Source organism: Ziziphus jujuba, chromosome 8 (assembly GCF_031755915.1).
Source record: "Ziziphus jujuba cultivar Dongzao chromosome 8, ASM3175591v1".
In the NCBI taxonomy this organism is placed as follows: Eukaryota; Viridiplantae; Streptophyta; class Magnoliopsida; order Rosales; family Rhamnaceae; genus Ziziphus; species Ziziphus jujuba.
This window is the reverse complement of record NC_083386.1, coordinates 21634484-21695431: the sequence shown is the minus strand read 5'-3', so window position 1 is coordinate 21695431 and position 60948 is coordinate 21634484. Positions and strand designations below refer to the sequence as shown.

Genomic DNA, 60948 nt, shown 5'->3' with positions numbered 1-60948 from the left:
ACTTTTATATAACAATTCGTTTTAACAATAGCACATCATTTCTATAAAATATATGTGGAATCCACATGGTGGTTAATTCAAGTTTTTGAAGGTTAATTAAAATCCTTTTTTTATTATTATTATTAAATTGTTTTTAATAGAGCAGCCTATATAACGACATAGCGTGTCCCTCTCCATAACAGGTCCATGTCAAAACTCATTACCAAAATACCTACCTGTAAAGTACACCAAATGGAAACTATTTAGTAAAGGAGCTTCCGGTCACAGCATGCATATAAAACTTGCTTGATCTACACCGACCATCAATTTTATAAGGTCAGCATCGAAACCGTCCATTTAAAAGTGGTATCCCCACCACCACCACATCCTTTTACAATAATTAATCGGTAACTAAATTCTCTCCCATTTCCCAGCTCTCTACACCCCCCAATCTTTTCGCGACCCCAAGGAAGAGTCAATTTCAAAATCCCACGCGCCACCACTGCGAAATCCCACCCGCCATCCATGGCCTCCCCACCGACACCCCCAATCTCGAATCCCCAATCCACTACTACTACAGGTCCCCAATCACAGCCACCCATCGCCACGCCCGCTTTCCGTGCGTTCATCTCACGGCTCTCTTCGTCTGTCCGCAATGGCTTCTCTCATCGCCGCCCGTGGTCTGAACTCCTCGATCGGAGCGCCATGGTCAGGCCTCTGTCGCTCTCCGAAGCCTACTCTCGGATCCGGAAGAACTTCTCCTACTTCCGTGTCAACTACGTGACTCTACTCGCCGTCGTTCTCGCTCTCTCGCTCCTCACCCATCCTTTCTCTCTCCTCATCCTTCTTTCTCTCCTCGGTGCCTGGTCTTTCCTCTACCTTTTCCGGCCATCCGATCAGCCTCTGGTCATCCTCGGCCGCACGTTCTCCGATGCCGAAACGCTGGTCGGATTGGTCCTCTTGACCGTCATCGTCGTGTTCGTCTCCAGCGTTGGATCGCTCCTCATCTCGGCGCTCTTGATCGGATTCGCTATCGTCTGCGCTCACGGTGCGTTCAGAGTTCCCGAGGACCTGTTCCTCGACGATCAAGAGCCGTCTAATGTCGGTTTGCTCTCGTTCCTCGGCGGCGCTGCCTCAGCCGCCGCTCCTTCCGTCGCCGCGCGTGTGTAGTGAGATGTCCGGCCGAGCACGTGCCTCGCTGATGGCTTCTTCGAGGTTTGTCAGAGCGAAGCTTTGTTGTACTCTTTTTCTTTTTTTTTAGTCTATGCGATTGATTATTCTTATTATCTTCTTGGTGAAAAAAGAAGGAAGATTGATTTGTTTTGGGGGGGTTTTTTTGGGAGCAAAAGCTAGGGTTTTACGTAGATTTGCTGTGAACTAATTTTGCTAAGTTGTAAAACATTTCTTTCTAGTGATGGATTTAGTTCTACGTTATATTCATTCTTTATGGGATTACAATTTGGTATTACTTTCTTGTTCTAGTTATTACTCTCGAGGTTCTGATGTGCTTAAACTATCCAATTTTTAATTATATTCGCAATCTGTGTTAGATTTGCCTGTTTAATTCGGCCATTTGAGGTGGTTGAATGACTTCTTGAAGCGCATCGTAAGCTTCGGTTACTTTGGATGTACTTGAGAAAGAAAGAGATAATGCTGATGCTATATGAGACCCTTGTTGCTTTGAGGCATTACTTACCATAATTTATAATTTACATTTGACTTGTGATCTTGATATTAAAATATATATATATGTTGTGGTGCTACTTTCCTTGATGGGTTTTAGATGTGTATAATTGGCTGGCTACTTTGCAGTCTTGTCCAATTCTAAAACATCTTGTTTAGGTTTTGCAAATTTTGGTTCTTATTCCCGTGTTCTTGATGCCCAGAAAAATAGTTTTTGTTTGTCTCATTTTCCACCCTTTTGTCTGCCTTTGTAAGGTTCAGAGGCTCAAGCATAATATGTCTTATGACTCGTTTTTAATTTGCATATCTACACTTTTCTTTCTGGATGCTTTTTTTGCACATTCATATGTCATTTGATCTTTAATTGATAGGGTAGGCTGCTTTTTTCTATTTGTTACTTAACTTGAAGCTCTGCAGATTCTAATCTGACACACGAGCATTTTCAATTCGTCTTGTTGGTTTTGCATCTTAAGAAGTTTTCCCTTTCCCATGATGTTATTGGAAAGTTCTTTCTCGTTCCCAAGTGATTCCTAAGTGATTGTTTTGGCTATTGAATGAAAGTAGTTGCTATTATATTTGGTGCAGTAACAAGTTCTGGATCTTTGATCTGTAATTAAAAAAATTGTAACTTACATTCTTCTAGAAATGTTCTTTTCTTCTTCTTTGAGATAACTGTAATGTGGAAACTGTGGAAACTGAGTTGTCCCATTTTGTGGCATGTGTATGTAAAACGGTTTGTTTGTCAGTATGTCATTTTGGTTACCAAAATTTTGGTAAAAAAATTTGGTGCCTAGCATTGCCCTTTTCCGATTGGTTCTATTACATGTGAACCTTTAAGGTAAAATTCTGGGTGGGACGTCGAAGTTCCTAGTTTAGCAGATGCTGAAGTTGCTCCGTACACTATTTATACCTGAATTATTTTCTCATGTGGGTTTGAGGTGAAAATTCAGAAAGAGTTGATAGTTAGAATGAGATCATGAGAGGTTGATACTGTTCATGTTGACTTCAAACAGAGTTGATGTTTAGATAGAATTTTTATAATTTAGTTTTCTTCTTTTGAGTTCCAAATGATCTGGTAGGACTTGCTTGTTTGGTACACATATGCATGAAAATTTTGATACAGAAGGGATTGGTTTCTTGTCAAAATTGATAGTGGTAGTACTAGTGTGTAAACCATTCTTCTATGTCTCATCTTTTATGGGATGGGAGAAGCGGGAATGACACGACACTCCACTTAAGTCTAAAGCAGCACTAGTCAATATCAGAGCGTTGTTTCTTTTCTCTCGCTTTGGTGACTAATGTAATTTTATGTTGGTCACGTTGAAAACTGAGTGGCTCTAAGTCTAACCACATTACAAGATTTACTTATCCTACCACACTTTTAATGGTGTTTTATTATTCTGAATATACCTTTTAACAAAATGTCATTACCATCCTTTTAAGTAAGAAAAAGTTTCGTAACTTAGAAATTGAAAAATTGAATAATACGTGTATAGTATATAAATATTGAATGAATTTTAGAAAAAGCAACTAAATTTCGGTCCCTAGTAATAGTACCTGTGCATAGTGTACGAATGTGTACATTATAATGAGACATAAAATGTAGACACCAAAGAAATTTAATACATATATATATATATATGTGTGTGTGTGTGTGTGTGCGCGCGCGCGCCAGAAGATCGATTAAACTCCGATACTTACAACTCCGAGTGTAACAAACATTGTAACGACATTGCTATATGAAAATCGAACTAATTTAATTAATTCGGTAAACACAAACCAAATTCGTTCTCATTAGGTGTACAAAAGGAGGACTCTTGCAGCGAATCCAATAAGCAAAATGTTGATTGAAGATTGGATTCTAGGTTTCGCATACCGAATCATCTTATCTTTTCGACAATTTTCCTTTGGATTTTTTGCGCCAATACCCCCGACCTCTGGGGTTGGTGACATTTTACTTCCTAATTTTTGAATTTTGCATCGTTTATTCTGTGTGTTTTAGTTGTTAAACTTGGCATTTGTTGTGCATGTGTATCGAAACTTCTGAAACATGGGCTATATGGGACGTCAATAGAGAAGAAGAATTATGGTTTTGCATGTTATAGAAGAATCAGACACGGATGGAGTTGATGGGAAAATACCTAAATATTACATCATAGGAAATCTATAAGCAGCAGGCAAATTCTCCATGCATAAGAAACACTATTCTTTCAACTTCACAAATGCACAAGGACTTTTTCCCAAACAATTGTTTTCCCCATAACAACAGCTTTTAATACCTTACTCAGTAATAGTGGCTCCATTTTAAATGTGCTAATTGCTTCTCCTCCACAAACGATGATGTCCTGTGCTCTATCTGGGTGTCTAATTCCAAGGTCCCTAATTCTATATCAATCATTCCTATAAGCTTCTTGGGTTGCCTTTGAATTTTTCGGGTGCCCCAACATCATTGTATTGTTTCTAAGCATTATCTCCCCATTTGTTTTCCCGTCAAATGGTACACTTTCCTTTGTGTTTGAATCTTTCATGCCAACCCTTTCCACCTTGAGATTGTGAAGCCCTTTCCAATTTATTTTTTTATTTTTTTATTTTACGAGTTCTTCCAAGACTGCTGAATACATTTTTATCACCATGATCATCAGGTTTTCATGGTGTAATAATTGACTATTAAAATTACAAAAATATTGAATGAATATTATATTTTTTTTAATTAATTAATTTATAATAAGTATTAATAGTTAAAAATATATTATTATTAAAAAATGCGCCAAAAATATATATATATTTGATAAAATTATTTAATAAGTAAGATATACAAAACAATTATTTTAATTATATTATATTTTATAAATATCATTTCAATACTATAAAAAATTTCTGAATGGCTTAGAATTATTAATATCTTACTTATTCTCATTTTAAAATGTAAAATATAAAAAATAATTACTAAAAGATACATCTTCTTGATAATTTTGTATATAATTATTAATATAACATTGATATAAATTTTTAAGAAAGTTTGCATATATTAAATACCATCGATATTGAAATTTTGAACCTTAGTTTGCAGGATATAGGATATATACTTCCTACATATCTTTCAATTTTTGACTATTTTTTAATTTTATTTTACTTTATAATATTTATACAAATATTAAATTTATTATTGTAAAAAAAATTAATAATAGATAGGTAAATTTATAACTTGTGATATTAATTTTTTTAAAAAATATAATAGATAGACTTATCAATATAATTTTGGATATTGTTTGTCAAATGTGATTTTTTTTATTTGCCTAATTATTGGAAGACAATTAAAGGTAAAAAAAAATCAATAATATTAATTTTGCAAAAAAATATACTAAACATCAATAATATTTTCAAACATTTTTGATAAAAAAAAATTTAACAAAAAATTATAGATATTTTCAAAATTACTATTAAAATTTATGAAAATTTCAAAAAAATTTATAAAAATTATAGATTTTTAAATTAAATTGTGAAAAATTTGATGTGGATATTATATTGAAAATTTTCATAGATTTTATAAAAAAATATCATAAATTTCAATTAATATTATAGAAATTATATTCATTTTCACTTGAAAGGTAAATATCCTTTCGATGTGTTCAAAAAATAAAAATTTTGAATAAATTTTACAAAAAGTTTTGATATTTTAAATTATAATATATATATATATATATAAATATTACTTAATTAAATAATATTTCCTACTAAAATTTGTATTTATTTCAATAATATCACCTCTAATTTTAAAAATATTAATTATAGTCCAAAGGATATGGATACGAATATAATAGTAGAGAAAGTAGATGAAAATTTTATAAAACGACAGGTAGATAATTGTTTTTTAAACAAAAGATGTCTAATTGAATTTTTGATAAAACTAATCTAATTAGATTTCTAATTGAATTTTTGATAAAACTAATCTAATTAAATTTAACTTATTGGAATAAAATGATATTAACCCAACTATTTATAATAAATCAATTAATTTGTAATATTTCTGAAATTTCAAAATACAACAAATTTACTAAACCATGTAAAAATTGTTTTCAGGTTGTAAACAATACAGATACATTATTTAATTTTGTGGGAAAAATTGCTATTTTCACCTGAGTTTCTTTTTTTTTTTTTTTTCCACTTAAATTTGAACCAAACCAATATATTAAACTCTTTCTATGGACCACACCATAAGAACGGCTGTTTCGATCACATAAACATGATGATGAGGACCCTTTTCGACTTCGATGGGAAATGGTCATTATTGACAAAGAAAAAAAAAGACAAAAAAGGAAATGGCCATTGCCCATTGGCCAATACCTAAAATCCCCACCTTTCAAACTTTTATGAACTCCTCCTCCTCCTTAGTCATCAGAAAAGCTTTAACACCTCTTTCTTCTTCGACACCATATTCTGCCATTACTGAGCACTCGCAAAAGCCCATACGATGACATCCAACGGTGTGTATGTCCAAATGGGACCCACCCTTCGAAAACACGTAATCATCACCACTTTGTCTGGAATTTATAGTTGTTTTTGCTTTTAAGAATAAGACAAATGACATGTCACTTTTAACCTCGTATTTCTGATAGCCTTTTACGAGTTCTAGTCCAAATAGGGTCTTTAGTAGTCGGGGCACTATGGTCCAAACAAACTTACTGGGTCCCGGTCGATTGCAGTCGATGCTTCCCAGTGGGACCCGTTTGAAAAAGATAGCCGTTGGGAGGAGCGGGTGGGTAATAAAAAGGACCCGGGATTCAACCCACCCATGACCGTCAGATCAGTGATTGTTCAAAAGGTTAAAAAAAAAAAAAGAAAAAAGAAAAATTGATAGATTGCAGTGCATTGAGAATGAGAAAATAAAATTAATAGAGAAAAAAACTAGCCGTTAGACATTGTAAGAAGAAAGAGCTCCTGCATCTTAATGCTCCTTCCTGACAATTTCTCTCTCCCAATACAAGATTCTCTCTCTCTCTCTCTCTCTCTCTCTCTCTCTCTCTCTCTTAGAGGCATACCCACGTGCTCTATCACAGTCACAGTAACCCCACCTCTGAGTCTCAGCTACTTAATCTCCCAAGTGATTTTTGCTCCTGTTTCATTCCACATTTTCTTTCTCTTTAATTTTGAAATGCACCCTTCCTTGCCTCTTATTAAGCAATAACTCAAGCAAAACTAGCTTGAGAGAGGAAAAAAATAGGGAAAACCAATATAGATGTTCTTTCTTCTTTTTCTTCAATTTCATTTTTTGTGTTTTTTGCTAATGGTTATAGAGAACAAAAACAAAGTTTTAGAGAGATTCTACAACTACCCTTTTGACATTCTTCGCTTTACGATGCAAAGAGAGGCAGATTGGCACCGCATTTCGGATAAAAAGAAAGAAAAATGGAAGATTTCTCAGTGTTTAACCCACAACCAACTATTGGTATTTCTTCTGCTACTGATTTGGGTTTTTCAGCCTGTTTCAAGCCAGATTTGGGACGGTGTAGTTGTCACAGAAGCTGATTATGAAGCACTTGAAGCATTCAAAAATGAATTGGATGACCCAAAAGGGTTCTTGAGGAGCTGGAATGGCAGTGGTTATGGAGCTTGCTCTGGCGGCTGGGTTGGAATCAAGTGTGCTCAGGGACAGGTCATTGTAATCCAGCTTCCATGGAAGGGACTTGGTGGCCGACTCTCAGAGAAGATCGGCCAACTTCAGGCTCTTCGAAAGCTAAGCCTCCATGACAATCTCATTGGCGGTTCGATTCCTTCCTCATTAGGCTATCTTCCCAACCTCAGAGGTGTTCAACTTTTCAACAATCGGTTTTCAGGTTCTGTCCCTCCTTCATTAGGTTTCAGTCCTTTGCTGCAGACCCTTGATCTCAGTAACAATTCACTCACGGGGTCTATCCCACCTAGTCTTGTAAACTCTACCAAGCTTTTCAGACTCAGCCTTAGCTTCAATTCGTTTTCTGGTTCTATCCCACTTAGTCTCACTAGCTCTCATTCCCTCTCCTTTCTTGCTCTCCAACACAACAATCTCTCTGGTCCCATTTTGGACTCTTGGGGGGTATCTCGTCTTCAGTCCCTAACCCTTGATCACAATTTCCTCTCAGGAACCATTCCTGCTTCTTTAGGCAGGTTAAGGGAGCTCCAAGAGCTTTCTCTAAGCAATAACCAGTTTAATGGAGTAATACCTAATGAAATAGGTAGTCTTTCTAGGCTTACAACTTTGGATTTTTCAAACAATGCCATTAATGGAAGCTTGGCTTCAGGTCTTTTTAATTTATCCTCACTTGTTGTTTTGAACCTGGAAAGGAACAAACTTGATAACCCAATCCCAGAAGAAATTGGGAGACTGCATAACCTTTCTGTTCTCAACCTGAAGGGAAACCAATTTGTGGGTCCAATCCCTGCATCAGTTGGAAACATTTCCAAACTTACACAGCTTGATTTGTCTCACAACAATCTCAGTGAAGGAATTCCTGCTTCTGTTGCTGATTTATCAAATCTTAATCTCCTCAATGTCTCTTACAACAACCTCTCAGGTTCTGTTCCCACTCGTCTTTCCCAAAAGTTCAATTCAAGCTCTTTTGTGGGGAATATTCAGCTTTGTGGATATAGTGGTTCAGCTCCATGCCCTTCTCAAGCACCTTCTCAAAGTGTCATACGTCCACCTTCTGAGATATCGAAACACCATCGTCGCCACAAACTAAGCACGAAAGACATAATTCTCATTGCAGCAGGAGCTCTCCTTGTAGTTCTGCTTGTAATTTGTTGCATATTGTTATGGTGCTTGTTAAGAAAAAGAACTTCATCAAATTCAAAGAATGGTCAGACCGCCGGAAGAGGAGGAGCCGCTACTGCAAGGACCGAAAAGGGGGTTCCGCCAGTTGCTGGTGAAGTAGAATCAGGTGGAGAGGCTGGAGGAAAACTAGTCCATTTTGATGGACCAATCGTCTTCACAGCAGATGATCTTTTGTGTGCAACAGCTGAGATTATGGGGAAAAGCACTTATGGAACTGTATATAAAGCCACACTAGAAGATGGACATCAAGTTGCAGTGAAGAGACTGAGAGAAAAAATCACTAAAAGCCAAAGGGAATTCGAGACAGAAGTCAATATGCTAGGCAAAATCAGACACCCAAACCTTCTTGCTTTGAGAGCCTATTACATGGGTCCTAAAGGAGAGAAACTGCTTGTTTTCGATTACATGCCAAAAGGGAGTCTCGCAGCATTTCTCCATGGTAAGCACAATGCATAAAAAGTCCCTTGTAAATGTATTTCATACTCTCTACATTTGTATGTAGTGAAAAGCTAATAACTTTTTTTATTTTTCCATTTTTCTTCAGCTCGAGGACCTGACACTCCAATCGCTTGGCCAACAAGAATGCGAATAGCTCAGGGAATGACTAGGGGCTTATTCTACCTCCATTCTAATGAGAACATCATACATGGAAATCTCACATCAAGCAATATCCTTCTTGATGAACATACAAATGCTAGAATTGCAGATTTTGGTCTCTCCAGGCTGATGACTGCTGCAGCCAATTCTAATGTGATAGCAACTGCTGGAGCACTGGGTTACCGTGCACCGGAGCTCTCAAAGTTGAAAAAGGCCAGCACAAAAACAGATGTTTACAGCCTTGGGGTCATCATATTGGAGCTGCTGACAGGGAAATCTCCTGGTGAGGCGATGAACGGTGTGGATTTGCCTCAGTGGGTTGCTTCCATTGTTAAAGAAGAGTGGACGAACGAAGTTTTCGACGTGGAGTTGATGAGGGATGCATCAAGTATAGGCGATGAATTACTAAACACGCTAAAACTGGCTTTGCATTGTGTTGATCCTTCACCATCAGCAAGACCAGAAGTCCAACAGGTTCTTCAGCAACTAGAAGAGATTAGACCTGAAACAGCACCCAGTTCTGGTGATGATGGAGCAGGAGTTCCCTCAACTAGTGAATGAGGAAAAAAGAAAAATGGATTCCAGATGTTTGGGCTCTGTATTTCGGATGTAGAACAAGTATTTAGGAGGAAGAGAAACTAGTTAATGATTCTTTCATTCTTCAGTATTAGTTTTGTTTCGTTTTAGATTAGATCACATTAGTGATCTTGCTGTAAATACATGTTTTCTTTCTAATCTTTTTTTAAAAGTGTGTTTTAGTATGATTTTGTTCGAGGTTCTAAAGCTAGCAGAAAGATTCAATTTTGGTTACCCATTCACAGTACATCTTTCGTCTGAAAGTTTGTGTAAATGATTGTTCTTCTCATTACAATGGTGTCGGTAGGATTAATATCTCAGCTTTTATTGGAGCTGGGGCAGCTTTTATTGTAGACAAAATTGCATGGGAAACTCCGTCGAGTAGGGAAACTAACAAAGCAAGACGACAAATAAAAGCAATAATTATGATTGAGAATTGAGAATGAAGTAAATCAGACAAGCGGTCTCAACCGGGACAATTTTGTCCCATTTTTTCCAATGGCTTTCTCAGAAGGCCAAAAGTACTTCTACTGGGACAACTTCGTGTCGTTTTCTTCTTCTTTCTTCTGTTAGCACATTATGCAGGCCTTTTTTTGATAATTGGAATATTATGCAGGCCTAGTGGCTTGGTTTGGGTTGGCCTACTTGCCCAACTGAAAAAAAAAAAAAAAAAAAGGAACTTTCCCATTACAAGGAAAAGAGATGAGTAACACAAGAGCATTAAGATTTGTATTAGTATAGCCTAATCTAATTGATTGTGTGATAAAACTTGTTGAATGTACAACCAATGGGATGTGAATTTTTTATCCTGCGTTTCGTAAGTTAGATACAAAGAAAGCTGAATGGAAAATTATGAAAACAAAAGTTCAAAGCCAAAATTTTCAGCTGCCATCTCTAGCATATCTGATAGTTTCCTCTGCGAGATTCTCCCACGCATTTGCCATCTTCTCGGCGTAACCTGCCTGCTTAAAATGCATTAGTAAGCATAATTGTTATCATGCATAGACCAAACTATAAAAGAGAGTCTTGGGGGGTGGGGACGTGGGTGTGGGGAATGGATATAGAAAATAAAATAAAGTAAAATAAAAAACCTGATTAAGGACAAATCCTTTCAACATGTCCATGAAGTCAATATGCCTCTCTTTGTCAAACCTTTCAAGCTCATCCCTGTTATTGTCCTGCATTTGTTTCCAAACATACTTATCATTCGTATGTATTCTTCTCATTACTAAAGATGATGGTTTTTGCATGTTCCAGTTCAGGTGCAAAATAAAAACAAAACTCAGATCGCAACAAGAAAAAACATATATATGCATACAACATACAGGAAACATAACCAAAAATGATTTACTAAAAAATTCTAAGCATTTGAAGGTTCTTGTTGATACTAAGAAAATAACTACAGAGTTGGCAAGATAAGCAGAATGAATAAAATAAATTGGGAGAGAATATTTCAATTCCCCATATACATACAAGGTCAAATGTAGATATGGAAATGGAAAGATTGTATTAATAGAGAGAATGAACAAGAGTAGCAAGCTTATGGATTAAAGCTCCATTAATAAGAGTAGCAAGCTTATGGATTAAAGCTCCATTAACAAGTATGTGAACCTCGAATCTCAATGGTAACATTGATACAGAGGGTATCTAAAACGATAGAGATAGTAATATCTAAACTCAAACTTAACAGCAACATGGTTGCTTTCTAGTCTTCTTTTAGTCCCTTACTCAAAACTAGAAGAGGCTTACCACCCTCTGCGTATATAATCCAATCATAGAAATTCACATTTTTAGATCTCCTTCCTCTCCCATCACCCCTAATCTTAGGTCAGGATACAAAACAAACATGTAAACATGCAAGGCTATGTAAAATACACACTATTACATATGATATAGTAAATCGAATTTGAATCTTGACCAGATTTCAGAAAGTTCCATATATAGTGATGAACGCTCCTACGTCATTGTGGAAGCTCATATCTATCACATGTGTGTTTTTGCTTCGTGAACTTATCAGTTTTGGTTCACCATATGTGTGCTTTTGTTTCATGAACTTATCAATTTTGGTTCACCCTTTTGGAAGGGCAAATGCAGTGAGATTTAAGATTAAACATTATTATCTCTATTAAGAATTGCATTTTCCTTTATCCTTTTCACTTTTTTCCACACTGTAAAATGTTAAGCTGAAAGCAAGAGAGAATGGCATAATCATCTCTAAATATGTGGAACAGAAACTAAGTCTGGCATAATCGTCTCCAAATATGTGGAACAGAAACTAAGTCTAGCACCACATTACAGCTTTCCAGGACAAAACTAGCAAGTTACCCAAACTCCAAAGAACCGTAGTTTCATTAATATGAACCTCAAAATAGAGTAGGAAAACCATATAGCATAAGTTTGTGCTTCAGCAGATTGCCGTGAAGAAAGCTCTTACCTTGATCCGTTCATATTCTCTGACTGCACAAGATTTTGCATCCTCAGTAACTCTAGCAGTTTCTTTTAAGTCCTCTATTTTGCGCATCCTTGATCTATCTCCACCAAATATTTTCGATGAGGCAGCTTCAAGCTTCTCAATCCTAGATTGCAAGGAAACTAAATCTGACGAAAGAGTCTGAACTGTTAGTAAAGCACTTGATCTGTCTGAAAATGCACCATTGGCTGCTAACATTACCCCTAAATATTCATGTAGCTTATCCTGAAAATAATTTTTAAACACCATGTTAAGTCACATACAAAGCTTGTCCTTTGATGGTGTACTGAAAATAACAAATATATATATATATATATATATATATATATATATATATATATATATTTTATCCTGCAATTCCATTAAAAAAGTTGCATCGCATAAGGACTAAACAGATACTTCTTTGAAAGCTTTTGACATTTTGAAAAGCTTTATGTACTAGCTAGATTAAGACATATATGGTTAGTTTATCCATATAGAGAAAGTTCTGGTACTTACCAAATGCTTGACTGTCTGCGCATTCAATTCCCGATACAATCTACTTGCCTTAACAGCAGCAGTAGCCAAATTTTTCATATCAGTAGCTCTTACTCTTTGAGAATCCAAAATAGCTTCCTCTGTCTCAAAATTGGTCAATTTTACAAACGCCAAACCCAACTCCCCCATTGTCTCTCCAGTGTCTTGCTGAGCTTTAACCAGAGTCTCGGCCTGCAAAAAGAAAAAGAAACCAAAAAAATAAAAAATAAAAAAACAAAACAATCACCAAAAGAATCAATACCCAGAGAAAAACACAACTAACATACACAAAATAAGAAAGTATAACCATACTATTCCATCCTCAGGTTTACAAGAAGATTCAGTTACAGAATTTGTCATCATGAACTGGATCCATTTTAAAAAGATTGGTCCTTTTATTAAAGCAAACGGTCAAATTAGGAAAACGTTGGGTCATACTCAAATCCAACAAAACGATTCTAGTGGCCCCAATTCGCTTATACGCTATATCTTCCTTCAAATACTCCCTATCTATAAACTTTGAACACAAACCCAAAGCAAGAATAAAGTTAAAAGTTCTTCACAGAATTAAAAAAAACCAAAAACCTCTTTAGAAATATTGCTGAGGTGGTGCTCAAACTCAACAAGCCATTCTTTCCTCTCCAAGAACTCCTTATCTTCCTCTACAACCAGAGGCTTGACCCTCCCCCAGTCGTTAGCGACCGACTGTTTCAATTCCCTGAGCATCCTCAGCAAGTCCCTGCCCCCCCTCGCCGGCTGCGTAGCTTGGCTCGCTTCCACCGTCGCCGCCGCCGCCGCCGCCGCATCTCCCAGCAGCTGCTTCGGCAGCCTCACGGCACCGTCCAGCATCCTCGACGCCACGTCGATACTCTTCGCCAATGGCAGCTTCCCTTTCACGACCAGGAACACTCTCAGCTCCTCGCTCTTCTGTACGGCCGGGTGCGAAGCCAGCCTGTTCAAGTACTTTTCCAATGCCGACCTCCTCTGCTCCACGAACTGACCCATCTGCATCACTTGGCTATCCACCAAACTCTTATCGGGCCGAATCGGCACGAAGAAACCCCTGTACGATTCAGACAACCGGTCCGATAACGTCACGACGTCCTTGAACCTCCTCCGGACGCTGAATTCGGATCCGGGTCCGCCGTATTCGGGCAGATTGGTCCTCGTCGTGATCAGGTACGTGTAGTAAGTGGTTCCCCCAGGGACAAGCGAATTGGCGGCAAGCTCTTGCTCCTTCCGCGGATCCGAAACCCATATCCGCAAGAAGTCGGAGTGGGAAAACGGGTCGGGTCTCGGGGGGAGGTTCTGGTTGCGGTGGAAGCCGTTGGATGAGGACGAATCGAAGGAAGTGAAAATGGCTTCGGCGTAGGATGGGGGTTCGAGGATGGAGTTGAAAGCTGTCCGACGACTCTGGCGGTCCGTCAACGACGACGACGATGCTGGGCCGTTGGATGAATCGTCGAGGGCGAGAGATTCCATTTCGTCTCGTGATTCGCGCAGGTCAGCATAACCAGAAGCATCTTCGTCGCCATGATTCTCATGGCTCATCATTTTTCTTCTTTTTTTTTCTTTTTTTTGGGTTTATCCCTTATTCACCAAAAAGTTTCAAAAAATAATAATAATTTTGCTTCGTGATTCGGTTTGTTTGGAAAACTACAAATAAAGGAAGAGGCTAACGTGCGCCGAGGACGATAGGTAAGGGTTGCAGAAGCGAAGAAGAAGAAGAAGGAAGAGATTCGGATGAAGATGGGAGTGTTGGGGCGGCATTGGATTACACGGCAAGCGAGCGAGTGGGTTGAGAGAGGGAAACTGAGTCGACTCGGTAAAAAATCGGAATTGTGAACAGGGGATTAGTCTAATTTTGGCGTAAAGTGAGGGGTCCGTTCGCAAATATAATAAATGTAAAATACCGCCACGCAAGCTGCCAGGTGTGCACAAAACGCTGTTACTGTACTGAAAGCGTTTCTCAGACGTTGTTTGAAAATGTTTTTGGCTTCATTATAATAAAGAGATATAAAGGAAAATTTGTGCTAAAGATCAATTTATTACTTATTTTTTTCCAGCCTTCTAAATGGAGAGTTGAGAATTTTTTTTTTTTTTTTTGGGAAATATAAAAAAAATATAAACTAGTCAATAGTCAATAGTCAGTTTCATAAACTTTTTTTTAGGCCATTTGCATTGGGCTTAATTCATTGCTAAGTGTGGTTAAACAGCAGTGGATTTGGGCCAGCTGATGCCCAGATTGCAGTTTTTGCTTCGGCTTGATATTCCTGCACCTTTTTGTATTTTTGTATTTTTTATTTGTTCGAGAGTCATCCATGACATAGGCTTAGACTCTTGTTGTAAGATATTGGACGATAAAATGATTTTCCATTTACATTAATAACCTTTCAAAAAATTATTTGGCTATGCAAGCAGCAATTTTATCGGTTTTACCCAGAATAAAATCTATGTTCTATAACTAAAGTTTTTAATGCATAATAACTACAATAATAGACACAAGTCCTCAAAAGGGAAAATCTCATAAATTTGAGAAGAAACAAATTTTAGGACCATTCGTCCATCAACGAACTTTTGAGTTCAACACCTCCTTGGTGGTATCAATGGTCAAAAATTTTTTGATTCTTGAAGTTTTAAATTTATTATAAATCAATTCAATTAATTAATAGTATTGATTTTACTATTATATGATATCAGCTGATATAGTATGTTGACATCTGATATTATAATTTATTTTTTAACAAAAAATACAAAAATTTTAAAAAATAAATTTAGTATTTTTTCATTTTATATTTATGATTTTTCTTACATGGAAGTTTATATCAATTCCTATTTTATTTAAATTAAAACTTCAAAGAAATTAAATCTTTTTAACCTAAAATCAGATCAAAAATAAAAAAATAGAATTAAAATTTTTGATCTGATAAAAAAAATTTTATCAGATTAAAAATTAAATAAAATAATTTTATTAGACCAAAAATCAATAAGATTTTTTTGGCCTAAACCATAAAAAAAATTACAAAAATAAAAATTAAACTAAATTTGAAAATTTTGCACTAGTAAAAATATTTTTATTAGACTAAAAATTAAATAAAATAATTTAAAATAAAATTTTATAGTAATTTTTTACGACCAAACCATAAAAATAAGTTAGATAAAAAATAAAAATAATTTATTATTATTTTTATTTGGTCTAATAATTTATTTTTGTTATTTTTAGATCATTATCTTTTTACACAAAAGTAATTCATTCTATTTTTAATTTTTCTATTATTGCTTATTTTTAATATAATCCAGTGATTTGTAAGTAAGTATAGATAATCTAACATCCTCTTAAAATAAAATAAAATAAACAAAAATTAAAAATTATTTTTATTTTTGGTCTAATGTTTTTTTATCTTGGACTAAATTTTTTTTATATGGTTTGGCCATTAAATTTTTATTAATAATTGATCTATAAATAATTTTATTTAATTTTTGGTCGAATAAAAATATTTTTATTAGAAAAAAATTTCAATTTTATTGTAAATTTTTATTTTTGACCTCATTTTAGGTAAAAAAAATATATATTTATTTTTTTGAAGTTTTAGTTTAAATAAAATAGGATTGGATACAATTTTTTAAATAAAAATCATAAATATAAAATGAAAAAATAAAAAATTTATCTTTTTAAAAATTATTTTTTATTTTTTATTGAAAAGCGAATTATAACATTAGTATAACACATGTTGATATTATCTAATGTTAAAATTAATACAATTAGCGTATTTAATTATTTGTAATAAATTTGAAAACAACCATATATATGTATCGTTTTGCGTGGAAATATGATGCAAAGGTGTTTACACTGTCAAAACAAGCTATTGGGAAGCTAGGAAGATTGGTGCAGGCAATGCAATTAGTGGACCTAGTGATTCCCGGACCATGTTTTGGTGGCGTTCTTTGTGGACTTTAGATGTCCCCAACAAAGTAAAGATGTTTCTCTAGTGTTGTTGTAGCCATATGATTCCTTGTTATCTCAACATAAAAATTTAATGGTCGTGTTTCTGTCAAGAAAATTTAATACGTACACGATACAATACGATATGAATATGGTTCAACACGATACGTTACCAAATTTAAGATAAATGTTTCGGGAACACCTACTCCAATGGGAGCGAATTTATTTTAAAATGAATGTGAGATCACATGCCTCATATTTATTCTTTTTTTTTTTTTTTTTTGGGTGGATGTTCCTCATGGTTATAGGTTTTTTAAATTTTTGTAATTCTTATTTTTAATTTTACAGTATTTTCCTGGTTTATTGTTTTATTATAATTAAATATTTGTCATCTATCTTATTTCTCCAATTTTTAAAGTGTTTATTGTCCTACATAATTTTTGTATTTGCCAACTATATATATATATATATATATAGTTAACGTTAATGTAATTGGGGTGAGAAAAAAAATATATATGTAAACATGTTATTAATTTTAATTATTAAATGACCAATTTTTTTTTATTTTTTTTTTAAAGTGAAAAAGACAAATATGGTAGTCATAATAATATATAACAAAAGGTATTATTTATGTCTATTTCGCTCATTATATACAATTATAATAATGAAACAAGTATTTGTCAATGTTCAAATTTTAAATTTGTAATAAATAATGATTTATCAAACACTTATTTGATTGATAGAAAAGCTAATGGTTGTTTTAGTAGATCTTATATTCTATAACAATCCAAAACTAACCTTTAGGGCCACTTCATATGCAGTGAAGTATTTGAAATTTTATCGAATTAAATTTTATTAAATTTGACAAATAAAGTTGATTTGATGATAAACCCCTTACATCCACTTTTTGAGGTTATGGATTATCCTCTGTTTAATTAATTATAAAATGTTATTAAGGAAGGATTTACATGGTTGCCGACGGTCGGCAACTCTGGTGGGTGGGTATAATGTAAGCATTCAAGAGGGGTGTTTTGGTAATTTTAATTTAGATATTGGAATGTATAAAGTACTTTGGGTTTAAAAAAAAATTTAAAAACAATTTTTTCCCCCCTTTTTAAGTTGGATTGTTTCACTTGGGCCCTAATTTGCAGATCTATAGGTGCAGCTGGACCTGGTCCTTCTGCCTGAGAATTTGGGTCTAATCTGGGTCGTAATTACTACTCCACCACTGAGGATCAGGGTTTGTCTATCTATAACTTATTGGGCTGGAAGAGTAAGTTGGCCCACTTCCTCCTGAAATGCGCTCCAACCATTAGCATACCAAAAAAAATATATATATATACATATATATATATGTTTTTTTTTTTTTTTTTTTGGAAAAACATAAAAATATATTAATTAAGATCAAAGTTACACATATAAGCCTGAAGGACATTACTTAGCCAGGAGAGGCCAACTTCCAACTAGGGCTCATAAGAAGATAAACAGTTGCTTAGTTAGCTAGACTAGGCACTACAACATTAGTTTCTCTGTAATTGAATAAGCACACCAGATTTCCATGAGTAGAAAGCAAAGCTTTAATTTCTTCCACTAGAAAACAAGATGGATATAAATTTTCTCAAGTATTTGTAAAGTTAACCAAATGAACCGTAGGAGTTAGACACGATTTCACCAAAGTTGAAACCTGCTTCCACAAGCCTCACAAATGGCAGTGAGCTCGGTATGAAGGACGAACCCATTTATTAAATTTTTGTGTAATCATCATCCAATTCGTTAATCCTTTAAGCATAAATGTCAAATTTTGATTAGATAATAATAAAATCTTACTTTGTCATCTTTAATCAATTATTTTTTCAGATCTACGAACTTCCAAGTTCCAATATTGTTAAAATAGTTTTCGATGAATCTTGTTGAGTTCTTTGATTATGAAATTAAGAATGAGAGAATGGTAATGTATTCATTGTTAAATCTAAACTATGATTCAGATAAAGTCTACCTCAAAGGCTAAGGTTAAAAAAGTAACAAATATTTTATTATCTTAGTTTTAAGGGTAATATTATTATGCCATGTAAAATTACAAAAATATTCCATATAAACGGGTTTAATGGGTTCCACCCATTAACACCAATTTTCTTAACGTGTTTTATTAGATAACACTAATATGGATCCAATCCAATATTACAGATCCAAATCCACAAATTATCATGTGGGTTCGTGTCGTGTTAATGGATCATGTGGCATTTTGCCAGACCTAGTTTATCTCTTAAGATATTAAGATATAACAGATTGATTGAAGTTTTGAATCTCTTATCTTCAAAATTTCTCTTTTGAACTTAAGTCATATCGGAACTTTATCACACTAAAACAGTAAAAAAAACTATCTGAGAATGAAAACTAATTTTATAATGTTTTTGCCGTGTGTCTTCCTACTGATAGGATTTGAGTATATATAGACTTCATACATGGAGGGGGTTATATGGCTTTAAATCCAATGCACGTTATAAAATCGAAATTAAACCAGGCTTTAATATTGTTTGTTACAAAACTAAAACAAATAATAAAGCCTTGTAACTCCCGTTTAAAAGCCCATGTAACGACCAATTTAATAGCTAATTAACAGTGCATTTAACATGGTTGTTACAAAACAAATTTTTTGGGCTAATTTTCAACTTACCAAAAAAAAAAAATAAATTCAATTTCATTCAAAAAAATTATTTAATATGGTATAAAGCCATATTTTACAATAAATTCTATAAACTTATCCTATCAAACTAAATATACATACAGTCTTCAAGAAAATATATTTAAACAAACTTATAAATTCAAAATAAATTGACCGAGGTAGATTACAAATGGTAAACAGAAAAACCAAAAAAATTGTTATTAATTGGAGGTTATAGTAGTAATTTTAATATTAAAATTCAAATTATTTTTTGAAGAGAGGTGATTATTGGAGAATCTATATTTAATAGGTTTACCAAACACTCCATTTGTGAAAATTTTTTCCATAATCCACAGAGCAACTTGAGACTCAACCACTGGATTTAAGTTAGGAAAACAAGCTATAACTAATGTAAAAGAAATTTACTAAATTCAACAGAGTAACTTAATGAATAATTATAAATAAATAAATAAATAACTAATTAATGAATAAGCTCTTGTTTAAAAAATGAAAAAAAAAAAAAAAAGCTTCATGAAAAACCTTTATCCCCCCCAAAAAACAGAACTTTATACAATAAGGAATTTCTTCACGTGATAAGAGATTCAAAATATTAAATAAAATACTTCTACTTTGCATATTGAAAGCGGAAGATCATTAGTTTAAAATAAAAGTACATTGAAATATATAAATTATATTTAGATATGGATATTTAAAAGGGAAAAAAAAAATATGGATATGTATGGATAGAAGTAAAGTTAGTGAAAATTTAATTTCTTTAGGAAAGTGATAACTTTCTTTTGTTTGGATGTTTATTGTAAAGTAGAAAAGTGTGGGTGTAGGGAATTAGATTCCCACCAATGTAAGAAAATATGTGGAAAAGTTACATATATAGGTGTCATTTTGAAAATTTCAGAGAAATTAGTTTTGAAATTTTTTTAAAATACATATTTACTCTTAATTTATTATACAATCTTAAATTTAATTACTTATAAATCTTAACTTTCCTATTACTTACCAAACAAACCAAGAGAAAAATTAATTCTCAGGAAACTGAATCCCAGGAAACTAAATCCCGAGGATCATTTTCCCTCTCAACTTTGATACTTCCCAAACGAACCCTTAAGGTTCCATTTTGAAAGTGTCAAAGTTGAGAGGGAAATTGATTCCTAAGATTTAGTGTTCTAGGATTTAGTTTTCTGATAATTAACATTTCTCTTGATATGTTTGGTGAGTAATAGGAAAGTTAAGACTTGTAAATAATTAAATTTAATATTGTATAATGAACTAAAAGTAAATATGTATTTTGAAAAAAAACTTAAAACTATTTTTTTTAGAATTCTCAAAATGATATTTTATAGACGGGAACAACTTTCTCATATATTTTTTTACATTGGTGGAAATTTAATTCATTGGGTCCGTATTTTTCTATATCACAATAAATATTCAAATAAAAGAAAGTCATTACTTCCCTCTCTCCTCCCCCCCCAAAAAAAAAAAAAAAAAAGATATCCATTAACTTTACCATTATCCAAAAATGCTGTAAAGTAAAAAACATTAAACACGTTTAAGGATATCAAAACTAAGCAAGAAAAATGGTAGACTGAAAAGATCCTATAATTCTATAAAAATGGAGAAACATTTATTCCATATATTTTGTCAATATTTCTGACAAGTTAATTCTTATTACTCTTTCATGGAAAGCTTACTTTTCTATTTATTTCTTCTTTTCTTTTTTAGTACTAATGGATTAAAAATAAGTGCTACTACTTAACAATATTTATTTCTTTATTTATTCGGTAATATTTCTATCTGTTTTTTATCATGACATGTGTAGATTATTTTGATTTGTATTGGGTTTTCCTATTATTGCACTTATCATAGAAGGGAAGGGGGGAAGAGGGATACGGAGGGGTTTAAAAAAAAATGGCCAACCAGTACAAAATTTTCAAACAGTATTCAAAAGTTTTGGAGTTGATTGAAGAAGAATTTTTTAGTAAGTATTTCACTTTTTGATTTAAGAGTCAATTATAACCTTTAGTTTTAAAAAAGTATATAAAAGTGATTGGCATTTTAAATATCTTTAATTTTCATAAAATTTTAAAAAATCTACATTGATTCACGTTTTCAAATTTCCAAAAAAAAAAAAAAAAAAAAAAATCAGTCACATAAGATCTGAGTTGGTATATTTTTCACACTATACTTGTGAGATCATGAGTTCGAAACAATACATCTTTTTCTCTTTTAGATTAGATATTATTGTAATAATAAAAAAATCATTAAAATGAAACAACATATTGATTGAATACACCTTAAGTTATGTGTAATGTGACAAAAGAGATTTGTATTTATAAGTAAGGTTAACTTAGTCGGTACAAGATTATGAGTTTAAAATACTACATTTCTTTATATTTAGATTAGATATTGTTGTAATGATAATAAATAAATAAAAATTATTAAAATCAAATAAAATTTTGATTGCATACACCTAGGTTAGATGCAATGTGACAAAAAGATTTGTATTTATAAATTATTATGATTAAAAAATTGAAAAGTTTTCAAATACTATAATCTTCCCATTCATCTTTTTTCTTTAATGTGTTTAAAAGATGCCAAAATTATGAAACACTTAAAACGAGGCATAGAATACATAACAATTTAACGGGGGGGTTTTGATGTAGATTGTTGTACAACCACTCCCCTATAAAGTATGCTTAAGTTACTCCTAATTCCACCCAACTTAGGCCTTAATTTCTGTTGAGAGGTCAGTGCTCCTAGAAATTTATAGGGGCTCATTTGAAGATTGAATTTTGTATCCTTCTTGTATAATAATTTGTTTTTTGATACACATTTTATTCACTAATTTAATAAATTTTCCAATATGTATCATCAAATGTCATCTAATTGTTGTACAACAACGAGACAAAAACAGCACGGATCTAATTGGTTTACAAATCAAACGAGTCGCAAAGCATTGATACATAACTTTTTGGAAAATTGATGAGTAGCAAAAAGGATGTGGGTGTAAAACTTTGTTTTTGGAAGGAATTTTGTGGGGCTTGGAATATATAAAAATAAATAAATAATCTGTGAATATATTCAATATAATTTGACTAATGGATTATACAAATAATTTTACAAAAAGAAGAATGTGACATATTGTTTTGAGTGTGAACTTGCTAAGGTTGATCCATTCTTCGGTTTTATAATCGAAATAATGGAAATCAAAATTGCACAAGTTATTTTGCACCAAACCCATAACTACTCATGAAAACGAAAACCCAAGAAATGAACCGAAAATAACACTAACAAATAAATAATAATAATAGTAATAATATGAGCAAAGGGTGCAATTGAAAGACACAGCACCAGACAACTTTGACAAGGAACTTCAATAATATATATATTTTTTCTTTGTGTGTTTTTCTCATTAACGACTAATTGTACTTCCTTTTTTCTTCACAAGATTCTCCAAAGTCAGTAACAAACTCTACCAACTTTGTCCTGTTTCTCGTTTATTTCTTGTTAACCTATCCAATCCTAACCCCTCTCTCTCTCTCTCTCTCTCTCTCTCTCTCTCTCTTTGTGCGCGTGTAATTTGTGTTTACATCATGCTTCAATTCAAAGAGACTAACGGTTGTCTGTCTCTGAAAATCTCCTTCAGGCCTAGTTTGTGTTGCGGCTAACTCTTTCATTATTTCTAAGAACAAAAAAGAGTTCCCAAAAAAAAAAAAAAAATACATATATATATATATATATAAATATATATCTTGTTATATATCAATTTTGCTTCTAATGTAAGAAATGTTTGTAGAATACATATTCCAAATTAAATAAATTGAAACCAGTTTCTTTCTCTGTTGATTAATAGTGGTCATTAACTTCAGAGTTATATGATAAAAAAAAAAAAAGCAGTATTTATATATAAATATATAAATACATATATATATATATATATATATATATCCCTCTCTTTCAGATAAAATAGTCTCTAATTTCTATGATTTTGAAGGTTAAGAATGTTGAGTTTTATTTGATCTTTAAAAAAAAAAAATGTTGAGTTTTATGGTCATTCTCCTTTTGCTTTGGCTTGACCTTGCTCTACTCTATTTTGGCTTTTGAGTCTTTTGACATTGACCACAATACAATGGTCGCCATTCGACACCAATCCTCTCGAGTCTAGGCAAATCCTATTCAGGCCTAGCTACCACTTTTTTAGGTTTTTTTTAATTAATTTCTCATTGTTTTAAATATTCAAGGTGCCCCAGTTAAACCACAAAAAAAAAAAAAAAAAAAAAGGTGCCCAAATTAAGGAGCTTGTCGGTGGGAGGAAAAAGAAAAAAAAAAAAAAAAGCCTCTTAAAAATTAAAATTAAGATGGGAAAGAGTTAATTTTAAAAATGTAATGTATAAAAATAGCTGACCTACTTAATCATTCTGCATATATCCTGAATAGAGCTTTTTTAACCGATTGATATGACAGTTTCTATGATACAACAAAACGAACTGGCGGGTGAATCTCAACCATTCAATGTAATGAGTGTTACATATCTTTAATTTAAATAAAACTCCACCTATAAAAAAAAATTTACGATTTATTTATGTATATATATTAAAATAGAGAATTCCTACTCTAAATTAATCTTTAAGAAAATAATGACTTCACCGTTAGCCTATTTCTGTTGAAATTCTAAAAATAAAAAAAAATAAAAATGTAGAGTTGGTGATCTGCACTAACTATGGCATAATTATAAGATCTACGACTTCTAATTTCATAGCGAAAATGCTACATTGACAAAATACACCTAATTTGCAAACATGCATGACAAAAATGCATAAATTTTTTGAATTGAAAGAGAGAATGGTTGAGAGATTTTTTAGTGGGCGTTGATCCAGAAGCGTATTGTTCATCGACAAGCAACCTAATATGTACATAAAATTACCATAAACTCATCTGTTTTAAGTATCTCTATTACTCACAGTTCCACTCAAAAAAAAAAAAAAAAAGTGTCTTTGTCTTAACTGAATTGTTGTTAGACCCAATGAAATCCTCTTGCTCTTTTGTATTAAATATTCTCACCTAATATAAGATAACTTTAATCTTCATTTTCACATTCAAATACGACTGATTGCATGATTCAATCTATACTAGTAGCTCTGACCAAGAAAAAAAAAATATTTCTATACACGTAGGTCCATTGATTTTTGGTCCACATTTAACATTATTTTATTACCAAACGGATCATCATGATCCATATTTTTTTTTTTTTTTTTTTTTGGGTAACAGGTCAACATGACTCATATCAGTGAACGGTGATTTCTTGATTTGATGGGTTCGAACCAGGAATCTTGTTAACAATTTTTTGCAGAAACTATAGTCCCCTCTATATTTTAGATTTACTTTTTGGATCGTAGAAGAACTTTTATACTCCAGGTAATAAATTTATTGACTAATTGTACCGTGGTTGGCCAAATTTTCCGTCATCGGAGTTAAATCAAAAGTGCCACATCTAATTGACTAATAATCTAAAGAGGCAAAATGGGCCATTTGATGGTGTCCTAATCTGAATTACTTTTTCCCCATAAAGTATGGACTTTAGGCTTTGCTTTTCTTTTTTCCATTTCCAAGATCCAATGGCAAAGAGCAATTAAGTTAGCTAGAATAACTAATAGATGAGTTGGCATCAGTAACTAATCCAAAAAAGCTTCATATTTCTCTCTTGAGCAATTTGATTTGGAATGCACTGAACTCAAATACCCATTTTGCCAGATATTAAACACTAAACGGGTAATTGTTAATTTAAAGGGTGATAAAATCAATATTGAATTGGCTTACCATAATGTGTATGTATGATTGCACCAAATATAGCTTATTGATGGTAACTTCAGCAATTTGTTTGTTTGAATAGTAAATGAACCGTTTGACAATGTTGCAATAATTAAATATATAAAAATAATTTATCTTGGCCCTTTTGGACTATCTCGTTTGTCATCTAGTGAGAAAAGTAGGATTTCAGCTTCGATTCTTTGACATGTTACATTTGAATACGTCAAACAATGTACATGTATATACACATATACATACAATGTTTTAATTATATATGAATGCGAACTATTTATATATATATAGTTTTAAAAAAGGTTTAGTCTATTAAAAAAACCAGATTTGCTTTGGCCATGATGATAATTTATCTCATAAATAATAATGGAGCACGGTTTGTGAAACTTTCAACACAAAAGCCTTGCGAAACAAGCATTTGAAGAAATTATTCGGTTTAATGGGCCAGTGGGTGTAACAACTTCTATAGGGTTGAACTAAGTTTTGCTCTGGACCATGACCATCGTTTTCTGAATTAAAGAACCTAAGCCTTGCCAACCACAAACAACTCTCTCTCCTCCTTTTTTCTTTTCCTATAAAAACGCCTCTCCTTCCTCTCAATTTCTCACCCCCACATATTTACATCACACTTCACCATCAAAAAACAACAACTCGCACACAAAGAGTTTGTAAGGAAAAAAAAAATCAAAGAAAAATGAAGTCCCTCAACAATGTCCTTGTCTTTGCCTTTTGGCTTCTCTTTGTTTCATCAGCATTCTACTTGGCTGCAGATGCCAAAATTCACCACCATGAATTTGTTGTAAGTATCTCTCTCTCTCTCTCTCTCTCTCTCTCTCTCTCTCTATAGCTAATGGCTATTTTGTTTACTTCTTTATTCTTCTTAGTTTTAGACACACTGAAACTTCTTTGTCTCATATTGAATAATGGATTAGATTCAAGCAACACCAGTGAAGAGGCTGTGCAAGACACACAACGCCATTACGGTGAATGGGCAATACCCTGGACCAACCTTGGAAATCAATAATGGTGACACACTCGTCGTCAAAGTTACAAACAAAGCTCGATACAATGTTACCATCCACTGGTAATTCATTGCATTATATATAATATAAACTTATACATACATTAAATCAGTCTCATTCCTACCAGGCAAGGTCGCGCAGCAAAACGACATCATATAACCAGTAATAGATAGGTCTTATTATCAAACTATTATTGGTAATAGGATGCGAACACCTAGTATAATCTAAGCCTATTACGGATAATAGGACATATTATACTAGATATGACAATGTCCAATAAGATAAAATTTCCAGCCCGGAGTAGAATTAAATTATATACTATGTATATGATTAAAAGTTTTCGTACCAACATATATTTTCTTGCCTTTCCCCATGAATCATTATGCATGAGGCATGCACGTGCTTAATAATTCGATTTTTGCTTATGAAATTTGCAGGCATGGTATTCGTCAATTTAGGACAGGGTGGGCAGATGGGCCCGAGTTTGTGACTCAGTGCCCAATTCGTCCTGGTGGGAGCTACACGTACCGATTCACAGTGCAAGGACAGGAGGGGACACTTTGGTGGCATGCCCATAGCTCATGGCTCAGAGCCACTGTTTATGGAGCTCTCATTATTCGTCCTAAGGAAGGAGACTCTTATCCTTTCACTAAACCAAAGCGTGAAACACCAATTCTTCTGGGTATGTAATTAGAAGGAAAAAAAGAATGATATATCAATTAGTGCTTAATTAATTTATCTAATTATGATTACATATATAATTCTGATACCTTTGAATATATATATATATATATATATAACAGGTGAATGGTGGGATGCAAACCCCATTGCTGTGGTGAGGCAAGCAACTAGAACAGGTGCTGCTCCGAATGTTTCTGATGCTTATACCATCAACGGTCAACCTGGTGACCTCTACAACTGCTCCAGCAAAGGTATATATATCTATATATACATATATGTATATGTATATATTTATGGTTGAACCACAAAAATGAATGTCTACCACGGTCCGATTTAGTCTAGCATACAAGAAAATATATATATAAATATATGAAGATTAATTTTCAAGAAAAGCGATTTTCCTTTATTATGATGTTTGACATAATATCTACTTAAGAATCTGTATAGATTTTCCATAATATGTATTGTTATTCAGAAACAAGAAAAGTCATAATTGGGCGGCAACAACAATTAGCTGATAGTATTAAGGAAATGATTTATTAGTATTCAATCATAGGGAATTATTATTGTGACCAGATGCGTTGAAATTGGATACTTTTTGGTTCATAATTTTCAGATAACATAAAATTAACTAATTCTTTTTCCATTTTTTTTAATTTGCCACAAAAGGGTAGATATTTTTTATTAAGATAAAAAGAAAAAAAGAAAAAAAGAAAAAAAATAATTTAATACTTTTTTTTCACAATTTCTTCTAACCGAAAAAATAAAACCTTGATTTTGCTATGCAATGCAGACACTATAATAGTCCCCATAGATTCTGGAGAAACCAACCTTCTGAGAGTCATCAATGCAGCATTGAACCAACCACTTTTCTTCAAAGTTGCCAACCACAAGCTCACAGTCGTTGGTGCTGATGCCTCATACACCAAACCCTTCACCACTTCCGTCCTCATGCTGGGTCCCGGCCAAACCACCGACGTTTTAATCAACGGAGATCAACCACCGAGCCGCTACTACATGGCGGCGCGTGCCTACCAAAGTGCGCAGAACGCACCATTCGACAACACCACAACCACTGCCATTCTCGAATACAAATCAGCACCATGTCCATCCAAAAAAGGCTTAACTATCAAACCAATCATGCCGACACTCCCTGCTTTCAACGACACGGCGACCGTCACCGCATTCAGCAGGAGCTTCAAAAGCCTAAACAAGGTCTTGGTCCCCACCGAAATCGACGAGAGCCTCTTCTTCACCGTCGGTTTGGGGCTCAACAATTGCCCCAAGAACTTCGGGTCCGCAAGATGTCAAGGTCCCAATGGTACAAGATTCACAGCAAGCATGAACAATGTCTCATTCCAGTTCCCAAAACAAATTTCCATATTGCAAGCTTATCAGCAAGGAATCCCGGGTGTTGTCACCCCTGATTTTCCGGCAAATCCTCCTCTGAAATTCGATTACACCGGCAACGTAAGCCGGTCGCTGTTTCAACCTGTTGCCGCAACAAAAGGGTACAAATTGAAGTATAATTCGAGAGTTCAAGTGGTTTTGCAGGATACAAGTATCGTCACCCCTGAGAACCATCCCATTCATCTACATGGATATGATTTCTACATTGTCGCAGAGGGTTTCGGAAACTTCGATCCCAAGAAAGATACTTCCAAATTCAACCTTGTTGATCCTCCTCTGAGGAACACTGTTGCAGTGCCTGTGAATGGTTGGGCTGTCATTAGATTTGTAGCTGATAATCCAGGTAACAAAAGAGAAAAAAAAAAAAAATTCACTATCCCATATCTAATTAATTTTTCCAATTTTGATGTTTAAGCTAATTAATGTATTTTTTTTTTCATTGAATATATGAATAGGTGTTTGGTTAATGCATTGTCACTTGGACGTTCACATAACCTGGGGATTGGCTATGGTGTTCTTGGTAGACAATGGGTTTGGTGAATTGCAGAGCATTGAACCTCCTCCGGCGGATCTGCCACTGTGTTAGAAAAAGGTTGTGATGATCCATAGGAAAGTTGTAGCTAGCCAGCTACTACCCCATTATTAGAAAAGTTCATAATCTCAATAAATTGGGATTCTAATTTTTCTCTTTTAGTGTACGAGGTTTTTTGTTGTTGTTTTCCCTGCATTTGGGGATGATCTAGTTCTTGCTCTGTTTTTTGGTATTCTATTTTTGTTAGATAAAGCGGGTTTGGAAAAACAAAATATAGATGGTGCTGTGGTAACAACAAATGAGTAGTATCATACTACCATCTGATTTAGTTTCTGTAACCCCCAGTTGTTATTTGATTTGTGAGATGTATTCTTTTTCTATAGCAAAAGTTTAATTCAGATTTGAAGTTTTTATTGTTTTTTATGTCTCTGTTTCATCCTAATTTTTAGAGTACAATGAAACTGAAAATAAAAAAATTAAAAAAAGGAGCAAAAATGGGAAGTCCAACAATCAATATAGTCACAAATCTTAAGTCGTTTAATTAATATGGTCAGGACTTTAAAATTATTGATTCTGAAATCGCTGTTCTTATTACATGACATCAAAAGTAACATATTTTTATCTTAGAACAGAGACTGTGGAGTTGAGGGGAAAAAAATAATAATAACAGTAATAAAGCATAAGAAGTGGAAGCGCATTGTTAGCCAACCAATGAAAATCCAAAACAAATTTGCAATTATGAATAAAAAGGTTCAGCCCAGCTGCCAAAGATTATTCTGTCCTAAAAACACGCTATCAGCAACATGTTTTATGAAAACATAAAAAGCAAAAAGAAAAATCCAAAATCTCAGAGTTGGTGTAATTGATGGGAAAATGGTTTTGAAAAAGCAGAAGACCAAGGATTTAAGCATCAGCACGACTAATGGTAGCTTTCTTGTTACTGTGCTTTGTAGATTCTTACAAGAAGCAACATTTTGTTATAGGATTGGAACAAAATTAATCTTCATTTTGAATTATATATAAAACAAATTTTTTTAAATTTCAAGTCTGCTCTACCTGTAACAGAAACATGTTAATAGCACGCTAAGGCCAATCTATACACACAAAATCGTATAAGAAAATATCAGTCAATGTGGGTACAACAACATGGATATGGTAAGAACCGGGACATGAAAAAGATAGAAGTGAAAAAAAGACATGCTTTTTACAAGTACAACAACATGGATATGGCAAGAACCGGGACATGAAAAAGATAAAAGTAAAAAAGGACATGCTTTTTACAAGGAAAAAAGATAAAAGTAAAATAAAACATGCTTTTTACAAGGAAAAAAGATAAAAGCAAAATAAAACATGTTTTTACAAGGAATATAAGTTAAGTACCAAACTTAAGATTGGTAGGGACCAGCAGATGCCAAAAAACATTGATTGGATCAAACTTTAAGCTACACATCCATTGACTAGACAACGAGGCGACTAATCATGGGTCTCGGTAACATGCGCTGCACAGTTTTGCGAATTTTTATTTTTTACAATAATTATTATTATTTTTTAAGAATAACATAAAAAATTATCCATGGATTTCCATAGCTCTTGAATCACCTTTGAACAAATCCTCACCAAATTCACTTTATCACGTGTATAAAAAATTATTCACGGATTTTCATAGCTCTTGAATCACCTTTGAACAAATTCTCACCAAATTCACTTTCTCACATGTTTCACTCAAATAAGATTTCAACACTCATGTTTGCATATTCATTTAAGCTTTTACTCTCTGTTGAACTTACACTTTTTTATCTTTTTTTCACTTAAAGAATTATCTCAAAATTCTAATTAAAATATACATAAAACAACAACTAGATCACAAATATATCTTAATTAAACTTATCAACAAAACAGCAACTAAAACGAATAAATACCGAGTGAATTGACAAAACCTAATCTTGGTCTTTCTAAGCAAAAATAAGGTAAATCAATAAGCAAATTTTCGGAATGAATAAAGAACTGATTAGAATATGAATAAACCAATAATTCAAAGATAAAATTTAGAAAAGAGATTCAAACAATGAACAATAATCAATTCGAGCAACATATGGAATAGTTATTGGTTGTTGTTTTTGTAATTTAAGTCTTGTCTCAATTCCTTTAATTAATTTCAATCCAATCAATTTAAGCACTCAAAATTCAAATATCCAGCAACAATATAGAATTTCCAGTAGATCCAAATAGCACAATTTAAAATTTTCTAGCTCAACAAATTAAAACTCAAACTTTTGAACAAACTGACCTTTTGTGATTTTTTATTTTATTTTCGGATTTTTTTTCTTTTTTTTTATTCTTCTTTTTTTTTTTTAATCATAAATAGAATAAGGCAAACACAAAATCTGAGCAATACCAAAAAAACACAAATAGCAAATTAGAATCCTACAAAGATCAAACCCGTGATTGCAAATTATAAATTTGTAAGTTTGTTGTATGTTGCCGTAAATCCTCGTTTCCTCCTTTTTTTTTTTTTTTGACTATATGAATGCAAATAACTAATATCAAAACAGTGAAGAAAAATCAACAAATAACCAAATTAACAAGAACAATGATGAAAAGCAACTAATAAACTAGAAAGCAAAAATACGGTAAAACAAAGAACCTAATTTCGGCTATGTATGATTTTTTTTTTTTTTTAAGATGCAGAATGTGTAGAAGTATGAAACAACCTTAACCTAATGTTAAAATTATAAAATAATACAAAAATAAATAAAGCAAATAAAGATAGATCAAACTTAAGTAAAATTCGGCTCTGATACTAAATGATACGAATCTAGGTCGACTTGCGCCTAAACTCGTATTATATTAGCCCGGAATCAATAAATTAAGTTCAAATTTTTATGATCACCTCAAGCCCTAATCAACCTGTGACTAGAAATTTTGGTATATGATGAAGAGATCACAATATGTGATAAATGTCCTATTGATAAGTCAAGCTAAAACACTCACTCTTTAACGGTGTTTTAGGCGTTCAAAGAGAATAAAATAAATTTTTTCTCACAATTAATTTTCTGAATAATATGTAAGCTGATTTCTCATTGAAAATAAGCCTTTAAATGGGCTTTAAATGAACAAAATAAAACCCTAAAAGGATTAAGAAATTTCGGCCAACATTGCCTAATTTCACACCGTTTCCTAATCTAATTTGTATTAATTAATTTCTTAATTTTGAAAAATGAATTAGTTAATTTGCAATCAAAATAATAAAATTCTAACTTTCCGAAGTTGATTTGTCCAGCAAATAAACAAATAAAACTAAAATAAAAGATAGTTTCCTAAAACAAAAAGTCAAATTCAAATTAGGAAACTAGTTGACTAGTTTGACCACTAAACTATCTTTGATCAATTTTCAACTTGTAAATGCTCCAAATCAGCTCTCATATGCCATGTAGGATGCCAAATAGGATTAATTATGACTCTCATATGTTGCCCTTGATTGGAACAAAGAGAAAATACCAAACCAACGAAATACAGCAAAGCCAGCAGCAAATACAGCAAAATTGGCCAAAAATTCCTTCCATGCGGAAATGTACTTCTTGGATGCTTTTGCTTCTACCTTGACTTGTTTCCATGACCTCTTAGTGATATTTATTGAATTCATGAAGTGTTGGATCTATTCCTTACTGTCCGGAGTCCATAAATGCACTAAAATAGCTATCCGGGTCCGTATCTACCTCCAACACTTGGATGTTTAGAATAGGCTTTGTATCTTCGGGTATTGATAAGCCCTTTTGAGAATTGATAAAACTCTCTGTATAGAACCAGCCAGGTTGTCCTTAAATCTCTTGGTTTGAGCCCTAATGATTGGTCCGATCTTCATCTGTATTGGATCTACACCCCAGTGGGTTGTCGATTGTGCGGGTGCAAATGCATTCTCTTCAACTCCACTTTTCTTGAAATACTTCCATAAATGGTTTGGAAATGAATTCTCCACCACAGTCTATCTGGAGTGTCTTCATCGGCTTCCCGACTTGCTTTCTACAAACGCCTTGAATTGTTAGAAGACCAAAAAAGCTTTTGACTTTTCTTTAAGAAAGTATACCCACATCTTTCGGGTATAATCATCAATAAATAGAAGGAAATATCTTTTTCCGTTCAAAGATTAAGTTCAAATTGGTCCAAAAATATCAGAATGTACCAACTCTAATGGTGCCTTTGCTCTCCAGGTATTTTTGGAAAATGACAATCTATGCATTTTTCCATATATGCATCCCTTATGAACTTTATTTATGTGGGCAATAGAAGGTATGCCTAAAACCATATTTTTTTCTTTTAATAATTTTAGGCAATTATAATTTAAACGCTTATATCATAGATGCCATAAATATGACTCACCCAATTTTTGACCTTGAAAAACTAATTTTTCATTATGTGGCATAATATGAGGAAAAACATTATTTTGATTCATTTTTATTTTTGCCACTATGATGTTTTCATTTTTGTCAGTAATTATGCTTTCATCTCCATCTAAATTTATAGAATATTTTTTTTTTAAGCACCTAGCCAACACTTGAGAGATTTGATGTTAAACCAGGAATATATAGCACATCATGGATGAGTTTAGAGTTACCTTCTCTGGAGTTTACTGCAATTACTCATTTTCCTTTAACTTCATGCGACTTTCCATCTCCAAGCTTTACTTCAGAGAAAATTTTTTTATCCATCTTCATATAACTATTGCATCCACTATCCAAATACCATGTATATTTTGATTCTTATTTAACGGACATGCATGGATAAAATACTTGACTTTCTTTAACCTTTTCAGAGTAATTAACTTTATTCTTTTTTCGCATGTCTTTATACCAATAATCTCTTTGTGAATGATTAGAAATTTTGCATTTTGTGCATTTAAAACGACAATCTTTTGACTCATGCCCAAGTTTTTTGCAAATAATGCAATAAGGTTTAGAATTAAGCGGGAAGATTTTTGCTCATAATTGTTTCTTCCTCCTTTGCCTTGGCCTTGACTTCCACGTCCTCTTTTAAAGGAACCTTCTCTTCTTGTTTAGCTGTTTGTTGAGGTTGCAAAATTCTTTTTTGTGATATTACAATTAGATTTGAATGCTTGCTCTACAAGTTGGTTAGAAAACCTGTTTATTATTTTTTCATGTGCTTCGAGAGAGCCAAATAGTTGATCCAAAGAGTAAGTTTTTAAATCTTTGGACTTTTTTATAGATGCAACAATATGCTTAAATTTTGCTGGCAGACATCTTAATATTTTTCTATAATGTTTTGATTAGTAATAGTATCTCCATAACTTCTAATTTGATTAATAATTGCAAATGCTCTAGAAGAGAATTCTTGAATAGTTTTGTTATCCTTCATTGCTAAATTATCAAATTCTTTCCAAAGAGTTTGAAGTTTAATGGATGTTACCCCTTCATGGCCTCCAAATTGTTGTTTCAGAATTTTCCATGCAGCTTTATATTTTGTTGCATTTTTTAGGGCAGATACTTTTACTTACCCCTTGTTGAATGAAAATCAATGCTCGTGTATCTCTTTGGATGTTTTGTTTGTACTTGTTCTTTACTGCTTCCGTGCACGACTGTAGTTGCTTTGGATTCGCAGGCTCATCATAGCCTTCTTCAATTATATCCCACAAATCTTGTGAGATAAAAAGAGTTTTCATTTGGATGCACCAAAAATCATAACTCTCATGGGTAAAGATAGGAATTAGATTTTGGGCATAATTAAAAGTTGATTGGTTATTGGCTGTCATAGATACTTTATAGAGGAGCAAGAACTAGGCTCTGATACCAAATTTGTTGGATAATATATGAAAAAGGTATTTAAAAATGGAGGCTTGAAAATAATAAAGGAGGTTAAAAAATGATTGTTTGGTAAAAGAAAAAGGAGTGGGCTGAGACTATGAAAGGAAGAGAAAAGCCCCAAAAAAAAAAACCAATGCACGTTAATTTTTGCTTTTTCTAATAATGCAAAACAAGTTGGATACAAGCCTATATATAAGGCTTAAAGAGGCGGTGAAAAATGATTACAACTGCCATGCTTACTCAAATGAAATAACAAGCATAAGCCCATGTTTTACATAAACTTTTACACATGTCAACTTTATATGCTTTTAAGTAAACCACTTAGACATCATTTCATTAATTGTAATATAGGTGTCAACAATCCTTCAAGTTTAAGGAAACACCACCACATCCTTAGCCAATTAGCCAATTGTTGACTTTTCCAATTACAAATTATTATTATTATTATTTTACTTTTTAACATAGAATTCGCTGCTTCCTTTGCCTCCACCATTGCTTCCTTCAAACAATACAAAATTATAGAAGGTACAAAAGGAACCGATCTGTACAAAGGTTTTAGAAACTTTTTTTGGATGAAATTGATACATGAGCATTGTTAGAATATTTTTGGGTGGAATGGAATGAGTTTGAGCATTCAATTTGATTTGAGACCATAAAATTTCATATGAAACCTTGAAAACCCAATGGCTGATGCTTTTTGCATTTGGATATTACTTCTTCGACGAGATAACACAAATGGATGATACAAAACCATCAATGAGATGAAGAAAACAACGTTGGACTCATTGGAGATGGCCATTAAACAGATGAGAAACCAACGGTTCATGCAACCAAGTCCGCAACCCGTGAAGTTGAAAATCAGATTGACCTCAACTATGATGGAGGAGGAAGACAAGTCATTTATTTTCTTCTAAATTAATTCCATAAAAATTGAAAAGAAAAATGAAAAATGAATTTTTTGGGGTCACATGAGTTGCACCTAACCCATTTTCATAGATTATTGTAACACCCCGTCCCCAAGTACATCGAAAATTTCTAAAATTTGACCAAGGTTGACCGAGTTTGACCATCGTTGACCTATAAGGGATCAAATGTTGACTTTTTGCTCCTGATGGAATTTCACATTGACCGAGATCCCGTTACGAAGTACATGTTGGCACGAGTTCATAGACTAGTAGCACGTCGAAAACGGAGCTATGCTTTGAAAGTTATGAGAAAAATAATTTGAGGTCCAAACTGTCCAAGGGGTGCCGGAGTTGACTTTTTGTTCATACAAAGTTGAGTTTTGACTCATGCATGGTTGTGAAGTATTCGTCAATACGAGTCCGTAGACTAGCGGTACACCTGATTTGGACATTTTGTTGAAAAGTTATGAACCTGCAAAATTTTTCAAATACAGTATTATTTTAATATTATTTTTAAAAATATGAATAGTTATGCCACATGTCACCAAGTGGGATACACTATGCGTAATATTTTAGAAGTGACACATATCAGCAATAACAAAATACTATATTATATTATTTTGTCTTTATTTTATATATTATTATTTTATAATTTTAATATTTATTTATTTATTTTTTTTGTTTTTGTCTTTTTTCTTTTCTTCCTTTTCCCCACGTGGGAAAATACTTTTCTTTTCTTTTCTTTTCCTTTTTTTTCCTTCTCCTTCTTCCCCGAGCCTGTCAAGCACCAGCAAAACACACACAGTGATTTCTCTCTCTCTCTCTCTCTCTCTCTCTCTCTCTCTCTCTCTCTCTCTCTCTCTCTCTCCTTTGACTCTCTCCCCCTCTCTCTTTGACCGATCGTTTTGGTCGGATTTCAGTGGCTGGATGGCAATACGCTCCGGCCAGGAAGCCTATTCTCCGGCAACGCCAACCTCCAATTTTCCCAGCCAAACGCTGCCGGACGGGCCTAGATCGGGTCAATGAAGTCAGCGGCGGTGGATTTGAGTTTTTCGGCGATTTTCGTCGTTTTCGGCCAGCTCAGTCCAATTTTTCACCCCTTTTCCCCTATTTTGGGTCTTCTGAGTTCAAATATGGTCTCCAATTGTTTAAATGCGAAGTGATTAGCGAGTTATGAGGAGGTAAAGTTCGGCCGGTACTTCCCGGGAAAATTCTGACCACCACCGGCGGAATTGGAGTCAATGGAGGCTGGTAATGTGATCCTCGTCTCCTTAGCTTTCCATAGACATCTTATTTGTGAATTTTAGATACCATTTGCGTTAGTTCCCCTGGGTATCGGATATTATTTATCCGAATAAAATATTAATTTATTTGAGTTGTGTAATATTGTTGTTCTAGAAGCATATGCGTCGTAGAATTGATCCCATGGAGGATCTTGGGTTAATTGCATGCTCGAGGTGAGTGATCCACCTTCAAAATTATTTCGGGTGTTAAATTATATTTATTTTGTGATAATTAAATGTTTGGATATAATATTTATGTGTTAAATATTTAGCAAAATTATATTTGAAATTTTGATGGCACAATTTGAATAAATTGAAATGTAATTAATCATATATGATTTTTGACAAATTATGGAAATTTAGATTTTATGGAAATTTGATATTTAAAAGAATTGTGATTTTAATATTAATTGATTTATTGTGGAATTTATTTGTGAGTTTAATTTGATTAATAAAAATGCATTTATATGGATTTATGAATTTTGGAAATTTTATGCGATTTTAATGAAATTATGCCAATCTTGAATTTTAAGAATTTAAGGATATTATTTTAAAAATTATGCTTACGCATTTGAATATTGTGGATTGGAAAATTGATACATTTGAAAGTTGATGGATTTGAAATTGATGGAAATTGTGCGATGGATTTATGACGATGATTTATAAAGGAATTGTAGAAGACTTACGGGTTTAATTGGATGGAATAAACAAGATGGTATTTATGAGATTTTGACATTTGAAAATAAATATATTGATTTTATGATTTTTAGATACACCATACACGTACTGGTATTCTTTATACATGGATATGATTAGCACACAAATGGATGTAATGAGTGCTCAGGTAGGTGTGAGTAACGCACAGGTGATTATGGGGTTGTCCTGTGGTTGCCATCGGATGAGTGTAGGCCACCTCTCCATGGCCGGGACGCCTATTAGCAGCGGCGCGGTAGGAAGCCACGCGACCGTATGTCGGTTTCTCTCTTTAACCTCCTGTCTGGCTGTGCTCGGGATGTTGGGGACTGTTGGCGCCACTGGTATATAGTGGGTGTATCAAGTGGTTTTCGAAACATGATTTTCAAAATAAATATTTTGAAATTATATTTAAATTAGAATGTATTTAATATTATTTTTATTATTTATTTCAATTGGAGATTTTAATACAAATTTTATGGAATTTTATTATGTTTTTAATTACCTATTTATATTAATGTTTTAACAATGTATTTTATCTTGATGTTACTATTTATATTGATTTGATGATTTTAAAGAGATCTTATTATGTTCTTACCATTTATTTTAAATAGAGGTTTTAATTTGATTTAATTTTTCCTCTGCTTAATTGTTCAATAAATTGATTTATTTTAATTACTTAATTATTCTATGAATTGTTTTAATGTGAGTTTTATTAATATTTCGGTATTAATTATCATGACATGCATTAATTATTTAGTAATTGTTACAAGTTATTTTTATTTCTATTTGTTTCATTATAAATTTTGGATCCTTGAATTTTCGTGTTTTATTGGAAAATTATTGACTAATTGTTTTCCTTGGTTTTCGGGGCATACAAATAGCGGGTTTTGTAAAATGTTTTAAAAAAGAGAACTTTTTCAACGGAATAAATGGTGAGAGTTTTGGGGGAAAATATTATTTTCAATTAATTATCATTTATTTATTCATTGATTATTCTTAACTAATCAAGTATACTATGATTGTTATGATTACCATAATTGTGTATATAGATAGGGTCATTCATTGAGATGATTAGCATCTCATGTTTTTAAATTCCATTTCCCTAAGCCCAGGTTAGGAGACGTTGATCGTCTAAGGCAAGCCTGACGTCTCAGTTCATTGCCGAAAGTTCAAGAAGCATTTTTCCCTTTTTCCTCTCCATCTTGTATTGCTTCATCTGTCATTGTATTAATTTTATAATTATTTATATAATACTCTGTATACTGATTGGACACATATTTATTGAATCATATATTGATTCCCTGTCATTTACTTGGAGTGCTGCAAATCTGTGGAAATATATTGTAGTAAGGTGAGAGGAATAAGGGGTGTATATAGAAGTGTATTTTTAGTGCAGAAAAATTGTAGTAAGCCCAACCCTTAGGGGAGGTTCTGTCGGATTTTCCATTGGAGGGTCCGATAGGATTTCCCTGGGATCAGGACTTGTCTAGGGTTCCGATAAAAAATCTTAAATAGGTCCTGACATTATGCTAAATATTAACAGAATTTGACTAAAGTGTTAGATTGTAAAATAGAGGGTATTAAATGTCAAAAAAAATTTAATGGCCCCTTCAGTGAAATAAGTGAAAATAGAAGGTATTAAAGTACATTTTTGCCAACTTTTTATTTAAGCAGCATTTTGGCCTACTTTTTATTTAGGCAATTAAAATTCTAAAAGCGCAAATATATATAATGTGGTATCAAATAATTTATATCACTAGATCCTAAAAATCTGCATGTGGTATATTACCATAAATGAAAATTGATCAATATATGATCTATTATTCATGCAAAAATCATGTATTTGAATATACTGTTTATAGCAAAATTATGTCTGAAACATACTTATTTGTTACTTGGCAGTTGGACAATTTGTTAAATAAAATAGTTGATTATTTATATAGAATGCTTGGACCATGAATAATTATAAAATTTAAAGTTTAAATTCCTTGAATAGGATGTTGATTTTGCAAATGGAAATAGAGATGCACATTTAATAATCCATGGAATATTTTAAAAAGCCTCAAAAGTGACAATTTGTTAAATAAAATAGTTAATTATTTATATAGAATGCTTGGAGCATTAATAATTAACAAATTTAAAATTTAAATTCCTTGAATAGGAAGTTGATTTTGCAAACGGAAAGAGAGATATACATCTAATAATCCATGAAATATTTTAAAAAGCATCAAAAGTGGCGTATGTAGAGAAATATTCTAAAAGAGGTTCTCCTAAAGATAATAGTTTAATATTTTGAGATCATGAGAATAATTGTCGACAGTTTATTCAAAACAATTTTATAAAATCATTAAAAATAATTATGATCTCAAAACTATATAACATTGTAGATTTTATCTGCAAATTGTTGGCCAATTTAGAAATTGATGAAAACTAAATATAAATTAATTGTTTTTATTTGTTGAAAACCTCAAATATTATATCATAACATGTATATTGATGATTGGATATGTTTATTATATATAAAGCCTAACTTATGATACAAAGTTCCCCAAAGAGATTTGCAATGAAGAAATATACTAACATATTGTAAATGCAATTATATTTCAATATTTTATGAGTTTAATAATTTTAAAAATATTTGAATTGCATTTATATGCATATGATATTATTAAATATTGTATATTGAATTTTGAGATTTTGATAATCCCTGTTGGATTGTGCAATTGTTTGAAGCAATTTAAATAAAGCACTATATGAATTAGATAAATAAGTTATAATTATCTTAATGAGTACTCTAAATATAATGTGATATATTAACAAAATAATTCGATTATATGTATTTATTGTTATTGCTTTCACTGTAGCATATTAAAACTTCTGAAGAGTTTAATGAGGCAGTTTTTGCACCAAGGAAAAATCCGAAACTAGAATAAAGATCTAAAATTTTTGAAAGTTATTAAATTGTATAATTTGTTAGTTATTAATTTTATTAGTTGTAAATATTCAAACACACTTGAATGAAAGTCACTGGATGATAATTTGGTATTACAACTATAAATGAGATTATGATACATGAAATGTGTTAAAGTTTTTGTAGAAAAAGATAGAGTTTCTTAGAAGGAAAACTCACATGAAGGACTTTTTGGTATACAAGTTTATGATAGTACTGCATGAATATAATGATAATCGCATTGCTTATGTTGAAATAGCGTTAAATATTTATTTGAAATGTGTCAACTTAAAGACTATATATAGTACTTATATTTATGTCAACATTAAAGGGAGTATGTAGATCAATGATATGCATACTGTAGTTTTTGGCCTTTACGAAGGTTTTGTTCTATTAGATTTTCCTGTAAAGTTTAAATGAGGCAGTATGATGAGCAGTTTATTATGAATAAGAATCATCAATGCTACATCAGTATAATATATGCATAAATTGTACTTTTTTTCATTCGTCATGATTTTTTCCTACTAGATTTTTCTTATAAGGTTTTTAATAAGGCAATTTATCATTTAAACATACCAGAAGTATTATATTAATTGTACCCTTTTTCCTTGTCATGGTTTTGTCTGTAGGATTTTCTCTGACAAGATTTTAATGTGGCAACTTAACATTCACATGCATAGAAAGTGCTAAAATTAGGGAGAGAGAAAAAACATTAACCATACTCTTTTTCTTCATCAACATTTTTTATCCCACTGGAAACTACATAGAAAGTGCATTTTTGCATGAAACTTTGAAGAACCAGTATTTGTTGATTAACCTCCTAGTTATATTAAGATTGGAGATGAACATAAATTGTATACATTAAAAAAGGCTTTTTACGAACTAAAACAAGCCTCACAAGCTAGATATAGTCATACACATGGGTGAAAATAATAATATCGACAAAAATATTGAGGATATGATTTTATAAAAATATCAATAAAAATATTAATATCGACGGAAATATTGATAAAATTACTGAAACTGTAAATATTTAATTTAAAATATAAATTTTTATATATGAGATACAGTATTTGTTAGCATTAAAATATAAAAAATTTAATAAATAATATTAAAATATATAAAATTTTCAAATATAATTTATAATAAATCATCAATACCAACTTGTATTTAAGTTAGGCCTCAACTAACTTGCGTTTATAATTGCAATGCAATATTTCTAACCATATTAAAAATAATAACCCATTTTCGTAAAGTCTGAAACTAATAAAAACTGGTTTAGTATTCTTTTCGAAATATTAATTTCACTTTTGTATTAAAATATGCAACTTTTTTTCCCCTTTATGATGGTATTATAATTATGCAATTTTTTTTTTTATTTTTTAAAAATATGCAACTTAAAACACCAAAGTTGCCACCTTTTCCAACAGACCAATAACAAGGATGTTTAGTCCAACTTATTGAAGTTTCCACACAATAAAACCCGAAATAGAAAGTCTAATGGGTCAATTCAATCTCGAGCCCATATGACCCAATTTATTGGGCTGTTAGATATACGGGTCCAAAATATATATATATGTTTAATTGTGCTTTTTATTTCTTAAAGTTTTTTTTTTTTTTTTTTAACGATTTACTATTAGTTTATTGATAAATTTGAATACTAGTTATTTTTTTTGAACTTTTTGTTCTTTTATTAGATTGGGAAGATCGCTACGCTAATAACACCATACCTAACCACAGCAGAAAGAAATCAAGTGGGGCTGAAAGAAGGGGTACACGAAAACCAAGTCACAGGTTAATTGAAACATTGATGAAGCACAGTTGTCACCCAATCAGGAGTTTTGGATCAAAGACTCAAAGCAATCATGAGTTTGGGAGTGGTGGTGGTGGTGGTGGTGCTGCGGTTGTGGTGTCATGGTGGTGATTGTTGGTGCTGTGGTGGTGGTTATAGTTGAAGCCGACTTCCTAAACTCCCATGCCCACCAAATATCACACGCAACACACAAAATTAAAAGAATATAATTACAATTAAAACTTTCAGACAGCAGAAGTGCAGAACCCATAAAAAAATTATCCACCAACAACCGACATCTCCACCGGGTTTCATAATTATCCATTGAAAATATGGGATTTCTACCGATTTCAGACGATATCGATGATATTTTGCGACAACGACGACATTTCTCCAGCACCGCAGACAGATATTTCTTGCCCGCTCTGTCGGTGTCACCGATAGCCGAAATTCGATATTGTCGGCAAAATTTCGAAGTTCTCGACGATTTTTTCTTCCTTGGTCATACTGAGGCTCATCTTTTGAAAGAAGGTTTCCAAAAATGTCCATATGAACATACATTTTTTTGTTAAGATTGAAGATAGAAGGAAAATGTTCATCGTCTGCTTATATGTAGATGATCTTATATTTACAGGAAATGATGGTGCCATGTTTGAAAAATTTAAGAAGTTTATGATGATTGAATTTGAAATGTCTGATCTTGGTATGATGCATTATTTTCTTAGGATAAAAGTGCAGTTTGCCAGTGGAATTTTTATTTCTCAAAAGAAGTATATATGAGAAATTTTAAACAGGTTTCAAATGAAGGATTGTAATCCTATAAGTACCCCAACTGAGTTTGGCTTGAAGCTAAACAAGAATCATGGAAGAACTAAGGTGGACAGTACATTCTTTAAGCAAATAGTGGGTATTTTGATGTATTTAACTGCAATAAGACCAGACATAATGCACTCTGTGAGTTTAATTTGCAGATATATGGAGAAACCAACAATGCTGCATCTTTTAGCTGCCAAGAGAATCTTTCGTTATGTGCAAGGGACAAAAGATTTTTGGCTATTCTACAAGAACGGTAAAAAGTCAGATTTAATTGGATTTAATAACAGTGATTATGCAGAAGATCAAGATGATAGAAGGAGCACAAAGGATTATGTTTTTATGCTTGGCACATGGGTTGTTTCGCGATCATTTAAGAAGCAACCAATTGTTACTTTAACAAGTGCTGAAGCAGAATTGGTTGGTGCAACAGCTTGTGCTTGTGAAGCTATCTGGCTGAGGAATATTCTAGAAAAGCTTCATTTCAAGCGGATGGAAGCTATTATAATTTTTTATGACAGCAGCTCAGCCATCAAACTCTCTAAAAATCTGGTGCTACAACGAAGAAGCAAGCATAATGATAAGATATCTACAATGATGGACAATTGAACTGAAGTATTGCAGAAGTCAAAGAGTAGCTGGCTGATATATTTACTAAACCTCTCAGACTTCTTCCCTTCCAAAATCTATGGAGGTTGTTGGGTATTTGCACTTTGAAGGATCTTACTTGAAGTGAAAGACTTGTACAATTAAACTGATGTCTAAAAGCTTTCAATTTAAGGGAGGGATCGTTGAATAATAGTGCTTTACATTTCTGTTTAGATTGTCCTAAATTTTCACAGTTTGATTATTGTGGTTCTTAGAACGTGGTTTTGTTACCTAGGCTTTAAGGAGCTTGTTTTTGCAAGCTGATTTATGCCTATTTTAATGTTATTTTCAGTTGTATGCCTATAAAAGGCTACATGTGTTTATTGAATAAAATGAAGTAGCTTAGCAGGTTTTATCAGTTATGAGTTCTCCTTTATTTCTTTATTTTTTACGGGGAATTGTATAGACTTAAATTGGTCATGCAACTAATATTTTTGTAAAAAAGAAATCAATTATCATCATCAATACAATTTAATTTCTTCCCTATATTTTCTAATAATTTGTAAAAATCCCAAAATATTATAGCATGAAAAGTTCCTGATATTTACACATCCATTTTTTATCTGCAAAAAATATAAGAAAGAAAACTGCATACAAACAAAATTAAACACAGTGCCCTCCCAAAAATACATTAGTTTTTTTTTTTTTTCAACCAAAAGATGAATCAACTTCCTTTCTATTTTCCATTACGTAGTACAATTTCATAGAGTTACTCCGAGTAGACCCTTTTGCCCGTACACCTCCACAACTCTGCATCACCAACACCGACACCATTCCACCCCAAAAATCCGCCGAAGCCAGCATGTCGCCGATCACTCCAAGCTCCGGATTCTCGACAAAATCAGAAATCTCATCGTCTCCGACGGTCTCGGCACTATTCCACCGTCTCCGTCCGACCATAACGAGGTCAAAACCGCTCTGCAAACTCCGAATCCCATTCACCACCTCCACATCGTCCTCGGCCTCCACCTCTTTCCAAACAACAAACTCATTCTCCACGCTCTTCATCTTGAACTCCTCCACGGCCGCATCGTCCATCTTCCTCTCCCGTTTCCGATCTTCGCTTTCCTGGTAGCCATTCTTCGTCGTCCACAAGTTGATGATCCTCACCACCGTGACAGACACATCCTCGTGGTCCGACATTCGTGATGCGAAAGCCAAGGCCTCCCGGTCGTCCGGTCCTCCGTTGAAGATCACCGCGACGCGGTACGAGAAACTCGCGGTGATCGCCGACAAAGTGAAGCTCCTGTTGACGAGAATTCCGACGGTGCAAGGTGCGAACATCTGCAAGTTCACATTGAATTGGTGTATGGAAGCCGCGACGCTTCTGCTGATTAGATATTGCTGGTTCTGATGGAAAGGGACGATGATGAGAGGTATGAGCTTGTCATGTGAGAGACGACAGAGGGTTTCGTGCATTGTCTTGTACGGAGCGATCATGGTGTAGGGTTGGACGGAAACATGACCTTTTGATACTCTAGTGTAATTTTCGAAAGCTCTGAAGATCGTTTCGGATTTAGTGGAAATTGCGGGCCTGAATTGCTGCCTTCTGTGGCTGTGGAATGGTAAGAGGAGGGGAGAGGTACGTCCGACGAGCTCGACGGCGTGGATAATGTATGAACAGATTGGGCTCGAAATCGATGCGCTCGCGGCTTCGAGGAGTTTGACAATGCTGTTCACACCTTCTTCGTGGTGGACACAGCAGAGAACGCGGAATTCGGAGTTGCGGGGAATGGAATTGAGTGTCCTGAGGCCTCTGTGCTTGACAACCGGACCGAGCCTTGATTGTGGATTGGATAGAAGTTTTATGAGTGGGGCTACCAAGAAAGTTATAGCCACTGTTGAAACTACCAGTTGAGTATATGTTTGTTCGTCTATGTACTGCAACACACAAGATGATCAATTTAGAGATAATATTGAAGGTTAAAGTAAAGAAAATTAAGCTGTTCTTTGGTAATGCTCTGTTTATTATTATTATTATTATTATTTTCTTTTTATTATAGTTGATTGAAAGGTCTAATAAGTTTTCAATTCTGATTCATATTAACCATATCCATCTTTATAAAGTTAAGATGCAATACAAATGATTAATATAACCTATGTACCTTATCTAACGGATCATTTGCACTACATCATGATTTTATAAAGTTAAATAATTGATAAACTTCAACTGATACTAATTAATATTAACAAATATTTGAATCAAATAAATTACACACTAAATTAAGCCCAAAAAAATAAAATAAAATAAAAATATATGTTATTAAAGGACACCTAAGAAAACGAAATGAACCAATAACAGTCTAACCTTCATGGATTTCCATTTATGAAAAACGATAATCTCAAGTATTCCCTTGACATTCATAATCAAGCCAAGCAAGAGAGCATTTCTGAACTTGATTTTGCAGCATAGCGCAGCGAGCATCGTTCCAAAAAGCTTTGCAAGACATCCCACGTTAAAAGTGAACTGAAATCTGTGAAAAGATCTCCAATCCTTAACGGAACAAAGCTCCACAGTGTAGCCAACATGCATAAAGAACAACGGCATGAAAAACTCCGAAATTATGTATTCAGATTTCTCTACAAGGGCTGCGCCGAGGGGTGGTCCATCTGGTATGGCTAACCCCAGAAACAAAGGACCAGCCATGCTTGATCCTAATACGATGTCGGACAAAAATGCCATAACTAAAACACCTACTAGCAGTGTAATAATATAAATCTCACGCACAGGTTTTCCCTCTGGTGTATTCTTTATAACCATTACAACTGCCGGCCTTATTACTTGTACGCTAAGAAATACCAATGCTAAGAAACACACCAGAGCTCCAACAGCTTGGCCGGTATTTTCTTGTCGAAGGATGACCGACAATGCTATGAAGAACCATTGGATAACGTCGTTGAGCATCGCGGAAGACATTGCGAGATGTCCTAATTCGGAATTTACGAGGTTCAGCTCCTGCAAAGATTCGGCTATGACAGGAAAATAAGAGAAGGACAATGACAAGGCCACATAGAAAAGGAAAGTCCCTTTCATGACTTCTTGAAATTTATCAGCTAGAGGACGAAGACTTGCATAACTCACTATGAGAGGTAATACGAAGCCTGTTATACCGATCCTCCATGCATTTCTTGCGGCCCTTACAATGATGTCCATGTCCATTTTCACCGCGATTAGGAATATGGAGTATATGGAACCGATTGATGCAGCTGTGCTTAGAAATTCACTCTCTCTTGGTGGGAATAGTTTCTCCCTCAATGTATCTATTCGTCCTAGCACAGATGGTCCTAAGATAATTCCAGCCTGAAAATTAGTAAACCAGTTAATCAAAAGAAATTTGTCACATGAATAATGTCACTCTTTAGTTTCTAATTCATTCAGAATTCCATTTGACGTTCAATTACATTAGAATTTCAATGCAGAGGCACATCACATCCATGTTCTTAATTTAATTCCTGCTACACATGCATGTACATAGACGATTGACATTATTCTTATTTTATTTTACCAAACCAAGTCAAGGTTTCCCCTGTGCAGCACAATTTGCTCTTCGCATATCCCAAAATTGAAGAATGTGATCGACACCAAAAAAGATGCAAAAAGGAGAGAACAGGGGAAAAAAACAGGGTGTTTGCATGTAATATATAAATTGCAATGGAAAATTATTGGTGAGAAAATTGGAAAATCTAAAGAGCAAATATTATTAATACGTACCAGGACATTGCAGACAAATTTGGATTGTCCGAGTGGCCTAAGAAACAAGTAAATAAGTCTGGAAAACAAAACATAGAGGAAGATTTGGGTAAAGACTACAGGACAAACATAGTCGAAAGGATTATCTCCATTGAATATGCCTCGGGATCTCACTCCCTGTTCTGGGAGGCAAATCAACTCGTGACGACCCTTATACAAGGAGGTATGCTGATGACCGTAGGCTGATGAACTATCATTGCCGAAGGTGGCCATAATTTGCCACCTTCTGCAATTTCTTTACCAGATAGAGAGAATGAATTGTTCGTTTATCCCACATCGAACCATCACTTTTTGCCTTTTTTCTTTTTTGTTAGATTAATGGTTCTTATTAGTCCTCCCACTTTAAATGAATGCCACACCACCATTTGTTTTTTGTCCACAGATCAAGGGGTCCGTAATCTTCTTCTTTTTTTTTCTTTTTTTTTTCTTTTTTTTAATTTTAATTTCAATCCCTCTGCTTGACGATAGTTGTGGAAAAATTTATATTTACACGAGAAAAAAGAATATAAATAGAGCTTGGAAAATGTAAAATGATAGAGAGGTTTTATGAAGGAATTAATTAAAGGATATGGGAGCGAATGGAAAACCATATGGGATTGAAATCAATGGATAAGCATGAGTTGCGAAAAAAAGTGCAATTTTGATTGGCGCAAATTGCAAATGGCAATGTGCGGCGTTTCGAGGTCATATTCATATGCTATACATATGTTACAAAGATTAATGCTACTTAAAGAAAAATAAAATAAGAAAATTAAAATAATAATATTTGTAATCATTGGTGCGGGAATATCATAATTATAATCTAAATTGTGAAACAGTATTATCAGATTATGAAATAGTATATTCCCATGGAACAGTCCAGATGGTTTATGCTTTGAAATGTGCTGCTAAAATTCTCCTACCAAATTTATCAAAACAAATAATAATGAAAGAGTAGAAAAGGGAATTATACTATTTACATGGGCAATGAGTTAGAAAAAAGGAATTATTCTATTTACATGGGCACTAACTCTTGATACTTCCTGAAAACTTGTTTTATATGATATTTTATTAAAAATAAATTTATTCTAAATTTTAAAGCACAAATTAATTTAATTATTTACAAGTTTCAAAACTTTCATTGCTAACTAAACACAAAAAAAAATAAATAAATAAATAATGTAGTAAAATTGGTTCAATTAGTATATCATTTATGTCAATGCTTATGAAGTTGTCCGTTCAATACACCTTTCCTTTTCTTTTAGATTAAGAATTGATACAATGATTATATATATATATATATATATATATATATATATGTATTCAAAAATTAACTTATTCATGGAAAACTAACAAATTTCTTGGATATCCATTCTCTCAAAATTTTAACAATTCTCAAATGGGACCAAAAACCCATGAGATTCAAACCATATAAGAACATGAGATTACAGTGACAGGATGAACCTTCCTAGGAACTCTCGACGATCTCATCTAGGAAAAATCCACTAAATAATCTTTAAGAAATACCCAATGAAACATCATTTAAATCATTGATAATTAATACATACAATATAAAATAATACATTGATATATGTTAATAAAGTCACAACAGTATGAAAGTTATCAAGTACAATAAAAAACTCTAACCAATCATACTACACACATTTATTAGATGTATCTATACTTTATATCAAAGCATTTTAAAAGTAAATATAAATATATATTATAAAAGCTATATGAATAGATTTAGATGAAAATGAGAGAAAACAAAAGGAAGATAAATACTACTATTGTTGTGTAAAATACGAAATGACAAGTGATGTATGAGATAAACCATCTGTTAGTTAACTATCTGATCCTAGAGGAATAGATTTAAAAATAATAAAATATTTGATAAAAATATCTCAGTAAGTGATATAGTACAACAATAGAATAATAATTTTATTTCCATAAACATTTATCTCAAAACCTCATATTTTATTCTTTTGAAAAGTTTTCTTTTTGAAAACCATTTCATAAAATCTACTCATACCTCAAATTAATATCATAAACAAGCATTTTATAATCAAAGAATCTAAAATATTATTGAATAACGGAAACATAAATTTAATATAGTGCAATAAACAATATAATTATATATAAAAACAATTATAAAAAACATAGAAAAACCACCAATATAATATATAAATATATATATATATATATATATATATATATTGAAAAAAGAAAACATATAGTTTATCATACGATATACCTAACGTTGTCAGGCACTGCATGCACTACCAGACAATAAGAAGATACAAATAAATATCATTATAACCCTTTAATGTCCTAAATATATCGTAGCCAACCTGTCATTCTATGGCCACGAGGGAATGGCACAACTTAATCATCACTTTAAGAGAATAACACAAAATCCAATCATTATTTTCTCATATTTCGACTATATATAAGATAACTAAATAGCCACAACTAATAACATAGAATAAAATTATTAGTAAGATATGATACATCATTTAAAAATAACAATACAATATTCATAAACAATCTTCTTACGATTATGTTTTCTATATTTTCAAACAAATACAATACAATAAACTAGAATTTAATATTCAAATCTAACAATTTATTTAAATATTTCAAATATTCCAAATCAGCATTTTATGCCAAAATACAAATACCAATAATGAAATATATATATATATATATATATATATCATAAATTATTTTTAAGCTTTATGAAATATAAATCACTTAAACTGGTTAAAAATATATAATTTTCAATCAATTTTTTCAAAATCAATAATTTTCCAAGAGAATTAAAATATTAATTTAAATACCAAGATATTTAAATATTAAAATTTATAATTCATTAAAATTTAAAATAATTTATAATATTGTCAAAAGTCACATAAAAAAACAACACATATATGTAAAAACATATATTCTTATATACATATGATAAGCATTTAGATCAAAACATAAATAAAATATTCAAATCATATATGCATTGTATTAATATGTTAAAGATCATTTAAAAATATAAATCATTTACAAATACAGCAACGTTGATCACTTTTACCTTCCACAGGGTTGCTTTCAAGCTTAGTATAGGTGACTATAATATAATAAAATATTTTTAAAATTTTAAAAATCAAACCAAAGACGTTGGTGCATAGCATATGTCTTAAAAAAAAAACATTTACAACCATAAAATTACATAAATTAGATATCGAGTTATCCAGTTATATTGCAAACTTTTAGGATGTAATATCCAAAATTAAAGTTTTTACTCAAAAGCTAATTTATGAAATTAAACTTTCTAATGGATCTTACAAACATCTAAGAATACATTTCTAACTGCAATTTGGTTCTAAATTGTCTAAACATAATCCAATTTTATCCGATATTTAACTGTTTGATCCAAAATGGAAATATAATAAAAAAAGAGTCCAAAATTAATAAAAAATATATCAATAAAAAAACCCATGAAAAGGAGAGTACATTAGTATACTTACCTTGCCTCAATAGTCTCACTAGTGATATAGAAAATTGTCGGAAACTAGGGATAAACTTAATGTTGATAAATCTCTTAAATCATGAGGAGTCTTGATGAACAAAGTTTGGAAATAAGTTCGGAGGATTAAAAATAGGAGGAAAGGAGGCATGGGTCGAATTAAAATTGTCAGAAAGTGGCCAACCCGCGGGAAAACCCACAACTAACATCGTCATGGCTTCTCTGGCCCAATTTAAGCATGTCGTCGGTGGGATTGCCATGAAATTTTACGGCCAAGGTCATCCAAAAGTGGGTAAAATCGTTGGTTAGCACATGTTTTTTTACGGTGGTTGAAATTTTTGATATCCGATTGACCCAATAGTTGTGTTTATAAGTTTAGATTGATCCAGTTTGAGTTCGGGTTCTGTGAAGGGTTTTTAGGTTCTTATAATAAAATAGATATTTTTCAATTTATTTACTGTTTGGTATACTTTCCAACATATATATATATATATATATATATAGGATTTTTGATAACTAGCATATAAAAATCCATAATTAGTTTGGATATTGATAAAATATTGATGTTTAAAATTTTTTAAAATCATAATTTTTCAACCATAATTCAAAATTAAATGTATTACCAATTTATAAACTTATATTGATGAACTCTATGTAATAGTATACCAATCAAATTTAAAAATTTGACCATATAAAAAATCAAATTTAGAATTCATAAATAATTTAATAAATTAAATCCAATCAAAATTTTAAAAAATTTAATGATTTACTGTTGTTTTCCACGTTTGACAATCATTAGAGATAATACTACCACCATCAGTAAATTTAAAAAATTTAAATGCTAAATAATGACAGAATATTAAACAAGTAACAAATTTATATAGGCACGAACACAGATACATAACACACAGACATATAATAGTATGCGTTAATAGATGAAGTCTAGAATATTCAACCATTGGGTGGATTTACTAAAAAAAAAGAAAAAAAAATTGGCTGGAATTACAACGATGGACGTTAAAAAAATAAATAAAAAAAAAAATTCCACTCAAGTAGGTGGAACTAATTAATAAGAGATCCATGTACACGTGGGTTACGGACTCAAAAAGTACCCACAGGTTGAACCTTATCTTAGTCAAACTACACAATAGTCAAATCGTCACTTTCAAGGTATAGGATGGATAAGGGCGTGTTAGCCTAAAAGCCACAAAAGTTAATAAATAAATAAAAAAGGATAAAAGTGTCAAGGCGTCTTAATGGGCTTCCCCATATATACCTAACTCCGAAGTTTAACAGTTCAACATATGTCAAGTATTAAGACCATGTTTAATTTTTAAAATAAATATAGAAATAGAATATTTGTTTCATCTATTTAATTTTTTTAATAATATGTGATAATTTTTTGAATTTAATAATATAACTATTTCATAAGAATAGTGCATAATTAAAATAGCAAAATATCCAAAATAATTTCAAAAGTGTTTTTTATTGATTGTACCAAATATTTTACTACTTTTTTTTTATAAAAAGTTTTTAAATCATTTGTCAAAATCCATCTACAATATTGTATATTTGTAAATTGGATTTTAGCATTAAAATATTGTGAGAGACAAAAATAAAAAATAAAAAAAAAATTACCATTCATATTATAATGTTTCAAGTTATATTTTAATTCTATATGCTGGATTACTATCAAATATGATCTCTCACTGCGCATGACCTTAAATGATAAGGTTGCTGTTTTTAAGCAAGGTAAAATGAAAGAAAAGTGCTACCTATAATAGATACTAATAAAAAAGCAAATACCAAACACAATACTTTTTTTTTTCTTTTTTTTTTTTTTTTTGAAAAAACCAAACACAGTACTTCACATACCAAAAATTTTCATATATCTTTTCCTTCCACGACTATTGCTTGGCTCCTTATGACAAAAAGATTGGGATATATATACTACCAATGCAGTAGCAATGAAACTGAACTAGACTATTTAAATCTGGTTCAATAAAAAATGTTACAATATTGAAACTGGTTCAATTTGATTAGGTTTATTTGAAATCAGTTCAGTTCAATCAACTAAATTCATATATCAAACGGCATCAAAATTCTTTAGTGCTTAAAATAAAGAAATATTTTTTTTGACAAACATGGCGCTATTGCTCTTTTATTTTTTATTTTTTTAATACACGTTGCACTATTGTTTATGAATATAAATATAACTTTAGATGTACCCATAGATTTGGTCTATTAATAAAAATAACTAAGAGTACATTTCTAATTTCAAATGTGAATAATTTGGGTAAAACTCCTCATTAATTGTAATGATATTATGGGCGAATAAATAAATATATATATGCATAACTTTTGTTAATATGGTCGATATCGTTTAAACTATTGTCATAAAACCATCTACAGTGTTGCATGTTTATAAATCAGATTTTACCTATATATTAAAAGATTGTGAGAGAAAAAAAATTACCACCCTCATTTAATATTTCAGGTTATATTTTCTATGCTAGATTACCTTTAAGCATGCTCTCTCACTCCGCATATTCTTAACGGATAAGGTTGCCACTCTACTTGCTTCAAAAAAATAAAAAAATCATTAAAGACAATATTCACCGGTCGAAAACTTTATAAGCTGTAATATATATATATATATATATATATATTGCTTTGAAAAAAGATACATTTTGGTAGTATTAGAAGCATTAAATCGTAATTTTGTGTCATGTAATATTGTGGTATGGGACCATCTGTAGTAATAACAGGATTTATCGAAATTACAATCTTAATTTTTAAATTCACAGAATATAAAAGTTGAGTAATTTCATTCCGCTAAACTACCATATTTATATATATATATATATACATGTTACAGTATTGGAAGGGCATTGCCTCTACCTCCAACATAAATAAATATTAAAAAATAGTTATTATATTATGAGGTTTTAATATAGGTAAATTAATTAATTACAATATCATAATATATAGATTTTAATATTATAATGTAACTAATTATTTGAAATTAATTATAATGGTTCAATATTATAATATATAGATTTCAATAATGAAATTGATATCTTTATTTAATTATCTTAAAAGAGGGATAGTAATTATACATGATCAAATTTCAAATTAATTCAAATAATGAAGAAAAATAAATTTAATTTGAAATGATGGCTTAATTTTAGGAATTAAAAAAAATTTACATTCATCATCCAGAATAATATTTGTATCATTATCAATTTTAAAAGTATTTACCTATAAATAGATTATAAAATAAATGATCATAAATAATAAAGTAAATAATTTTTAATTCCCAATCAATACATATAACTATTGAATAATATTTTTATTTTTATTTTTAATTTTTATTATAATAAAATTTATATAATTAATTTAATTTAATTTAATTTAAATATAATTAATTTTTAAAATCATCTATTTATTCATATTATGCATATCACAAATCATACTGATACTAGTAAATATAAATTTCATGTCGTTACTCCTCTCAAAGATGAAATGTCACTGATGACATCATCTCAACGATGCACGTCGATCACACACTTCAGCCGCGCTTCCTTCCCTCCGGAGTTGACACGTGGTTCATAAACATTCTTACACGTGGCTCACATGCAGAGCTGAGTGGCTGAGAATGCTTTGATCGACTGCTACTATTGTCTGTCTGACCAGGAGGAGACACTTTTATAGAGATAAACAAAACCTTTTTTATCCTATTTCGAGATAAATAATTTCAGCTAAAAAACATTGACAAAATGTTTTTATTTAAAGGCATTTATAAATATATATTTTATTCCAATAAAACAAGCAAGTGGCGTAAATATATAGTGACGTGGATGATAAGGCCGTCTTTAAATAGAAATACGCGTTAAAATAAAGAAAAAAGTTTTTCTTTTAAAAAATAATTTTAGAGGTTGAAATTTAAAGAAAAATAAAAACTGATTATTAAAGTTATTGAAAAAATAAAAAACATTAGGTGGAGGCTGGAGGGGCAAAATACTTCGTGACGAAGAAAGCGACTGGTGCCTCAAGTGGTTCGGGAAGCTTCGGGCGACACGTGCCAGAAGGTTCGACATCCGAAGAGCCACGATACGACTAAAAAGTGCCACGTCATCGATATCATCAAGCTCTTTTTTAATTTAAAATAAAATATCGGAAATATCTAGAGAAGGCTATAAATATCTTTCACGTCTAACATTCTTAAGATTTCTGGATTCGCTCACAGCTTGATCGAATTCACTTTTCTATTTCTCCAACAAAGAAGCCAAACACACTCACTAAAACCGTTTTTCCTCAGTGGAAAAATATCAGAGAAAGCACACAGCGAAGAGAGAAAAATCGAACCGAGAAAGAACTAGAAAGAAGCAGAGCACAACCTGAAACAAAATCCCTAGCTGTTCTTGAATCTTTATCACTCTTGATCGGCAACGAGTAAATTATTTTGCTTTTCCTCGCAGATTGTTCACAGGTTAGTTGAATTTATTCTTTCCTTTCTCTTCAATCAATTCATTTATTCATTTTTTTTTCCTTTTTCTCCTTTCTCGTTTGATTGTTGAATTTTCTTTTTACTTTTTGGCCATCCAGAAGGGAATTCTTAGTGATTAGAAATCTGTTATCTTGGTGGGATTTGGATATTTGGTTTTATTTGTTTATTTATTTTTGTTTCCTACCCCTATAAGGATTTCGGGGTTTCTTAGGGTTTTTCTGAATTGGGGGTTTTATAAACAATTATTATTTTCGTTTCAGATCTGTTTTCTAGTTGCGTGCTCTACTTTTTCTGCTTTTTTATCACATTTTCGGGTATTAAATATGGGTTTTGATTACTTGAGAGCCAAGTAAATTTCATTCGTGCTTGACATTTCAGCGTATTTAATTATATATAGGAAGTTCTTGGGTACCAAGTAATCTTTGAGACTATTTATGTGGTTTACTTATTTTAGTATTCTTTACATTTAGGGATCGAAATTTTATAAGATTTCGAAGTTTCATTCTTCCTCATTTAATTATAGGATTTTAAAGTTTGTAATGACCAATTTGCTTCAATACTATAATGCAGGTATTGAAGCCGTTTCTGGATAAAATTGTTGAGCTCTAAAAGACTAGCAGTACAGTAGCTTTTTGGTCTGCCATTGTTGATTGGAAGGAGGTGGCTGTTCGACATTATTGAAATTTGGTGTAAGAAATTGCAAAAGGAATGGGTGCTCTTGATCAAGGTATCAATACACTACATCTACCTTTCGATTCTACCAGGAAGAGGAAGACGCGGAGTAGACGGGATGGGAACTCAGTGGCGGAGACTCTGGCCCGATGGAAGGAGTATAACAATAGGCTTGATTCTGGCAGTGATGAGGGGAAACCCCTTCGTAAAGTACCCGCTAAGGGGTCGAAGAAGGGGTGTATGAAAGGCAAGGGAGGGCCTGATAACTCACGATGTAGCTACAGAGGTGTTAGACAGAGGACATGGGGAAAGTGGGTTGCAGAAATTCGAGAGCCAAACAGGGGAAATAGGCTTTGGCTAGGTACTTTCCCTTCCGCCATGGAAGCTGCTCTTGCTTATGATGAAGCAGCAAGGGCTATGTATGGTCCATGTGCCCGCCTTAATCTCCCCAATATATCGGATTACTCCTTGTTTAGGGATTCCTGTTCCGTTACGACGCCATCTGGCTCCTCCTCGGTGGCCACACCTGCAGGCTCCGACTCCACAACAACATCAAATCATTCTGAGGTATGTGCGGATGAGGATTCAAAGGTTAGGCCTATTGCTGCACATGTGAAAAGTGAGAATGAAGGTGAATCAAGAATCAATCCTTGGCTTAGCACAGATATGGGAGATACCAAAACCACTGCTGCACATGTGAAGAGTGAGAATGAAAGTGAGTCGAGAAGCAATCCTTGGCCTAGTACGGTCATGGGAGATACCAAAACCAGTAGTGTAGTTGAGCCAGAAGCAAAAGATGAGGCAACTACAAAATACATTAAATCTGAGGCTAAAGATGAGCATCTAGATGTTGAGGATTATAATTGGATTGATGGGGGCGAAATTGGAGACGACTTTTTGCAGAATTTCACAATGGATGAGGTGTTTGACGTGGATGAACTTTTAGGGATTATGGATAGAAATCCTCTTCAGGATTCGGGTTTGGTTCAAGACTTGGGTCATAATTCTGGCCAAGGAGGGTTCCTCAATAGTGACAATCTCCCCTCTGAGAAGCCATCCCATTTATCATATCAGTTGCAAAACCCGGATGCCAAGTTGCTTGGAAGTTTGCATCATATGGATCAGGCACCTTCTGCTGTTGATTATAGCTTTGATTTCTTGAAGCCTGGGAGACAGGAGGATAACAACTCTGGAATAGAAGGTCAGGGATACCTCAACTTGACATTTCCTGATTTGGAGTTTTGAGGGAAGCAAAAATCTTCCACCGAAGCAAGAAGATGGATACACTTTCTATTTAAAACGAAGAAGGCTAGATGCTGAAGAACTTTTGTCTACTGTCCGGTAGTTTGGCATATATTCTGGTTTCAGTCGTCTCTTAGATCCAGGAGCAGGGTTGGTTTCAAGAGCACATGTTTAGTTTGCCATACAAATTCCCTTCCCCCAAACTGAACTGACTAATATTTCATTTCCTTTTGGACTGACATGTGAGCTGATTCTCTATAGGTTTTAGATTTGGAGAAGTTAGCTTGTGAAATTTGTTTTTTCTGGTCTCCTAGTAGTCTCAGAGGCAAAGTGGATGGTCTTCCCATATGGCCGCATTTGTGTTTCTGAACTTTGGTTTCTTGCTGGAGTTTGGTTACAGATGGATAAATTCTTTTCCTGTAAATATGAAGAAAATATGAATATATTGAAGGAAGGTGGGCTTGAAGACCCAACAAAGAACAAATATATAGATAAAAAAGGTTGCAGTTATGTCGCAATGTTTTCCATTCTGTGTTCTGCTTTATGGAAGGTAGAATGTGTTAGTCTGCACTCTGCAGGATTTTCGTGAATGCCATTTCTCTATCTGGTTACTCGCATTTTGGAAAGCCAATTATTAAAATGATATGGTCATAAATTTCATCAACCTTAACCAAGAGGTTGTCCTAGATGGGAATGACCCAATAGGTTTATTCTTTGATTACCCAAGAGGTTTAGGATTATTTGGTCAACTGTTTTTAAAACAGTTTTCAAAATTGTTCTATATAATATATTTCTGTAAGTTTGCTTGTTTTCTGATAATAATTTTTGAAAACGAAGATTTTCATTAAAAATTCGTACACCTTTTTGTCTCTCCTTGCTTTGAAAACAATTTTATTAGTACATCAAGTTATTTGAACCATAAATTTGGTATTATCCAATGCGATCGACGTCAAACGGAGCTAGGCTTAAGAATATCCAAATGAATACATTCTCAGGGGTCACTCGAATTGATCTGCGATCTTGGACCACCAAAATAAAACGTGAAATCCCTCAAATAGGCTAGGATCATCAAAATTAAATAGGCTGGGTTCATCAAAATGATACAACCTTTCAAGATCACTATAACTGGTCGAAAGCCTAGACTATCAGATACCTCTTATCTTGAAAAACAAGAAGGAAAAAAAAAAAGTATTTTGTTCTATTTTGAAATAAAAAAATATAAATTATATCTGTGGTTCGAATTATAAATTATTGCCTTTGATGGCAATGATCTAAGAAGCTTTTCGATGGAAACGATCCAAGAAATTTCTGGTATGATGAGGTAGAAAAAATTTTCATATCCCAATTCAACATGATTCCGCAAGAATGCAAAATTATTGTCTTTGATCTTTCTTTTATTTTACTTTTTTTCTCATTGTATTAAAGAAAATGAAAATACTTAAATTATTGCATTTCTTCTTATCCAATCTGAGGTAAACCTCCATTGAAATCAAAAGAAATCAATAGCCAAGAGAAGGAAAAAACAAAGGACCTCTCAATAGTTTAGGAAACCTGCCTAGGGTCAAAACAGTGGATAAAGTAGCAACCCTGCTTAAGCAAATTATCTACAATGGGATATGCAATGAAATGATAGCAATAGAAAAGAAAAACCAAGTGGACTCCACTGCGAAAACAAACAAAAATGGGAGCGGCCTATTACTAAGCCAAATCCAAATTTACTACGGTCCAAAGCCAAAGCTCTGAAACTAAGTTGATTTCAAATCAAATTTGAATTTTCGGCCTTTGATACAGGTTTTGGTTAACAATTAATGGGATCTGAAACCGTAGACAATTGACATTTGCTTGGAAATTTGGATTTTCAGCAATAGAAAATAAAAACCAAGTGGATTCCTCCACTCAAAAGACTAAGCAAAAGTGGAGAGGCCTAATGCAAAACCAAATACAATTTTACCACTCTCCAAAGTCCAAAAGCTTTGAAATTGAAAACAAATTTGGATTTTGGCCTTTGATACATGTTTTTGGTTGCCAATTAATGAGGGTTTGAAACCGTAGATAATGGAGATTTACTTGGAAATTTGGAATTTTTAAATTACACTTCATGGCTCAAACAGGCAAATTAGGCTGTGATATCACCTAACAATTATTTATAGATATACGGTATATAATATAAGTGAACCAAATTTTAATTTGTAGAAATTAAATGGAAAAGTGAGACCACGTGATTGTGTACCTTCTTTTTACATAAAAATACTTGTTCCACTTGTTGTTATTTGGCACGGAGGGCAGCAGAGCAGAGTGACCACTTAAACGCGTAAGCAATTATCTAAATGAGTTTCAATCGCTCCAGGTGGGGCCCATTCATTACTTTGGAATGTAATAAAGGTGATGAACCTACTACTTATTCTTGAAGTTGAATGCCCAACCCAAGTGGCCCTAACGCACCTGGCATATTCTGTGAATGGTCCAAGCGGCCATGATGTATAATTTTATACAAATATTGTCCATTCTTATGGACAGTGAGATACTGTATAATATAAATCGATGCTTTACTATGAATATTATTTATCATTCATCAAATAAGATTTTTATTTTATAAATAAATATTGATTGTGTTGGTTGTTATATCACTTATGTCAATTATTATTATTATTATTATTTGGATATACTTATGTCAGTTATTACAATTTACATGACAAATAATATTAGTTATTGTTTTTTTATCATAATATATTTCTAATAAATTAAAAAATCCAATATGTAATATGTTTCGAAAAAAACCAAATACTTAATCACCGAGACCGAGTACAAAAAAGTGCCGACACCATCCCAATTCCATGGTTCAACGGCTGAAATTGCAGACAAAAGGTGCTTTTGCTGAAAGAATGGAATCACCAGCCAAAGTGGCAGGGTTCATGGCTTTAGTCATCTTCATATTATATGGACATGAGTCTTCAAGGGAAAAAAAAAATATTATTTAACCAAAAAAAAAAGATACTATATAGGAATTTTCTCATACACCTTTTTGGTGAAAATTTTCTCGTACACCTTATAGTCAATTTAGTACTCCATTCGCTATAAATTATAAAAATTAAATTTTGTGCTAGAGAAAGGTAATGAATCCCAAAAAGGATACTCTACTGTTCAAAAAATAAAAATAATTTATAAATAAAATTCACCTGTGACTTCCAAGTTTCAACTGTGCTTTGAATAGGTCTTGTAGTTGGTAAGCAAATTAAAAATATATATATAATTATGACGCTTGGACGGTGTGAGAATGCAACAGACAATAAATCAGGGAATGGGATTCTTTTTATTCATTAAATGAGGAGTGTTCTTTAATGCATAAATATATATATATATATATATATATATATATATTTTTTTTTTAATGACATTACTGCATAAATATATAAGGTATTGAATGGGTATTACCTATTTTTGATATGGAATGGGATTTACTTGTCAAGAACAAATAAAATAAAATATTCGTAACAATGTCTTCTGAAATATGCCCTGAATTGCAAACTAAACTAATCCATGAGTTATGAAATTAACGACAGTACTCCTAACTTCTCAAATAGTGGATTATGAGGAATTTTTAAAATTTTTTTTATTGAGATTATAGTAATGAAAAGAGTTGAGAAAGATATTATATTG

At 32.4% G+C, this 60948-nt stretch overlaps 6 protein-coding genes and 1 long non-coding RNA gene across 9 annotated transcripts; 5 read left to right on the top strand and 2 right to left on the bottom strand.

Annotated features, from left to right (window-relative positions):
* Positions 1–293: 293 nt before the first annotated feature.
* On the top strand, positions 294–1419 carry LOC107413938 (PRA1 family protein B1). The gene has a single exon (XM_016022000.4). The coding sequence runs from the start codon at positions 505–507 to the stop codon at positions 1147–1149; it is 645 nt and encodes a 214-aa protein (XP_015877486.1). The 5' UTR covers positions 294–504; the 3' UTR covers positions 1150–1419.
* A 5099-nt stretch (positions 1420–6518) lies between these two features.
* On the top strand, positions 6519–9831 carry LOC125420491 (probably inactive leucine-rich repeat receptor-like protein kinase IMK2). Its single transcript, XM_048467129.2, has 2 exons — positions 6519–8912; positions 9018–9831. Exons 1-2 carry the CDS (start codon positions 6899–6901, stop codon positions 9629–9631), a joined length of 2628 nt encoding a protein of 875 aa, XP_048323086.2. The 5' UTR covers positions 6519–6898; the 3' UTR covers positions 9632–9831.
* Positions 9832–10351: 520 nt separating this feature from the next.
* On the bottom strand, positions 10352–14303 carry LOC125418161 (sorting nexin 2A). Of its 2 annotated transcripts, none has more exons than XM_048467131.2 (5): positions 13218–14303; positions 12615–12824; positions 12081–12341; positions 10738–10824; positions 10352–10608 (listed from the first exon to the last, which is right to left on the bottom strand). In XM_048467131.2, exons 1-5 carry the CDS (start codon positions 14184–14186, stop codon positions 10528–10530), a joined length of 1608 nt encoding a protein of 535 aa, XP_048323088.2. In that variant the 5' UTR covers positions 14187–14303; the 3' UTR covers positions 10352–10527. The 2 variants fall into 2 exon arrangements, with proteins under 2 accessions (XP_048323088.2, XP_048323087.2); XM_048467130.2 differs by having other exon boundaries at positions 10352–10604.
* LOC125420492 (uncharacterized) lies at positions 13996–14670 on the top strand. Its single transcript, XR_007238819.2, has 2 exons — positions 13996–14135; positions 14301–14670. It is a non-coding gene; the product is annotated as an uncharacterized LOC125420492 (long non-coding RNA).
* A 10993-nt stretch (positions 14671–25663) lies between these two features.
* Positions 25664–29140, top strand: LOC125420488 (laccase-12). The gene is made up of 6 exons (XM_016021996.4): positions 25664–25871; positions 26005–26156; positions 26532–26776; positions 26898–27026; positions 27569–28528; positions 28641–29140. The coding sequence occupies exons 1-6, from the start codon at positions 25767–25769 to the stop codon at positions 28769–28771; spliced, it is 1722 nt and encodes a 573-aa protein (XP_015877482.1). The 5' UTR covers positions 25664–25766; the 3' UTR covers positions 28772–29140.
* Positions 29141–44108: 14968 nt separating this feature from the next.
* Positions 44109–47763, bottom strand: LOC125420490 (cation/H(+) antiporter 15). 2 transcript variants are annotated; one of them, XM_048467128.2, is made up of 3 exons: positions 47333–47763; positions 45929–46921; positions 44109–45501 (listed from the first exon to the last, which is right to left on the bottom strand). In XM_048467128.2, the coding sequence occupies exons 1-3, from the start codon at positions 47582–47584 to the stop codon at positions 44269–44271; spliced, it is 2478 nt and encodes an 825-aa protein (XP_048323085.2). In that variant the 5' UTR covers positions 47585–47763; the 3' UTR covers positions 44109–44268. The 2 variants fall into 2 exon arrangements, with proteins under 2 accessions (XP_048323085.2, XP_060675431.1); XM_060819448.1 differs by having other exon boundaries at positions 45929–46905; positions 47333–47454.
* Positions 47764–55087: 7324 nt separating this feature from the next.
* On the top strand, positions 55088–57908 carry LOC107413944 (dehydration-responsive element-binding protein 2C). The gene is made up of 2 exons (XM_016022007.4): positions 55088–55359; positions 55948–57908. The coding sequence occupies exon 2, from the start codon at positions 56086–56088 to the stop codon at positions 57292–57294; it is 1209 nt and encodes a 402-aa protein (XP_015877493.1). The 5' UTR covers positions 55088–55359; positions 55948–56085; the 3' UTR covers positions 57295–57908.
* The last annotated feature ends 3040 nt before the right edge of the window (positions 57909–60948 follow it).

Excerpts from the sequence above, each read along its gene's own strand:
- LOC125418161 (XM_048467130.2), bottom strand. The coding sequence starts at position 14,186 with ATGATGAGCCATGAGAATCATGGCGACGAAGATGCTTCTGGTTATGCT. Across the intron at positions 12,342-12,614 it reads CGCAGACAGTCAAGCATTTG|GATAAGCTACATGAATATTT; the intron begins GTAAGTACCAGA and ends AATTATTTTCAG. Across the intron at positions 10,605-10,737 it reads AAGGATTTGTCCTTAATCAG|GTTACGCCGAGAAGATGGCA; the intron begins GTTTTTTATTTT and ends TTAAGCAGGCAG.
- LOC125420490 (XM_048467128.2), bottom strand. The coding sequence starts at position 47,584 with ATGGCCACCTTCGGCAATGATAGTTCATCAGCCTACGGTCATCAGCAT. Across the intron at positions 46,922-47,332 it reads AATTTGTCTGCAATGTCCTG|GCTGGAATTATCTTAGGACC; the intron begins GTACGTATTAAT and ends ACTAATTTTCAG. Across the intron at positions 45,502-45,928 it reads ATAAATGGAAATCCATGAAG|TACATAGACGAACAAACATA; the intron begins GTTAGACTGTTA and ends TGTGTGTTGCAG.
- LOC125420488 (XM_016021996.4), top strand. The coding sequence starts at position 25,767 with ATGAAGTCCCTCAACAATGTCCTTGTCTTTGCCTTTTGGCTTCTCTTT. Across the intron at positions 27,027-27,568 it reads CTACAACTGCTCCAGCAAAG|ACACTATAATAGTCCCCATA; the intron begins GTATATATATCT and ends TATGCAATGCAG. Across the intron at positions 28,529-28,640 it reads ATTTGTAGCTGATAATCCAG|GTGTTTGGTTAATGCATTGT; the intron begins GTAACAAAAGAG and ends ATATATGAATAG.
- LOC107413944 (XM_016022007.4), top strand. The coding sequence starts at position 56,086 with ATGGGTGCTCTTGATCAAGGTATCAATACACTACATCTACCTTTCGAT.
- LOC107413938 (XM_016022000.4), top strand. The coding sequence starts at position 505 with ATGGCCTCCCCACCGACACCCCCAATCTCGAATCCCCAATCCACTACT.
- LOC125420491 (XM_048467129.2), top strand. The coding sequence starts at position 6,899 with ATGTTCTTTCTTCTTTTTCTTCAATTTCATTTTTTGTGTTTTTTGCTA. Across the intron at positions 8,913-9,017 it reads TCTCGCAGCATTTCTCCATG|CTCGAGGACCTGACACTCCA; the intron begins GTAAGCACAATG and ends ATTTTTCTTCAG.